Raw genomic sequence first — 72089 nt, 5'->3', positions numbered from 1 at the left:
GAGAAGAGTGTGGTTGTATAAGGTTCAATACAGCAACACATAGCAAAATAGGTGCTCAAGTTGAAGCTGGCCATGTTTTTGATTCTAATCTACAACAAAAAATACAGATAAAATGGATGCAGAATGTTTAACATTCCAGCAGCACACAGACACAAAGCCTTACTGTATTTTAAAAGGGATGTGACATGTTCCGCTTGTCATTACCATTCGTTCAGCGCTGGTACATCATCATTTAACACACTTCCTGTATAGTGTTATGGTTAATCTCACAAACCACAACGTTCGTCTGTCTGACGACAAAAGTACAATATACTGCAAAAAATAGCACAAAAACAGACTGTTGTTGGTGGGAACTTTTACCTCTCAAGCAAAAACACTTTCAACAATACAGTACACACATTATGTGTGTGTGTATATATATATATATATATATATATATATACATACACACAGTACAATATTTGCATCCTCCATGTATGAAAAATAAATTCCTTCTTAAGATGTTTGCACTAGTTGCACAATTTTACATCTCAAGATGCATATTATGTAATTTTGAAAATGGTGAACATGGTTTATGGTTTTGAAACACATGTATTGTTTATAATGGTATTTTGTTGATATAAACTGAAAAAACCATTGTACATGTTTACTATATTGCATTGATATACAACAAACCAGATAATGCTATTTGTATTTATATGGTATATACAGTTCAAAAGTTTAGGGTTGGTATCATTTTGAATGTTTCTTTATCCTCACAAAGGCTGGTCTGGGACCTCTACAGCGGTGCAATAAATGCAATCATTAAATGCTGCAGTTTATCTTATGGACACTGGTAACCAGAAAACATACAGTGACCTTGTTGGCCTCTTAATAAATATTGTATTCATAATTTATTTCACTATTCTTTATGGTGTGTGAGCTCTCTTTTTCCCTCGTATTCCACAGTCATTCAGAACAGCCATGTCACAGATTTAATGTTCTGCATCATATCTTGTTTTCTATTTGGAGTGATTTTTGGCCATGTTTTTTTGTAAAGTGTCCAGCTCAAGCATTCTGGCAACATACGAGATCTTTGAAGTCATTGTTGACATGGACTTTGATGTTGTCCTCCATCACTTTTGAAGATATGAAGGTTCGTCCACTGACAAGCAGAGCACTCTAGTACTCTTTAGACATCAAATAACGGAGTGAGCGACCAGCATAAAGCATTTGTTGTGTGGAGTGCATTACCAGGGTTGTCACATTCACCCGCTGAATAATGAGACCCCTTACAGCTCATACTGAGACGGCATTACAAAGAGATTGTCTAAAACACTTCCAATCACCTTCTCCACCATTTTGACAAATACTACACAAGAAAAATCCATAATATTAGTACAAAGTACACACACGTAAAAGTTTTTTTCAATAAATACTGAATTTATTTAGACGAAAATGCTTAATTATTATTTTTTTTATATTCTTTAATGCTTTAAACATTAACATATTGGATTTTAACCTCTCATAAAGTAATGCTGCAAGTTTTGCAAACTTATGGTGGTCAATATATTGAATGCATAAGAAGCAGTACCTGTTTTCTGGGTCAGGGACGGTCATACTGCGGGTGATGTAGCACATTTTGAGGGGGATGTATCTGCGGTCGCCCTGTAAGGACAGTGAGGGGGGGCTGGGGATATCGAAGTGAGGACTGCCGAGACGAGGGGACTCAGGAGGCGGTGTCTCCCAGCCGATCTCAGACACCGGTGACCCTTTTTTCACATATGGTGTCGCTTCACGCATGTACTTCACTGGAATGAAAAAAGAAAGGGGTTAGTGAAGGGTCGCAACATTATCTGTGAACTGTTCCCACGTTCTCTTCAGCTCATGTTCTTTGATGAAAAAAACAAAAAAACAAACACTATCAGTAGATGCACATACTCAAAGACCACAAAACAAAGCTCTGCGAATACATTTTCCATCACATGTGTGCGCTGGGCCTTAACCAGTCAAAATTGAAAGCAGGAAACCCCTACGCAAACCACTTCACTCCCACAGCTGTCCTGAGTGAGGAAATCAATTCACCGCACATTTGCATACTATCCTATTGCATTGCTAGGCGATTACTGCTGGTTTTATGACAGGCCAATGAACTCGAGGCTAAAGCATCTGAACGTGCTGATATGGGATTACAACCGCCATGCTTCTCAGGTGAACGTCACGCTGAGGGCCAATTATTCCCATTCCATATGACAGCTTAATCTTTACAGGAAGTGAGCAGAGAGCTATTTCACAGCACTAGAGGCATTTCACAATTACCCATAAAGAAAACACATTCAAATGGGCTGTTTGGCTATTTGGCATGACATCAGTTTGGTTAAAACAATAATTTTGAATGCCTGGGGGTAACATACCAGTTGCATATTACATAAATGCTTCTCCACAAACACGTTTGCACATAATATTCTGCATCATGCGAAGTAAACAATTCCTAACTGCAGGATCAAGTAATAAAAGATCAACAGAATGATTCATCATTCAAAATTCAACCAGGAAAAGTACTCTTTTCAAAAGTAAGGTACACTAACAGCATGCTTTTAGGCTGGGAGACCAATTATAGCCTATGTGTTAGACATTCTGATATCTATCTACTATCAAATTAACCTAGCATATAGCAAGCAACAAGTTACATGAGGTGACCTTCTTAACTGTACATGTACATAATCATTAAAAATCATACATGAGCTGTCTTAACAACCAAAATGACAAAAAAAACATGTAAAAAGTATGTGTATATTATAAAAACTTTTTTTTTGGGGGGGGGGCATGTATTTACTTTTAATCATTGTATATGCAGTGTAGATCAAAATTGGAGAACAAGCTACAATTTCAACATTTCAAGTTCAATGCTTAGTATTTCAAGTTATCCTAACAGGAGCAGAAGGGAAGATTTTTAAGCATATTTTATACATTAATTGTATTTTGAAGCAGAGTATAAAGAAACCTAAATTACATATTTGAAAAAAGAACAAATCAAAAGTAGGAAACACTTACAGCAACCTTCAAGTTATTGGTGTTAATCTGGCACCTTGTGCTTATTTCCTTAATTATATGACAAACCCTATTTAGCTGGCAGCATTCCTCCAATATTCACTGAGATGTAAGATGGCGGGCCACTCTTTATGACTGAAACCCTGCGACAGAAGCCATCGCAAGAGAAGTTGGGCATTCCAAATCTGTGATAGCTTGAATATTACAGGTTTACAATTACATTAATTCATTCAAGTCCCCCGAAAAGGCTGGTCATCAACATAAGACAAATGCATGAGGGGACAGGATAATGCAGAGACTCTCAGTAGGGAAGTGGTTCAACACTGCAGGTGGAATTTCTTGCCAGGTCAGCGATGAACAGGGTTTTGGAACGGTCTCGGCGTGTTTAAGAGAAGTCGGTGAGAGCAAGTGGAATTTATTTGGGTCTGATGGGAAACATTTCGGTTTAGCATAAAAATGAGGAAAGACTGAATACCAAGTGAATGAAGAAGTTAGTGAAAGATGGAGGAGGAAGTGTCATGGTTCGGGTGATGTTTTCTGCAGCAGGAGTTGGGCCTTGGAGCTGATAAGAAGTTTGTGCTATTGCTCAGGTAACTAAAAGACAGTGAGGAGGAGACAATGACATGCATTTTCTGTCCACCAGTCCACCTCTAAATACACACCTAAAGTATGTGTTATCATCCTGACCTACTTTTTACACTTTAACGTATGGGAAACACGACTTACAAAGCTGCTGGGTCACTAAACTTAAATTTCTAAACGATAATCCCTGTCTTTACACCTTCACACTGATAAGAGTGACAAAGACCAAGGACAAAATAAAGAAAGATAACAACATAATCCATATACTCAAATTCTGAAGAGATTCAGAATTCCACTTCCAAAGTCTCACATGTCACAGTGTACTTCAGGGTCAAGGATTCTTCAGTCAGCTCTTGCATAAAACATTACTACTCAGAACTTTGGAGTCCACCACACAGCAGGAGGAACTCTATTCAGAGGCGTAAGAGCTCCTGTGGTCCTTTATCCTCAAGGACAAGCTAAGAGACTGGCAACAAACACAAACCTATGAAAGGATTTCCTATGTTCTACAAAGGCAACGGGTAACTTTGTGGTAAAACAGTTAGTTATAAGCCCTCTTTGTTTCAAATTTACTTCTTTGTTTCAAACTGAACCATCTTACTTCAACATCAGTCAACAACTTGTTTCATTACAACAATAACTTTCTAAAAAAGTATTTAAAAAAAGTTTCCTAATGCTGCTGACTTTCATTTGGTAAAAGGTTAGTCCCAAGCAAAATGTAAAATTGTTCTGAAAATTAGCAATGAGAAATGGTGTGTTTATGGTTGACTGCTTTCATATACGCTATTAAATCCATGTTTTATTGGGGAACAGTCCATGAGAGATCCATTTTTCTTGAACATTCACACTTGGGAGTGGACATTAATTGCTCTCATTATGATGTGCACTCAAGGGAGAATGTTAAGTGCAACAGTTGAGAGCACCAATCACAATGAGAGTTTAAGTAGGAACTTCAGTTGCATGACCGCAATAAGCACCACAGAAATTTCAAAAATCTGTCCATAAATTAAATGTGGCATTTATGCACTTCACTGACTCGCATTAAAAACCTGCTTAATGTAGTTATGACACAATGGAAAGGAAGCATATATCAGTAGTATTCATTAGGGCTTGGTGATCAGTTTTATGCAACATTTTTTAGTCACAATATTTAACTACATTTATCATACCCACTACCTTTTAAAAGTTTGTGTTCTGTAAGGTTTCTTTGTTTTTGAAATTAGTATTTTGATAACCAAGGATGCATTTATCTGAGTTAAAACAGCAACATTGTGAAATATTATTCTAATTTAAAATAACTGTTTTGAAAATATAAAATTGAATATTAGAATTTATGCTCATGATAAAAAAGGTGAATTTTTAGCAGCCATTAATCCAATCTTCAATGTCACATGATCCTAGTTCAGAGCTCAAAAATATATAAAATAAAAATATATAAAATATTAATAATAATAAAGTTTGTTATTGCTTTTGAAATGTAGAGTATTTCAATATGTAATAGGAAGTTTTACCCCAGCCACAGTAAACCCATTAAACCTATATAAACTACCAAACCATTTAACTTTAAAATTATATTTCATAGCAATATGCATCAGCATACCAATCGACAGGAATATTAACTACATATACATATATACACACACACACACACACACACACACACACACACATATATATATATATATATATATATATATATATATATATATATAGTGATTTCAGATGAATACTAACTATTTACTATTGTCTTTTATAGCAGCTTTACAAAAGAACTTTTTTTTTTTTTATCACTGAAATGTCATTTTCTTATTTATCAATGTAAAGCTGCTTTAAAACAATCTGTATCGTATAAAGTGCTATATATACAGGTGCTGGTCATATAATTAGAATATCATCAAAAAGTTGATTTACTTCACTAATTCCATTCAAAAAGTGAAACTTGTATATTATATTCATTCATTACACACAGACTGATCTATTTCAAATGTTAATTTTTTTTAAATTTTGATGATTATAACTGACAACTAAGGGAAATCCCAAATTCAGTATCTCAGAAAATTAGAATATAACTTAAGACTAAAACAAATAAAGGATTTGTAGAAATCTTGGCCAACTGAAAAGTATGAACATGAAAAGTATGAGCATGTACAGCACTCAGTTGGGCATCCTGTTGCCTGAATTACTGCAGCAATGTAGCGTGGCATGGAGTCGATCAGTCTGTGGCACTGCTCAGTTGTTAAGAGAGCCCAGGTTGCTCTGATAGTGGCCTTCAGCTCTTCTGCATTGTTGGGTCTGGCATATCGCATCTTCCTCTTCCCAATACCCCATAGATTTTTTATGGGGTTAAGGTCAGGCGAGTTTGCTGGCCGATTAAGAACAGGGATACCATGGTCCTTAAACCAGGTACTGGTAGCTTTGGCACTGTGTGCAGGTGCCAAGTCCTGCTGGAAAATGAAATCTGCATCTCCATAAAGTTGGTCAGCAGCAGGAAGCATGAAGTGCTCTAAAACTTCCTGGCATACAGCTGCGTTGACCTTGGACTTCAGAAAACACAGTGGACCAACACCAGCAGATGTCATGGCATCCCAAACCATCACTGACTGTGGAAACTTTATACTTGACCTCAAGCAACGTGGATTGTGTGCCTCTCCTCTCTTCCTCCAGACTCTGGGACCCTGATTTCCAAAGGAAATGCAAAATTGACTTTCATCAGAGAACATAACTTTGGGACTCTCAGCAGCAATTCAGTTCTTTTTGGAGTGAGACGCTTCTGACGCTGTCTGTTGTTCAAGAGTGGCTTGACACAAGGAATGAGACAGCTGAAACCCATGTCTTGCATACGTCTGTGCATAGTGGTTCTTGAAGTACTGACTCCAGTTGCAGTCCACTCTTTGTGAATCTTCCCCATAGTTTTGAATGGGTTTTGTTTCACAATTCTCTCCAGGGTGCGGTTATCCCTATTGCTTGTACACTTTTTTTCTACCACATCTTTTCCTTCCCTTCGTCTCTCTATTAATGTGCTTGGACACAGAGCTCTGTGAACAGCCAGCCTCTTTTGCAATGACCTTTTGTGTCTTGCCCGTGTCAATCGTCTTTTGGACAACTGTCAAGTCACCAGTCTTCCCCATGATTGTGTAGCCTACAGAACTAGACTGAGAGACCATTAAAGGCTTTGCAGGTGTTTTGAGTTAATTAGCTGATTAGAGTGTGGCACCAGGTGTCTTCAATATTGAACCTTTTCACAATATTCAAATTTTCTGAGATACTGGATTTGGTTGTACGTTATAATCATCAAAATTAAAAGAAATAAACATCTGAAATCTATCAGTCTGTGTGTAATGAATTAATATAATATGTGAAAAAAGTTTCACTTTTTGAATGGAATTAGTGAAATAAATCAACTTTTTGATAATATTCTAATCATAACACCAGCACCTGTTAATAAAGACAGACCTGATATGTGTTACTTAATTTTATATTGCTAGCAAAATCATTTCAACCCGCATGATATTTTTTCTTTTTTGTATCTTGCCTCTGTATAAAGGGGCGGTCACACTGCACTTTTCGTTCCGTTGACTTCCATTCATACGCATACGAATGCGACTGGAAACTTTCGCAAGTGCTTGCGTTTCTGGTCTAAGTTCAAGTTTGGTGAACTCTGACCTGCGAATTTGCATCAAGTGAAGACGTGGGACCAGTAGAAGATCGATACGTCACTGCATGACCTCACTGTACAGAAATAAAAAATTAAGGAAGCGCTTATTTTAGATTATAAAAATAATATAAAAAAAGAAGCTGCATGGTTCGCAGTGTCAGTGGAAACAGGAACAGATGGTACATTTGAATGCATTTTATAATTTATTGCTTAGTGTGTATATATTTATATACAGAGAGAGAGACAGTGAGTACAATATAATAAGATGCTTTCGACGCCGTCGCAAAAGACACAGTACAAGCACATTGGAATCCATGTTGTGATAACTGAGGGGAAACATTGGTGCTTGATGTTATCTCCAGCTACCGCCCATATTTGCAGTGGTGTCCGGAAAACATTTTGCTCGTTGAAAGTATAGTGTGACTGCTAGGCCTGGGACGGTATTGAATTTTTCTTACCATGGTTGAAAAGCAATAAATTCCCGCGGTATTGCAGTAAACCGCAACCCGCAACCCCCCCGCCCCCCACCACACCACGCCACCGTGATCGATGGACTTTCACTTTCGCACACACACGGGAGGCAAACAAATGTGAGGAACAGGTTTATTTCACTTTTTTTTTTACATTTAGAACATGAACATTTAGAACAGAAATGGAATGATGGAAATGGAAATAAAAATTCTGCAAAACGAAATAATAGGCGAGGTTACCCTAGCCTTCATATTTTTGGGGGGCGATATCAGATCTGATCGCAATTCACAACAGAGATCTGAAGATAGAGCATCATAAAGACAAACAAACACATTTTTATTTATCGTATTGATCAGTAATAGATATTAATTTGCATGTTTATTTTCCATATTTTTACCTTCAGATTAGGCTACAGTCGTCGTCATCAAACAATCACTTAAACTATAACGACTTTTGCACACACAGAGGCTAAGGCAATTGAGCATAAGGAACACGTTTAATATTTATTATTTCACATTTAGAATAAGAACATTTAGAACAGAAATTATGTCTGAAATGGTTTACATCCCAGCCTTCATATTTTTTGCTAGAAAAACTAGCATGTTCACTTTGTCAGGTTTAAGGGAGGCCCCTCAAAGACGTAACGACGTTACCTGCAGCACTGAACACACGGTCTGAGGGAATGCTTGTAGCGCAAATGGTCATAAATTTTCGGGCGGGGACATTCATCATCTCCTCCATGAGCTCATCCTTCACCTCGTCAGAAATGTCAATATCCTTATACCTAGGGTCGACAAACGCGGTCTTTGCCAATAGCTGTTGAGGGTGCACTGTATTTTTCCATCAAAACGGCAGACATTTTTTCTTTCTATTTTAATATTTATATAGATATTACATGTGCGCTTTTTTGTCTCAGTGGTTAATAATGGCTATTTAACGAAGGCATATAGAGTAATATAAATATGTAGACATATAGGCTAAATTAATATAAATATAAAAAAATCTATAATATATATAAATATTATTTATATTATATATTTTTACATATTTATATTTATTTAGCCTATATCTCGTGTGCGCTTTGGTCTCAGTGTGGTTCAAGGCTATAATTTAACGAATGCTATTTAATTTAACAAAGTGTCGCTGCTCACAATATTGTGGTTGTTTTTTAGTTACAAATAAGATAGCCTAAATATAAATAATATTTATAAATAAGATAAATATAAATAATATTTATAAGTAAAAAAAAAAAAAAAAAAAAGAGGGTATTGTAAGATACGTCCTCAGGTTGGGCGTATTTGAACGTGATAGCGGAATCTTTTTGTAGCAAATTCTACAAATGGGCTCATTAAAATTGCCTGGAAGTCCTTTTTCATCAGGTTCAAAGCCAAAATTTGCCCATATTTGCGACGTGACATTTGGCTTTGCCACCAAGTTAGCCCTCTCTGCCATGTTTCGATGGAATAGTACCTTAAATGCGCAATTGTCGGCTGCGCAACCACGTGAGAGAATTGTGTTAAGCAGAATAAGCATGTGCAATTAAAAACTGAGGTCCTGCTTTTTTGGCTTTCTCATGAGTTATCCGCCTGTATTTTATGCTTTAGTAAAATGAATAGGCTACAAGACATTACACAGGTACACAGTCAATATTATTGCGGTATTGCGGTAATGCGGTAACCATCCCAGGCCTAGTGACTGCCCCTTAATGCATATTAAAAGTCATAAGTGCAGTGCTGAAAAAAAAAAAGTAGCGCCATTTTGTTTACAGCAGAAACCAAGGAAACGCTTTAAGCGCCACCTGCTGGCAGAGAGTGAAGCTCATCTGCTGTTTCATGCAGATATTTTAGGTGTAGTTTGTGTAGCACAAAACAGGTCAAATCATTCAGTTTTTGCTTCAAAATGTAAAAATATAATTTAGATTAAAAACTGTGTATGCAGCATCTTTGTTTGTTTTTAAAGTGCAGTGGTTGCCTCTAATTTTAAACTGAAAGAGCACAGACAAAGCATTATTTCGTTTATATGAAAAGATTTTATTTTGTGTTATTTTTTATTTATTTTTTTCAATTTAGTTGTATTATTTACATTTACATTATGTTTAAATGTTATTATTTACCAGATGCTTTTATCCAAAGCGACTTACAAATGAGGACAATAGAAGCAATCAAAACAAACAAAAGAACAATAATATGCAAGTGCTATATTAGCTATTTTCAATATACATGTTGCCCCTTGGTAATATTATTAGAAAATACGGGATTAGTTTCCACTGTTATGCTGATGATACTCAACTTTACAGTATATCTCAACATGACCAGATGAAACTTCTAAATTATCTAAGCTAACCGAGTGTGTTAAAAATGTAAAAGATTGGATCACCAATAATTTTCTCCTATTAAATTCGGATAAGACAGAGATATTACTTATTGGACCAAAAAACAGTACACAGAATCTAGTAGACTACAGTTTGCAACTAGATGGATGTACTGTTACTTCCTCTACAGTCAAAAATCTGGGTGTTATATTAGACAGCAACTTGTCTTTTGAAAACCATATTTCCCATTTTACAAAAACAGGATTCTTCCATTTTAGAAACATTGCCAAGCTACGAAACACGTTACCTGTTTCTGATGCAGAAAAGCTGGACTATTGTAATGCACTTCTAGGTGGTTGTCCTGCATCTTCAAAAAACAAGCTACAGGTAGTCCAAAATGCAGCAGCTAGAGTCCTTACCAGGTCAAGGAAATATTATCATTTTTATTATTTTACAGTCTCTGCACTGGCTACCTATTAAGTTTCGTATCAGTTACAAATTATCATTACTTACCTATAAGGCCCTAAATGGTTTAGCTCCTGCGTACCTAACTAGCCTTATAACACATTACAATCCATCACGCACCCAAAGGTCACAAAACACTGGACTTTTGGTAGTTCCTAGGATAGCAAAGTCCAACTAAAGGAGGTAGAGATTTTTCACATTTGGCTCCCAAACTCTGGAATAGCCTTCCTGATAATGTTCGGGGTTCAGACACACTCTGTTTAAATCTAGATTAAAAACATATCTCTTTCACCAAGCATTCGAATAATGCATCTCATAATTTGTGACTGAAGTTGTATCTGATCAAAAGCGCATTATTAATCTTTAGCTTTAACTGATTACTTTTACTTGGCTGGAACAGCAGCTACGCTAATTATGTCTCTATTTGTTTCTCTGTTTTGCCATGGGATTTACATCCCGTGATGACTAGGATAAAAAAAAAAAAGATCAAATCTGGATCCAGAACACCTGAGAAGAGATGATGCCAACCCCTCAGCGGACCTCAAATGATGCTAAACCTCAAACAACATGCAGAACTAACAAATATTGCTACAAGTGTGATAACATAATATAATAATTGCTGTTAATAGTGTTCATCGTCTGGTTGACTACATCTTGTATTTATTTTTCTTAAAATTCCTTTCATATGCACATAAACTGACAGTCACCACTGATAAGCTACTACTAAATATTGTAGAAACTTAATGTGCTGTAGTTGCTTTGCAATGATTTGTATTATAAAAAGCGCTATACAAATAAACTTGAATTGAATAGTATATTATTATATTTCAATTTCACAAAGCAATGTGCAGCATTTTGTCCAAGCAATAATAAAAGGACCCATTTAATTTATAATTTATCTTAAATCTCATTTTGTTCGTGAATCGTGAATTAAATCATGAGATCAAAATCATGAATCGAAACGAATCATGAGTTGATTGAATCGTTACATCCCTAGCTACTATATATATATATATGTGTGCGTGTGTGTGTGTGTTTAATGTTCATGAATTAAAAGAAATTAAATGAATGTTTTATGCCTTAAAAATTTAAATAAACAACAGAATTTCTGAGGGGAAAAAATCATCAGGGCTATTGTAAGAATAAATTAAACTTGTTTTATGCTTTTCAAATAATTAGACATGCTAAAACACAGAATTTGATAAAAATAAACATAAGGCTAGAAAAAAAAATAAAACATTTCATAGGGCCCTAAATATGTCATTTTTGTTAAACTTTTAATTAATTGAGGTAAATTGTTTAAGTTCCATGCTTTTAATTAATTAGACATGCTTTTTAATTCAAACAATTTCATTTAACCATTAAAAAGGAGTCCAGAAAGGTTAAAATGGAAAAAAAATGTGCAGTTGACTTTGATTGAGAATATCAATTCCTTTGTCTTCTAAACTTTTGTTAAAGGGAATGTTAAGGACTGGCCGAGTCACGTTCCAGGCTGGATCAAGGAAATGATATTGCTTTGAATGTTTTGAACTTACACTTCCCTTAACCATTAACTAACTGGGCAATAAGTACTAAGGTAAAATTATCTGGGGCCGTATAAAGCTGCTCAGAGTAAAACATTTTGTCTTGAGTGTGTCAAAATTCTAAGAATGTAGTTATTATTTCTAGACTCTTATTTCTAATAAGAGTGTGATTCATAAAGGTAAGATAAACTGTTGAGACAGAAATTAAAGTAGTAATTAAATTTTTACCATTTGACCAGTTTTGCCAACTGCTTTCAATTAAAAGTAACTAAAACTGGTCACTTAATGTCGCTAGATGACCTCATAAATGTCAGTTTACTGATCTATATTTATGTAGATCAGTGAACTCGCCTTTATGACGTCATAGGAGTGTCTCGGAATGTAGATAAGCTTTTTCCAAGAAATTGGTTTTGTTGCTAGGCTTTAGAAAAATCTCTAAAGGGGTGAGGAAGTCACTAAACATAGTGACAAAGTTGACAACATTGGCACATTGACTAAAACATAAGTTATTAAAGGGCTCATATAACGTTGCTAAAAAGAACATTAGTTTGTGTATTTGGTGTAATGCAATGTGTTTATGCAGTTTAAGGTTCAATAAACATTATTTTCCACATAATGTGCATTAATGTTGCTCCTTTATGCCCTCTCTTCTGAAACTCGTAGATTTTTACAAAGCTCATTGTTCTGAAAAGTGAGGTGTATGCTGATTGGTCAGCGACAAGCAACAAGCGCTACTCTACCCTACTCAAAACTCATGATTGAATCAAAGCAAATTCTTTAAATAAGAAAAGTAGGTGTGAAACGATTCCTCAAGCAACTCGAGTAATTATCGAGGAAGCCTCTTTTAATTTATTTTAAATCTCAGGTCAGGTTCTTTCGAAATTATTTTTTTTAATGTGACACAACGCGTTTACGTCTCCCACAAAGCGGAAGGAGACACAAGCGCTGAGTCCGAAATCGCCTACTGCAAGGAGTCAGCAGTGTTTTGATTTGAGGGCACGGGCAAATGTAAAGTGAACGTTGTAGCGTGTGTCCATTGCAAGATAGAGCTGGCATACCAAAAGTAGGGCCCTATGATTTCCGCGATGCAGAAAACGCGGAGGGAATCGTGGAATCCAGTCATAAAAATGGAATTTACAGTTTAACGCGGTATGGCACGGAGTTTGCCAAATTTTTTAATTATTATTCATTGCACTTACATCAAATCATGATATGGACTAATATCTGTAAATATTAAGCCAGAACAGTCTATTTAAATATGAATCCTGTATGTTCTGCGTGTCTGTGTTAATGAATGGAGCAGAAGCGCGTCTTCCTTTATCACACACACTGAAGCGTGCGTGACGCTCGCGGTAATTTCAGAGTCTGCTGTCTCACTAAATAAGATGTGAACACATGAACAACATCTCCAGATCTGCACTGAGAGTCTCTTCATGAGTATTTGACCATTTGATTTGAGTAAAACTAGCGTCACATCACATACACAGAACTGTAAAGGTACGTCAACCCATCAAAACTACTGCTAAAAAAAAAATCATTTATTTTAAGGTTAAACACACATTTCTTCCATGTTTTATTTTTAATAGTAAATGCCATTTGTTCACCAAAAAGTTAAGTTAATTTTCAATAATTAAAAGATAAATTAAATTAATTTTTTATGTGTTTAATGTTTAATGTGCATCTAAGAAAATGCTTTATTTTAGACCCCAACTGAATGGCACTTAAATGCACTTAATTCATCTGTCAACTTTATTGTCATTGTTCACAGTACAAGTACAGACAGAGAAACAATGGTTAATAATTAAATGTTTATTTTTGATGTATGCATTGCATTCTATGCATTTAAAAAATATAAATATATTTTTTTCTAAAAAAGGAAACTTAGTTGTTCATTTTAAGAGACCCAATAAGAGACTTATTTTCTCTTGCATAATTAATATTGCACTTTAATTGAGCAAAAACACATTTTATCCTATTACTCGATTAATCGATGGAATTTTTGGTAGAATACTCGATTACTAAAATATTCGATAGCTACAGCCCTACTGAAAATGCACTAACAGGCTGTGAGTCAGAACCGCCTGACTGTCCTTGCAAAGTTGGAACTGCCCCACTTCATAGAAACAGACACCGGCATTTTAGGCTACTATCACAAGAAACACTCCTTGTAATCCGCAAAATGCGCTGCACACATCTGAATATTTGGGTTTAACTGTACTGGAACAGTGTTGTAAATATAACTTAACCACTGATTTCTAGTTGTGAAAGCGAAAGTAGTTTTGCTTTCACAACAAAGCACAGTGTCTCAACAACATGGCGGTGGCGGCAACAGCGAGAATAAAAGTTATGCCTTCTTTCCTTGTGTGAACATTTGGGCAGCGTTATGCAAATCTTCCCACGAAGTGATGTAGAGATGTGGGGGCGTGTTAGAACGAGCCGTTTTCAGAGGGCATGGTTGACTCTTAACTTTTAAAGAATATCTCTTTGGATTTGAGACCACTTTAATATTTCATTGGGCCTATTGTTTTTGGACATGTTCATAATTTATTTGATAACAGCATGGCCAAAAATTAAGACCTTACAATTAGGCGTGTTTCATTGCATTATCACAAAAACTGTGGCTCAGTGATAGAGCACTGCATTAGTAGTGCAAAGGTTTGTGGGTTTGATTCCCAGGAAACACACATGCTTGTTTAAAAAAAAAAAAAAATTTAGCCTTAATGCACTGTAAGTTGCTTTGGATAAAAGCATCTGCTAAGTGCATAAATGTAAATAAAACAACTGACTAAGTGACAAGTTGTTATTATTATTTTTTTAAAGTGTAACTAAACCCCTGGTCAGAGCCTGACTCCTGACACCCACTGGCAATATTTGAAAAATGCTGAAAAGTGGGCAGAGCAGAGCGGAGATAGAGGGGACGAACCAAAGGCGGGGCTGAGTGAGTCGGGCGTGAACCTGAGACCCGCAGTGACGGATTTATTGACAGCTGCTGTCAGAGTCGCTAAAATGGAGAGTGACTGTAGAGACGCAAGTAGCTTTGCAACAGAGCGTTCATTTGAAGTAGAGGATGTCGAGGTGTCTGTGGACACACAGGGCCAGGGCCTGAGCCATATCAATTCAAGCCGCTGGCTCAAACTGCGGTCTTAATTCCTACATCACGATCGGCATCAGATGATGATAGCAAAGCAGCTGCCCAAGAGAGAATAGGGCCAGTCTCTGAGTAAGGCACTGCATCGCTTTTCAGCGTGAGCTGTGTGGAGAAGCCCATTTCCACCTCCATTGCGTTGGAGAAGTAATCCCGCGTAAAATGCAGTTTGCACACTCTAGCTCTAGATGGGAACTCGCAGTCTTTCAGGCCAAGTGCATGCAACCACTGGCGTCTAATTTTCAAGTCTGCTGGAAAACTATGCATTCCAGCAGTGATGTTGCAACGAGCAACACTACACCTACGTACCATCCTGACCACTGTACTGAATGCAGATAAATCTACGCTAACTTGAACCTATACAATACTATGCTACTAACTAACTATGCTTCTAAGAATACTAACGTTACGCTAACAACTATGCTAATTAACTACATAGGCTACTCAAAATAATCTAAATGAAAGTGATGTGACATACAGCCGAGTATGGTGACCCATACTCAGAATTATTGCTCTGCATTTAACCCATCCAAAGTGCACACACACACAGACAGCAGTGAACACACACACGGAGCAGTGGGCAGCCATTTATGCTGCGGCGCCCAGGGAGCAGTTGGGGGTTCAATGCCTTGCTCAAGGGCACCTAAGTCATGGTATTGCCAGCCCGAGACTCGAAACCACAATCCTAGGGTTAAGAGTCAAACTCTCTAACCACTAGGCCACGACTACATAACTATATAAATGCTATGTTAAATAGATGCTAAAATACTCTATACCAGTGGTTTTCAACCTGTGGGTCACGGTGGTATTGCAGGTGCGCCACCAATTACTATTAAAAGAAATAATAATTTTGTTAATATATGTAAAAATGTCTAAGTCATAACATAAATAATTTAATATATATATATAATTAAATAACAAAAAAATATTAAACTGTAACTATGCTTTCACTATTCAAGCTCACTGACTGGTTTAAGAATAAACCACCAATTAATATTTTTGCTGCATATGCTACAAAACAACAAATTCAAACATGAATAAATGGCTGTCAACATGTTCCCTCCTGACTGCTTGCTCCGCTTACTGTCTACCCACTGCCGACTGGATCTGGTTTTCCCGTTTTGCTGAGCGGTGCCAGCCCAACTTATTTTCGGTTATTTGTCAGTTCATTCTAGGGCAGTGCGATTAATAGAAATCGTCATATGCGCGATTTCTAAATTTATAGCACGATTTTCCGTGGCCCTGACCTCCCGCAGTATGCTATCCGATCCAATCAGAATGCAACAGAACAGAACAGACTGGGCATATGCCTAACTCCAAGTTCACACACTGTCTGTGATTCGCCTTTTTTTCTGAGCCCATATTAACGGATCAGAGCATTCACACTGCACGCGGTAAAAGGCTAGAAATAAAAACGGTGCAGTTTAAGTGAGAGGAGACATGCGAGAGCAGCGTGTATCTGAGCAAGCATGTCTGGTTTTGTGACACTGCAAAGGAAATCTGCGTGCGAACAGAGAGATTTGCACTTGTGCATTATTTTAATGTGCTTTCGCGTTACATTAATGCACTCTAGCTGCTGCTTCTGCACCGCTTACACATACTACGCACTGCAAACGGAGTACATGTGAACCTGTATAATGTATAACAAATCTATTTCAACACCTGAGGAACCGCTACAATTCATGAGCAAAAAAGAAAAAAATGTCCCTGGACACGGGATTTACTTATTTATATTTTTTGCCATATGTCTAGAAATTGTGTTACAACTTTACTATAGTGATGATTTTGACTTAAATAGAAAAATTTCGCAAACTTGATCATATAAATCGTGATAGTTTTTTTTTTTTTTTTTCATATTGCACAGCCCTAGTTCATTCAATAAATACAGTTAACAGTCTAGTTTCTGAGTGGTAAGTTAATAACCCAACAATAGCGGGGTCAAATCTTTTTTTTTTTTTTGCAGTGGGCCGCGCAAACTTATGTGTTTGGTTGTGTGGGCCACGAGTTGAAAAAGGTTGGGAACCACTGCTCTATACTGATTGTTTTCAATACTCGCAATTCCAAATCCTGACTCACTACAGTGATTTTGACGGAACAAGATGGTTTTATACTGCCATGGGCGTGGTAGCTTTCAGGCCATTCAACCTGAAGAAGGCAGCACTCAGGCGTTTTTTACACCATATATTGTAGAATTAAAACACTTTATACTCAAATGTCAAAAAAGTTACTTGAATCAATGAACAGCACTAATAAAGCCCCAATCTTACAGATCATTAACTAAAAAAAGAGACTTGTTATAGCACTTATATATCATTGCTCTTTTTGTTGTTTTTGATTGCTTCCACTGTCTTCATCTGTAAGTCGCTTTGGATAAAAGGGTCGGCTAAATGAATAAATGTAAATGTAAAAAAAGTTGGTTTAGGGTTTAGTTACCCTTTAATTAAGGGTAAACATGTCAAATTTCATAGGCCGTACGTCACTTTTGGCCACTACTATATGGCAGTTCATTGACCTCCAAAACCATATTGCAAAAACAAGACACTGTTATGAAGATTGAGGGCTTCCCTAGAGTTGTTCTTTGAGTTGCTCCAACTGTAAACGAGTAGACATGCCAATAGAAAAGGAAGCATTGATAATAATTTGTGATCATTTTGCACAATGCAAAGCATTAATATATATATATATATATATATATATATATATATATATATATATATATATATATATATATATATATATATATATATATATATATATATATATAATTTAAATATTAAAATATTTCAGTGCTTAAATTATTTTATTGTAGTAACATTAAATGATTGGTGTTGTGCTGCTGTGACTTCACATGAGCAGGCTCACTATTGGCTGAGTCAGAGGTCAACCATTTTGTGTTCATCGTAGTCCTTCGAAGTTCAGAAGAATTTTTTGACACTCAAAGAAGTTTCTAAAAAGTTTTAAACATATGGGTCCTGATCTTGAATGTAGTGCAAATGTGTTGTCCCTGCTCCTTGTATCTAGTGCATGCTTTAAAAACGAGGTCATGTGACTTGTGAGAGTGGTCTTTACCACACGTTCACCAAACTCTTTAACAGACTAGCCCTCATTCCAATCCCCGTCTCATTCTCTCTCACTTTATCATTTATTTACAATACTGGATACATGGGCGAATGAGAAAGAACAGAAAGCATAAGGTGCCACAGTCCAGGAAAGATTTATTCATGCCTTTGGCTCATGCATCTATCTTAGGTAAGATAACTAAAACTGTTTGCAGAGTCACGCTGTCATGCTTCGCACTAGTAACATTGAGAATGTGCTTTGACTTCCAGAGCATTTCATTATCCCCATTTCTTTGTCTAGGCTTTTACGACGACTCTTCACTTACCACGGTAATTGGGTGTTTTTAGAGAGCAAGTGATTCTAGTTTAAAGCATATCTATGAATGCAGGCACTCAAATCCATTTTTTTCTTCAAAACAACCCTGGTCTACAGTACTATTAATTTCATTTGCAATTATTTTCAGTACAATAGTGTGTTGTTGAACACTCAGCGCCTGAACACACATTTAATTTATCTTCATAAAACATCAGGCGTACACACAAGCAGCTTTTTGTGTGCTGTGTTTATCTGGTCAGCCTCATTACAAACTGCCTAGGTTTTTAAGAATGGGATTCATTGTTAAAAGAGGGAGAATAAAGCCCTTTTTGGACTTCGATTGGTAAATTGCTCATTTGAGGCATGAAGTGGTGCTGCAAAAAATACAAAAGAGTCCTTTGCTTAAATTGAGAATTTAACTTTTTTGGCGCACACATAGACAGGTAGCTATCATCAACCTGTCAAACTGCTTGAGACTGCTCTTATTTTTCTTCATTATCATCCAGAGACCTTGACTTCAATGTGACTGGCTCTGTAATTTTGCCAAAGACATTGACTTGTCCCCCAGGACAAATGTGTTTCTCAAGGATATAGACAAAGAGTATGGAAAGGCATCAGGGAGTCAGTTTAAAGAAGATGGTGTTGATTGATAGAGTGGTGACAGGGTAAAATACAAGCTGGGTGTAGTACATCTGTGGGAGTAAAAGGATGTGCAGATATTTCTGGCAAGAAATGTCAAAGTGAATTATTCAAAGAAGCCAAATCCCAAGGACAGGAGAAAGGAATCAAGGGCCTTGATTTGACATGCAAAACCCACTTGCTTGAGCACAATAGTGAGTCTGATGGACAACAGTAGTTTGATATATTAGATGCTGTGTTCACTGAAATTGATTGAAACTATAATCTCTAATGTTAACACTAGTTGGATTTTTTTTTTCTTTTAAATCAGAATTTCTGTTTGAAGATTTGCAATAATGAGTCTAACTAGTGAAATGTTTCATCAATTTTTCAAAGTGTGCTGATGATAACATGAGTGCTCTGTAGGAATCAGATTCATGCTTGTATGAGTCCTTTTAAAAAAAGGACTAAAACAAAAATAAGGCAAACGTATCAAGCTTGTTTTTGATTTTTCTAAATAAGTCAGGTATGTAAAGGATTTAAAGCAATAGTTCACCCAAAAATTTGAATTCAATCATAATTTACTTTTCTATTTTTTGTTTGTTTGTTTCTGTAGTGAAAGTGAATGGTGACTAGGTTGTCAAGCTCCAAAATTGAATCATAAAAGCACTCCATATTACTAGAGCTCTACATTTCATGTCTTTGAAGTCATGTGATAGATTTGTGTGTTGAAAAGGCCAAATTCAGATTTCGGCGTAGCTCTCAAATCTTATTTATGCAATTTGATTATTCATATACTTAAATCTGAAACAAACCAGGATTGTTTATGAGACACATTGACATCAAACCTGCCCAGCAACTTGATGACAAACTCATCGTTCACTATCGCTCCATGGGTAAAGTTAACACACAGCAATTTATCTTTTGGTAAATTGGAGGCAATTTTTTTTTAGGAATTTGTACCATCTCATCCATACATTTTCATATGATCTGAGGGTTGTGTTTAGTGGTGGACCATCATTTTTAATTTATTTTCTAAAAACTATAAAATTTCATACAAACTGGTATGAAATTGCTAATTTGAAAAAAAGTTACATTTTTCTTCCATGAGATTGGGTTGGAAAAAGCAGTGTGTTAAACTTCTTTTGTGTTCCATGGAGGAAAGAAAGTATGGAAAGGTGCTGGAACGATGTGAGGGGAGAACAGAATTTCCAATATTCTTTTCTCCTAATGGATCCCACCATCAGCCCATCAGCGACCGAAGAATATGACAAAAACTACAGCACATCTGTGTTCACTTAGTCACAAAGACGTCAGGTGGGGAGCTGTGAAGCCACTGAACAGACCAAATATAGATATGAAATCTTAGTATTTAGTCGCTTGAATCAACCTGAAAGCAACAAACGTAAGTGTTCCGTTTCCAAAGTAATCTGATAGTCAAAACCGTCAAACTTTTACAGTGTTTCAACAGGTCAGATGCAGAAATCAAAACACTGACGCACACATCCACAGCTGAGCTCCAATGCCCTGTTTAAATTAGTTACAGAATGAGACTATACTGGCCCTCAGGTCAGTGCACAGGAAAACCCTTAAAGTCCCTATAAAGTAAATTCTGAGAATACGGGGTTAAAGTCTTTCAGCAGAGAAGAGCTAATGCAACAGAGCAAAAGGACTGATAGTGAAAGAGCTTTTGCATTTATTGTGTGACTGGGATTTTAAGATGTACAAAACACGGAAATATGGATTACAACAGGATGCATTCTTACAATAGTATCATTGACTGAATAAAGACAATACATTTGCCTGATTTGTTGCACTTTACTAAAAACTCCCCCACATTCTGATCTCTAAACACTGTTAAATGCTCAGTATTTCAATACAGTGTGATATGACCTTAGCTCTTAATTTGCATAAATTGAATAAGTTTGCATACTTTGCACATACTTTTAAATGGCAAACTATTTGTATTTTTCTAGCTGCTGTTTCAGTGCAATTGCAAGGCGCTGTGTGTCGAACCACATTTCCTAAAATCTTCAGCTGAAAACCTTCAACATGACTAAGCGGAATGAAAACATCCTGGAGAGTGGCAAAGTTATGAACGTCCCTCTGAAATCTGAGGTACGCTTTTATGATGCAGTGAAAGGCAGTCTCATAGCTTTATCACTCTCAGGGGTGCTTTCATCCCTAATGCACGACACCGGAGGGCACAGCAAACATGTCCATCACTCTGGCATTGACCTTATTCAGTGTAAGTGTAAGTGAAGGACGTGTCTGCAGCACCTTCATGAACACAACTTAAACCAGCCTGGATGGATGGTCTAACCTGGTTTCCAAGATGGTATTTAGCTGGGTAACTTGCTGGTTTTAGAGAGGAAGTGTGCACAGCATACCAGCTTAGACTTATCTACCTTGTGAATGCTGTTTATGCTTCAGTTCTTCTTACCCACAGGTCCATTCCCACCTGACTCAAAACTCAACAGCCCCACTGACAGTTCCCGAGCCTTTCTCCCGTCCTTACCTTCCAGCATAACCTCTCTGCCCGCTTTCTTCAGCACCTGCACCGCCTCGTCGTGCGTGGCGTCCCGCAGATCGATCGCGTTCACGGACAGTATCGCGTCCCCCACGTAGAGCGCTTGAGTCTGGTCCGCAGCCAGACCTTTGAAGATTTTACTAATCAGAATAGGCATCTTGTTCTCCTTCCCGCCTTTGATGCTTATCCCTAATCCACCGAGCTCCTGCTTGATCACTTTGACACATCTCTTGCGGTTCGCAATCGCTTCGGGAACTTGTGAATCCGTGTATGGAGTCCCGACAGTTTTGGGACTGTTGGTGGGGTCCGGCTGGTCACTGTAGGAGCCGTTGGTGGTGATGCCGTTCAGGTTTACGCTGGCGTCGGTCGCGGGCTCCTCGCAGCTGAGCGTCAGCGACGCGTCGCTTAAACTCGCCAGGACCGCGTGCCATCGCTCTCGTACTAGCACCTCCAAACATGTACTTTTCTGCACTCTGTTACCACAAACCGCCATCTTTGAAGCATTCTTAAAATGCCATGGGATTTCATACACACGCACAGGACTTTACCCCCGGACAGGGAAAAAGTTGTGATTCAGGTTGGATAGTTTCAGCCCCTCTACAGGCTCCACATGCATATCCTCTTTGGGTGGAGCAAATGTGTGAGATGTCCTGTCCTGTGTGTGGCCATGCTGAACTCTCTCTCTCTCTCTCTCTCTCTCTCTCTCTCGCTGTCAGGAAATGTTCGGCTTGAAGTCTGTGTGATTTTGTTAAGTACACCACTGATCTCAGGTTGGCATCGTTGTGTTGAACTTTTAGCACTAACTTACCTCTACAATAAAGACGGCCACTCAAATCATTCAATTGGCGGCTCTTTCTAACATTTGAAGTCTAAATCAGCAGTTTGGGAATTATAAAGGCTGTTAGAAATGTTCTGGTAATACTTCTGGCTAACGTGAACGTGATTTCTGTCCACCAGCGTTTATTCAAGTCACGTCAAAACGCGCAGCCACTTGTAATCATACGTTTGTGGTCATTGAAAAAATGTCAAACGCCAGCTGTAATAAAATAAAGTTGTGTTTAAAAAGAGCATGTTCTTTTAAGAGCGCAAAACCTATAATTAGCATCTGGTGTGTAAGTATGGAACATAGATTTCCGCTGCTGTAATTCACACGAATTGCGGTGCAGTTTTTGAATTGAACTGAAAGTTGCTTTGTACATTGACTCACTGTCGTCGTGGAATGTGCGTAATGGAGAAAAAGTTATTTGTGATGATTATCTCCAAGCAAGGTGACAGAAACGGATGTGTTTTATGTAAACAAAACACTGTAAATGAACAGTCCGCCAGACCGCACGACTTGCAAGTGACGCTAAAAGTTGAGTTTTCAGTGCCATCTAGTGGTTTTTCTTGGTTACTGCACTTACATGAGACCAGTACAGAATAGCATACACACACACCAATATATATAGCATTTTTTGTCTAAAGTACAACCCTATATATTTATGTTTAAATATATTTCATAATAGGGTATAGCAAAAAAAAAAAAAATATATATATATATATATACACACACACACAAATATATTTCGAACAAAATATTTTCTTTTTCTTATATTTTTTAAAAGCAATATATTTCAACCCGAGAAAATAGTCACACATCAAATTTAAAGAACTATTATTATTATTATTATTATTATTATTATCCCGAGGCTATTGCATTTAGCCTTAATATAGGCAACTGTAAGACTGGAAATTTATTTTCTTGCCCCTGAAATACATTTTAAAATATATTTTTGAACATGAAGGTTGACATTAAATATATTTTCGATTTCAAAAATAAATTTCATTGAGCTTCACTGTTTATAACATATATTTAGAATATATTTCAAATATATTTTGCCCACAAAATATGGGTTATAGAGAGTTTTACAAGGGGCCGTGCCATACAAAAAGTCTTGCTACTGTGAAATGTAGAAACAAAATATGATTTTATTTTTAGACAGGTAACAGTTCACACAAAAATATAACATCAAAACATGACAAAACTATGCAGTTGTTGGAAAACACGCTCGTTTTTAAGTTTGTTGTTTGTTTTGATTAAGCAGTTTGTTTCTGTACTCGACTAATTTTCAAAGCAAGAAAAATAAGCTGTAGACTAAATTAGTTCCTCAAAATAAACATTTTCTAAATAGCAAGTTAGATTTACAAACTTGATAGTGATCCTTTTTATGTTGCATTTCAACTGACTTTGACACAAACACTATGATCAAATACAATACAGCAATAAACTGTGATCAGAAGTGATTTCATTAAGCTAAATCTAAAGAAAACAAGAACAGTAGAGCTGAACAATGTTTATGCCCTAAACAATGTTTCATGTCACTCTGGGGTTGATTATGACTAAATTAAGGATTAAGACGGGCATGAAATTTACAAGTTAACCCCACTACAACTTTCAGGAATCTGTGCTCGTAATATACAAGGCCTGCTGTACCCAGGGGAAAGTTTTTTTTACCTCTTTTTCCTTTCTAAATTGTGCATGTGCTTTTTTGTCGGCCCCTCACGATAGTGAAACAGCAGGGAGGCACATGCAGCTCATTAGAGTCGAAATAAAAGTGCTCTCCAGTGAAGGGTGAGAAGAGAATGACTTTCTCACTACCATCAAGAATCTTTCTGTGTGCAGTTTAAGTATAAAATGATCTTGAAATCACTAGTGCCATACAAATAATTCAGTGACTAATGCTTTTATTTCTGTCAGTATATCTGCATACTATTAGATTAATATTTTTAACAGGATGCAGTATACACACACACACACACACACACACATATATATTTTAAAAATAATAATGAATTACAATACATTTGTATTATATCAGCATCTTCTGAAGATGTTTTGGAATGACATGAGGTTGAATAATAAATGGATTTTTATTATTATTATTATTTTATTAATATTAACATTTTCAAAATAAAATATTTGTGCTAACATGTTGAGAACATAGAGACCAGGTAACGTTGTATGCACTCTGTATGACTTACTTAAATAAAATGTGAATACACGATTTAAACATATTTGAAGAGTTCAGATGCAAAAGCCTCTAAGTGCAATCTGAAATGTTCTTCTAAAATGAGCATTTATCCCAGGCTCCTATATTTATGTTCAGTTATTTCACTTTAACAGCAATGAAAATAACTTGTTCAATGCCATTAAAGTGAAGCCTACTCATAAAAGCCGGAGAAAAATGCAGATTTTAGAAGAAAATTTCAGATGGCACTTATAGGCTTTTGAACTCTTCATTTATATAAAAGACAAAATACCATCCATTTAAAGTCTATGTAACACTTTTAAGTCTATATAACTGTTCACCGCTTTCCTGACTTTTGCTTTCATTTCTGTGCCTGGTTGTTAGTGTACATTGTTGGTACTGCTACTGCAATGCATCATGGGAACAGCGTAAGTCATAAATAAGCAAAATATAGTTTGTAGTATGAAACAAAATCCTTATTCCTGGCGTCAAACGTTCCTGCTGTTTAAACCAACACACAGTTTGCTTTTAACACTTGTTAAATATTTAAAGGTGAACTTCAATGTCAAATGTTTTCTTTGTTTTCAAATACTGCTCAAATGTATTCTGAGGCAGCCACAATATGTAGTAAATGAAAACAGCAGGTCTATATTTGGGAAATGTGGTGGTCTTATCTGCTATATTAGTGATATACAGCGCAACAGGTGCCAGAAGTGTGCTCATTAAAATAACACATCTAAGACGCCTGCGTTTTTCTGCTAAAGCCAATTATGGATTTGAATTTTATGGCTTTTCCTCCTCCCTCTGCCCAACATATTATACGATTCTGAAAACAGAACTTATATTGCCAAGGATTCCGCCAAAGATACGAATTTCTCCTTGATCTTAATCATAACAGGCGTCAAAATATGGAAATGTGGATCAACACAATTAGAAGAACACCTTATATAAGGTAATTAGAGAAATAACCTGCTAAGAAACTCTCGGGGGAAATTATTTGTATTCATGAATAAAACATCAGGACAAGGTTTTTCACAGTTCAATCAGGTAATGACCAAACAAGTTCAGCCACAGGGCTATAAACTGAGAGTATGAAAGATAAAAGGGGCAAAATATGAAATTTCATGACCATCTTTAGTACAATAGGCCTACAGCCTCGGAATAAAAGAACATATATGTTTATGTTATTTAAACACCTTTAACATGATATCTAACATTACTGCTCAGTTTTCTGATATGTACTCTGATCAGCAATATAAACCTCCAAAGTTGTTAGAAATGATGGTTCATAATTTAAAAAGAACAGAACCTGGAGTGAAAAAAAACTTCCGTACATTGAACATGGCCTGCTGGCACTGCTATGACAACACAAAAGTCTTCCAGCTGTCGCAGGGTAAGATTTCCAGAGTTTTCAATTGCTTATTTTACAAATGCTGTGAAAGAGTTATTTAAACACCCAACCATGACGCCATATCCTTTGTGACTGACAGCAGGACAGGAGAACTCTGCAGTTTCGATGCAAAATTCCACTAGCTGTGTTTTCCCATTTCAATGCCATTATTTTGTTATTTTTAACTGATGGACTGTTAATATGCCAGAGGCATTGTGGAATAATATTAGCTGGTGTATAACAAGGCGTGTTGAATAATATGCCCATAAGCTGACCCTTAAAACATATTGAAAGGTCATTTAACTGCAATATTCCTCTTCCGAACCTTTTTCCATCCAAGTTAATTAAACATCTTACTGTACTGTACTGCTGCGTTCCATCACAATGTGTCTTTGTAAATGTCTGTATGTACTTCATTATTTATTAATTTTTCAATCATACTATCAAATGTCTCTGGTCTACTATGTGTGTTTCACATATTGATTTAGGCTTGGAGAATTGAATCAGTGATGCAGGAACACCAATAAAATGCATTGTAGTCAGAGATGTATAAAGTACTAGAGAACCAGACTTGAGTAAAAGTACAAGTGCTCTATCAAAAAAGTGACTTGAGTAGAAGTTGAAGTGCTCTTTAAGCACCACACTTAAGTAGAAGTACTAAAGTATTCAACATTTTTTGTACTTAAGTATTGCAAGTAGTCTATTTTAAAATTTACTACTCAAGTACTGTAAGTAAAAGTACAAGTATTGTGTTATGTAGTTATTAAAGAATGTAGTCAAAAGTTTGAACATATTGTTTTTACTATTTCAAATGATTAACCTAAAGGACAATCACAATTCCTTTGACTGTAACTTTTTGTAAACAAAAAACGGTTACAGGGTTAGTTCGCCCAATTTGCTAAATTATGTCATTAATAACTCACCCTCATGTCGTTCCAAACCCGTAAGACCTCCGTTTATCTTCAGAACACAGTTTAAGATATTTTAGATTTAGTCCGAGAGCTCTCAGTCCCTCCATTGAAGCTGTGTGTATGGTCTACTGTCCATGTCCAGAAAGGTAAGAAAAACATCATCAAAGTAGTCCATGTGACATCAGAGGGTCAGTTAGAATAGAAAATACATTTTGTTCCAAAAATAGCAAAAAATGCAACTTTATTCAGCATTGTCTTCTCTTCCGTTTCTGTTGTAAGACAGTTCAAAACAAAGCAGTTTGTGATATCAGGTTCGCGAACGAATCACTCGATGTAACCGGAACATTTTAAACGGTTCGCGTCTCCAATACGCATTAATCCACAAATGACTTAAACTGTTAACTTGTTTAATGTGGCTGACAATCCCTCTGAGTTAAAACAAACCAATATCCCAGAGTAATTCATTTACTCAAACAGTACACTGACTGAACTGATGTGAAGAGAGAACTGAAGATGAACACCAAGCCGAGCCAGATGACGAACAACAGACTGAATCGTTCACGAGTCAAGAACCGTTTCTGTCAGACGCGTCCTATTCGAGAACCGAGGAGCTGATGATACTGCGCATGTGTGATTCAGCGTGAAGCAGACCGACACACAGAGCGTCTGAACTGAACTGATTCTTTTGGTGATTGATTCTGAACTGATTCTATGCTAGTGTTATGAGCCCAGGTAAACCGAAGGCTTGCAGTCCACGCCAATGACGCCATTACTTCGAGCGCAAAAGAACTGGTGAACTGTTTTTTCAACTGGTTTATTGAATCGAACTGTCAGAAAGAACTACTGGTGATCCGAAAACCGATGCAACCGGTTCTTGACTCGTGAACGAGTCATTATCTGGCTCGGCTCGGTGTTCATCTTTCTCTTCACAGCAGTTCAGTCAGCACGCGCAGCCTCGCTTGATTCGCTCAATGATGTGCCAGCTTCATCAAACCTGCCATCTACAGTTCTGGCAGTGGTAATGTGGGTTTGTAATGGAATGATTCGTAAAATTTTTATAATTGTAACGAGTAACGATGCCGCGCATAAAAAAAATATCGGAGTAAAAGTATTAAACTCAGCAAAAATATGTACTGAAGTAAAAGTAGAAGTAGGAGAAAAAAATAATACTCTAGTAAAGTACTGATACCGCCTTTTAGTACTTAAGTACAGTAGTGAAGTAGTTCTACTTCGTTACTATACATCTCTGATTGTAGTTGTAAGAACTAAAAAACAAACATAGACATATATATATAAAATCAACATGCTATATTATGTCAGGGTTTTGCATTGTCACTTTGTTTTATGTTTGTTTCTTGTGTCTAGTGTCAGCACATGGCCTTGTTAGTTATTCCCCATCCCCTCCTCATTTCCTCTTTACCACACCCTCTTGTTACCCTAGTTGGTCTAATTGTGCTCACCTGTCCCTCGTGTATTTTCCTCCCTATTTATAGTGCACCTTACCCTTTTGTGTTGGCTGGTCCATTGTCATTCTCACCCCCTCTGTCTGAATATGTGTCTCCCTGTCTGGTTGGTCTTGTGCCCTTGTTTTGTCTAGCCCTTGTGATTCTATGTTCTTGTCTTGCTCCTTGTTTTAGTTATTTGTTTGTTCTTGCCCTTTGCTTTCATTTGTAATATTTATTTAGTTTTCTAGTCTTGATTCTTGGTTTTGTTTGATCATTCTCTTAAGTTGGTTAAATTGGTAATTTCTTATTTTGTTACTTTACTTTTTATTAGTTCACTGGTTCATATCCTTTTGTCTTTGATTTAACTTGTTTTTGTGGAGCTTTGTCCTGTGTAGTCTTGTGTTCTGGTTCCTGACCTGTCCCCATGTGTCCTGCCCTGGTTCTACCAGTCTGGCATCTGGTCTGTCTCCAGAGTCAGTGGTCAACAAGTTTCTGAGCTCTGCTCTGTGGTGCCTTGTGTGGCCTTCTCGATCAGCCTGGTCTTGCTGCCCCCTCTGTTGTCCAAGTATTCTGCCAGTTGTTTCCTGAAGCCTTCCCAGTGGCCTTCCCTAGCTGTTCTGTTTATTTTGTACCTGTTTTGGTATCTCTTGTGCACTTCACTACCTCTTGTATCAGTCTGTCTTGTCAATAAAACCTTATCTCACTGCAATTGGGTCCTCCTTCCCAGATCCCTGACAATATTTGACAAAATCTGCATTTTGATCTCAGTTTATTTTTACTCCTTCCACTGTCTTTTACAGGACCACTTGAGCCATAAACAGTTCCAGTTTTACTAAAAACAGGTCAGTGGGATCATATTCTGTGGATACCTTTGCCACCTCTCCATGGGCTGTGATTGTGAAATAAATGGACTTAACTGAGCTGAAAACTTACTGTATTATGATATGAGATCTGTAAGTTGTTCTGTCTGACTGTCTGGAGCTTTTCTCCCGTTAGCATGTGCAGGATGTTATTGTAAAGCCCATGTGGAACCATTTGATGGCTCCTGGTTTAATTCTCCCTGTGTGGACAGCAGTAATACTCACCAAACCTCTATGATACATGTCCTGGAAGGGCATTGACTGTCAAAGCTGTATGTGTGTACTTAAAAATAAGTAAATATGTTTCGTATGTGTTATGTGATTAATGTGCTTATGCATTTTGTATGTATCAGGAGGAGTGGATGTGTGGTAGATGTTTAGAGATAATAATCCAATCGTCAATGTTTACTACTGTTAGCAAGCACAATAAATCCAGAATTTCGCAAGCATGGTGTGTGTCATTATTGGAACAGATTTCAATTGACAGCAAATCAAATAATAAAAAATCACATCTGGCTACTCCACAGTTTGAAGCCAAAATCAGGGCTGAAGTGAAAAGATTCCCAAAATGTTCCTTTGTTCTATGGCTCTGTGAACTCTAACAAACGATGTTTGCATTGCGTAACTTACATTTAAGGCACAATGTTGCAAGTTACTGTTAATGTTTTGCCCCACAAATAAAAATGGTTCCATATATAATGAACAGTTTCATGACTAAAAGTTTTCTGATTGAATCGGGTTAATGAACGATTCAATCACTCACAATGCACAAAAGACAGTATTGTCATCACCTACTGAAGTAGTGTTTTTGATGAATGCATGACTCAATTTTCAATATATACATAATAAAATAACAAGAATTATTTTCGATTTTTTTTGCTCCACAAATTAAAATAATTCCACAATAAAGTTAACCGTCACATGTTTTCGAGTATCGCATAGCAGTAGCATTTCATTTCATTTGTTTTTATGAATTGGTTTAATGAATGATTCCATGACTTATAATACACAAAAGGCAGTAGTCACTTGTCGCTGAAGTGTGGATTTGTAAACTAGACTTTAGACACAATATTGTGGGTTGCTGTCAATTTTTTCTATGCACAGAAAGTATTTCCACAGAAGAAATATCCAGCTTGTGTCTTTGAGCATCGCTCAGTAGTGTCATTTTATTCCAAATTAATCATTGTTTTTGAACAAATCGGCTGAATGAGTGATTCAGTAACCCATAATAAACAAAAAACCGAATAGACTTGTCACCACCTAATGATGAATTTAATATTGGGTAAACTATATTTTACACACAATATTGTGAGTTACTTTCACAAACAAAAACACTTTAACCATCATGTGTCTCCAAGCATTGTGCAAGAGTGTCATTCATTAGTGCCAAATGAATCATTGTCTTTGTATAAATGCGTTGAATAGATGATTCATTTCTTTACACCTAAAATACTTTTCACTTTTTGGAACCCCTTTCAACCAATCGAATTTGAGGACCAGAACTACATACATTTTGCTCTATGACATTTGCTTAGTGATTTCAAATCATGATAATTGTAGTTTAAGGTGCAGTTTGTCCCACTCTCACTCTAATTGTCACTCTTCCTGTCGTCACAGATTCAATGCCACCCCTCTCCGTTAATCTCCCTGTCTCTGCTGTTCCAGATAAAAAGATATAATGAATCCCTTCAGACCAAATGAACCCTTATTCTTGTCTGTTCTCGTTAGAAACAAAATTGAAAAAAGTGTCATCATAATATTATTTGTTTGCACATGTTATCTGGCATGGCAACTTTGTTTTTCCGTTTGAACAGCACAGAGTTTAACCGTCCCACCTTCACCACACAGCTGTGCATGTTTGCATTTGTTCCATTCTTTTTGAAATGCAAGTATACAGTAGCTGTACATGTCGTTGGGGTCTGTAATTGTTTCAGGTGAACAAAAAAGCTAATATAACCCCTCCACTTCCACATCCCTCCACTAGAGGGAGAGGCACACACATTTTGAGCTTTAGTTTTTTGAGGAAAAAGAGTGTGAAATATGAGTCTCAGTATATCTTTCTGGAAACTGTCTGGGATATATTCCCATACAGAGAACCCCTTCAATATACTAAGAACAAACAATAGGGTAATTATTGCTAATGATTTGAGTGAGTGTTTATGTGTGTGTGTTTGTGTGTGTGTGTGTGTGTGTGTTAGAGAGCCTGCACTGGAGCCAGCTCTGGCAAATGATATTGGCATGGCACCATTCACATGAATGGCATCCTTCCACTTTACAACATTGTGGGAGCCTTTTCTTCAAGACGTTTTTATTTCAGTTGAATATTCCCTTCATAATCGACCGTCAGTAGGTCACTGAGTTCAGTAGCTCCCACAATACATTCTCAGTGCATTCTGTATGCAGTGTTCAGATGCCAAATGAGGATTTAATTTATCAGTTTAAATTAAATTTTATTCATTTACTTTAGTGTCAATTCTCCCTGCATCGAACTGATTGGCTCTCGCTGACGACAAAGCTTTGACTGGGTGCCTAATGACAGGAGAGTTTGACTCAGGGCTCTGTGGAGTGTGTAGCATGATTGTACGAGTGCATTTAAGTGTGCATGGAGTGAGATCACACAGCGTGAGTAGTTGGCACAGTGCTAGAAATAAGCCCTGCACATCTGTAAGACACCATTCTATGGAGATTTTCAGCTGCAAGGAAAACAACCAGACACATACATACACACAACTGCTTTGCTATGACATCACCACCTCTGCAAGGGCTGGAGGTCACACCTGCGGGTGAACCGTGTAGGGAGAGGCTTTCAGTGGAAAGGTTTTTTTTTTTCTTTTTCTTTTTTAAGTCAGTGCTCTTGGTTTTCACTGCGGTATAAAACAGGTAAATGATGCAAACAAGGCAGTTTGTGTAATAGCATTGTAAAACTGCAGTGATCCAAAAGTTAATAAAACAAGCAAGCAAACAGCATAACATGAGGTGATCTGCTATGGCTGAAATGTATTTATTTATTTGGTTTAATGTCTGTAGCTCGGTTTTTGCACAACTTTTTTATATTTGTTTCACATGTGTCTGCACCAAATAAAATTTATTTTGGACTTGTTCGAACCTAAACTGTATAAATAAATAAATAAATGAAAAGAATGTTAAAGTGTTAGTTCACCCAAAAAATGAAAGTTCTGTCTTTAATTGCTCACCCAAACCTGTAAGACATTTGTTCTTATTTAGGACACAAATGGAGATATTTTTATTGAAATCCGAGAGCTTTCTGACCCTTCACAGACAGCAACACAACTGATATTAAAATAGTCCATATGACATCAGTGGTTCAACCGTGATTTTATTGGGCTACAAGAATACTTTTTGGGTGCAAACAAAACAAAAATAATGATTTTATTTAACAGTTGTTCTCTTCTGCATCATACTCCACCATTATCGAGAGTGCCATGACGTATTTCTCTCAGATTTCATCAAAAATATCTTCATTTGTGTTCCGAGGAGGCATAAAAGTCTTACAGGTTTGGAACGACATGAGGGTGATTAATGACAGAATTTTTATTTTTAGTGCAAGTGCTGCAACCTACCCCATGCTGAACAACCATGTTTTTGTCCAGTGTTTGTTTCTCTCCTAAATTCAAGTCAGTTAAAAAAGTGTTTGGACATTTATTTTGTTAAAAAAATGTACTTGGTTGAAATAAATTCATTAAACATTTTTTTAAGTATTATTTATTTTTCATTTTAAGCATTCAATATAAATTCAATTATATTGCAAACAGGCAAATCCAGCAAGCTGAAACAATTATTGAACAAATAAATAAAACTTAAGCTTTTTTTTTTTTTTTGCCCTGAAAGTCTGTTTTGACTTCTTCTGACTGTCACCCTGATTATGACGATCATGTATGAAAGTGATTTCATCCAACATCTGTCTCATCTACTGTTGTAAACTGTTGAAAAGTTGTGTTGCAACACCATGTGCTGTTGGTGATTTTCTTAGCACTGCTGTTTTTATCTGATCATTTTTTATGTCAGTTTAATGGACTAACTGAAGGTAATTACTCAAACATTTCATTTGATGCACAACGTTTGAAATCACACATCTGTTTATGTATTTCTTAAGTGTCCTCTTTTTCACCAGCTTTATGCTTAAGATTACACATGCTCCATTGTAGTGGCAAATGGCTTTGTAAGGGTTGTATACAAAAGCTCTGCCCGTGTTTATCCCTGGATGTCAATGTTAGATGAATAACTTCCTGTGTGTGACTGCAGTTAAACCACCCAGATAGAGTCCGTGCAATTTCACCAAAGGCCCGTCTTTCCAGACTGTGAGAGAGATTGTGCGAGGCTTGAATTGGATGTATACAGTGACCCACTAACTTGCCAGTTTTGATGGAACACAATGGAAAGTGTGTCAGAGGAGTTTCGCAGTCTGGCTCCCAGAGCTGCTGTGATATTGAGACTGAAATAAGGTGTCCAAGTGGAGCGGTTTGGAATAAACCACTCTCTAATGTTTCTCTTTCTCTGTCTCTCACACCCTCTTTCCTCTCTCTCTCTTACTTTTTCTCATGTTTCATTTCATTTATCATGCTAAAGTGATTCAACATGGACAGTGCTGGATTTTAACACTTTTTATATGACTTTGTTTAATGGTCCTATCTCCATATATATATATATATATATATATATATTTTTTTTTTTTTTTTTTTTTTTTTTTTTTTGTGATTGCAGTCTGTTGGTAGTGTAGGCTGTAAGTGTATATGTGATAAAAATAAAAAAAGAAGAAGAATATGACCTGGTAGCACTGATTCAGCACAATAGCAAAAGCAAACAATTTGTTATCCCCTCAGTTTATATCAGAACATCTTCCCCTCAGAGACGTCATTCAACTTTCAATGCTATTTATTTGTAAAGTGTTTTTTTACAAACACACAGCATTGTTCCTGAGTAGCTTTGCAACAACTCACTTAGACAACGACAGACCTGACAATGACAATTTGTAGCACAACCGATGAAAATCTTTGATTATGAAGTTGCATTAGGTAAAAATTGAGCGTAACTTGCTTTAGACTAAAATGACTGTCATCGCATGCTTACAGCTTCAGATGCAAATTTGGTTGGTTCCTCTGAAACAACAAAGACTGATTTCAGAAGACCTTTTTCATGAAATACTACACAAAAGACCACTGTTCTGATTACCATCGATATCCGCTGTAACTTCAGGTGGGTCTTAATAAAGTCACTTTTCATTGTGCTACATCTCTGTGGTTCCAAAATCCAGTTACAGTCTGATATCACACCATCTAGTGTTTCGTTTCTTTCTTGAGACACAAAAGCTTTGGAGATGATTTATACAGCTATATATTTGATTCTTTTTTTTAGTTCAGAGAAGTAAGTGGTTTGGGAATAAACCATTGTTCATGATTTATGTTAGACTCAGCTCACCTGTGAGTGATTTGCTACAACGTCACGAGAGGCCACAGATTTAGCCTTGCGTTTGCGACTAACCTAAGGTAATCTCTGTCCTCACACATGATTATGACTTTTCCAGTCAGCTAGCAGTTAGCTGCAGTACAGTCCTAGCTAACAAAATATATTCTATGAATGTTTTGCTAACATTCCCGGTAAGTCTTTAAATGTTTAAAAATGTTAGACTAAAACACTTACAAAGAAATCTTCCATGAACAATGAATACATATTTTCTTTGTGCTAACATTTTGAGAACATTATTTAAGACCAGAATGAATGCTTGGTCAACTTTATTTCAAGGTCCAATTCTCGCTACTAACAAACCATTAACTACGACTTGTGCCTGAATGAACTGCTTATTAATAGTTAGTAAGTTAGTTGTTTAGATATTGGTAGGATTAGCGGGGTAAAATATGGTCATGCAGAATATGTGTTTTATAAAATTGAATAAAGAGCCAATATGTTAATAATAGCCATGCTATTAAGCAACTAGTTAATAGTGAAAATTGGTCCCTATACTGAAATGTTACCCAACATTATATTAATGTTACTGGAAGAACATTTGTTCATAGCTTTGAAAGAGCCTTGCCAGAACATCGGACAAAGTGTTGGGGTAATTTTTATAAGTAGTTGTGTATAGCATAATAAACTACAACACAAAATGTCATTGCATCAATAATTAATGTACAATCTCTGGCTCATTCAAACTTCATTTTGTTTAGTTAAAAAAAAATCACTTGTATATGCAGAACTGTAGGTCTGATTTTAGTGAATTGGTTTGTTTAGACAGTTAAAAAAACACACACACACAAAGTCAAATTATACTGTTTATTGCAAAGTTTTTGAAGTTTGATGGTGTCACCCTTTGATGATGACACCATTTACTTTGAACTGTTGTTTTTGTTCCAGAGAAATGCTGCTCTGTTTGTAATAAATTGTAATATGTATATTTAAAAATATATTGGCTCCTTATAGCTTCTCTTTTAATTGCAGCACAATGCCCAATCTTTTCCATCAAAGATTAGAAGAAATCACCCAACTTTCCTTATACATATAACTTAAAACTTTCTATAACATGAAATATGAAGACAAACAGTGATAAATGTACTAAGTACATCAGGTTTGTGGTGGTCTTTGCAATTGTAAGGGTTTCACCACAGGCCAGATAAAGGGCTTGCAGTGATAATATTGATGTTATTGCATCACGGTTCTTGGCGCTCAGAGTTTCACTCTTTTCTTTCTGTCTCCCTCAAATTTGTGTCTTATGGCCCTCGTTAAACGGCACCACATGTGCGCATGTGTCCCTGTCTGAATCCAATAGTAGGGCGTTTCTGATTTCATGTGTATCACTCCATCTCATAGTCTTTGTTGTTCACTCTGCCCTCTCTCATCTCTAATTCAGAACAGGCACCTGGCTTCCCCGGGGCAGATCAATACTCTCCTCACAATGTTTCCCATGATGCAACACCATTAATTAAAGCATCTAATCAAATAATTGTGCTCAAAAGCTTCTTATGAACTCATGAATAATTTGTCACACATGTTGAGATATTGCTGCTCCTGGCTCCTCTGTAGGTGACATCACCATCCTTTCCTTCTGTGGATTTGAAACACAGTCACTAGGCAGAAGCTTTGATCTAATTAAAGGATATTAGAGATGATAATAGTAGAATCCCAACCAGGATTTAGTGTCCTGCACAATGTTTTTTGAAAAATAAATGTTTTATAGCGTAATATTTATTTTTCATAAAACATGCAGGACACTAAATCCCGGTTGTTCTGGTCTGTGATAAATAATTTTTTAGAGTTCCTAGGAAGCTTTTGAGCACAATTGAAATTATATATATACAGGTGCATCTCTATAAATTAGAATGTCATGGAAAAGTTCATTTATTTCTGTATTCAACTCAAATTGTGAAACTCTATTGAATAAATTCAGTTCACACAGACTGAAGTAGTTTAAGGGCCCTATCATACACCAGGTGCAATGCGACGCAAGGCGCAGCGCAAGTGTGTTATAGTTTCAGTCCGGCGCCGTTCGCATTTTCCCGTCCAGCACTACGTCGTTTAATTAGCAAATGCATTTGTATGCATTTGTGCCCATTTGTGCGCCCATGGGCGTGCTGGTCTAAAAAAGAGGTGTGTTCAGGCGCATTGCTGGCGCATTGCTGGCGTATTGCTATTTTAAGTAGCTGAAAATAGACTGCGCCATAGACCAACTCAAACCTGGTCTAAAGTCTGGCGCAATGTTTTTTCTTTGTTATTTAAAGAGCGCGTTAGTATAGGCGGGTCCACAACGCGTGTACACGCTGCTTATTAAACACAGGGACGCATAGCAGCACACAGACATGCCAAATATAAAAAATTTAAGGATTCCAATGCATAATAATTTTTTGTAGGCAAATTAAATATATATATTAATGCCTACGCAGCGTAATGGATAGTCATCGCATGCATCAGAATTAGGCTGTCTATTTGCTCGCACACGAGCAGCTCCGTTTCATCTCGGAGACGTGTTCTGTCTTTGCACTTGCCACATTCCGCCGTGTAAACAAATGGCTCTTAAAGGGAATGAAAGATGAGACTCTGATTGGTTTATTGCATTTTACGCCCAAAATACACCCATTACTCATTAAGTGAAAAGGGATAACCCATTTAGACCATGTGCCCGGGTGCGCCAACTGTTTTTCCGTCGTTAAAATAGCAAAAGTGGATTTGAACACGCCTGTGCCATGCACTTTAGACTTTGCGTTTAGATCATTAAAATAGGGCCCTAAGTCTTTGATTCATTTAATTGTGATTATTTTGGCTCGCATTTATCAAAAACCCACCAATTCACTATCTCAACCAATTAGAATATGGTGACATGCCAATCAGCTAATCGACTCAAAACCGCTGCAAAAGTTTCCCGAGCCTTCAAAATGGTCTTTCAGTTTGGTTCTCTGGGCTACACAATCACATGGGAAGACTGCTGATCTGATAGTTGTCCAGAAGACAATCATTGACACCCTTCACAAGGAGGGTAAGCCACAAACATTCATTGCCAAAGAAGCTGGCTGTTCACAGAGTGCTGTATCCAAGCATGTTTACAGAAAGTTGAGTGGAAGAAAAACTGTGGAAGAAAAAGATGCACAACCAACCGAGAGAAACACAGTCTTATGAGGATTGTCAAGCAAAATTGATTCAAGTATTTGAGTGAACTTCACATGGAATGGACTGAGGCTGGGGTCAAGTCATCAAGAGCCACCACACACAGAAGTGCCAAAGAATTTGCTGAACCACAGACAATGCCAGAGGCGTCTTACCTGGGCTAAGGAGAAGAAGGACTGGACTATTTCCCAGTGGTCCAAAGTCCTTTTTTTTCAGATGAGAGCAAGTTTTGTATTTCATTTGGCAAAAAGGTCCTAGAGTGTGGAGGAAGGGTGGAGAAGCTCATAGCCCAAGTTGCTTGAAGTCCAGTGTTAAGTTTCCACAGTCTGTGATGATTAATGTTGCAATGTCCTCTGCCGGTGTTGGTCCATTGTGTTTTTTGAAAACCAAAGTCACTGCACCCATTTACCAAGAACTTTTGGAGCGCTTCATGCTTCCTTCTGCTGACCAGCTTTTTGAAGATTCTGATTTAATTTTCCAGCAGGATTTAGCACCTGCCCACACTGCCAAAAGCACCAAATGTTGGTTAAATGACCATGGTGCTGGTGTGCTTGACTCACCAGACCTGAATCCCACAGAGAATCTATGTGGTATTGTCAAGAGGAAAATGAGAAACAAGAGACTAAAAAATGCAGATGAGTTGAAGGCCATTGTCAAAGAAACCTGGGCTTCCATACCATCTCAGCAGTGCCACAAACTGATCACCTCCATGCCATGCCAAATTGAGGCAGTAAATAAAGCAAAAGGAGCCCCTACCAAGTATTGAGTACATGTACAGTAAATGAACGTACTTTCCAGAAGGCCAACAATTTACTAAAAATGCTTTTTTTATTGGTCTTATGAAGTATTCTAATTTGTTGAATTGGTGGGTTTTTGTTAAATGTGAGCCAAAATCATCACAATTAAAAGAACTGAAGACTTAAACTACTTCAGTCTGTGTGCATTGAATTTATTAAATATACGAGTTTCACAATTTGAGTTGAATTACTGAAATAAATTAACTTTTCCACAACATTCTAATTTATTAAGATGCACCTGTACATAAATAAATAAATAAATATATATATATATATATATATATATATATATATATATACATATATATATATATACATATATATATATATATATATATATATATATATATATATATATATATATATATATATATATATATATATATATATATATATATATATATATATATATATATATATTAGGGGTGTAACGGTTCGATACGATACACTGGTGTCACGGTTCAGTTCGGTACGTTTTAGATACAGCAAAATGAAAAAATTGGTAGATAAATTTCCTTGATTTTTAAAAAATGTTTTATTTATTAAAACTAACAAAGTATGTTTTTTTTTTTTTTACATGGAACAATGATGGAGCTATTCTTTACCCATCTTCTATGGTGTTTTCTTAGCAGCATACTGTATAAAACAAAAACAGCTCCTTATAAAAAAAATGAAAATGTTATATTGTTGTAGTAGTTATGAACAAATACTAAGATGTAACTTTTTATATGGAACTCTATAATTATTTAAATTGAGTGTGTTTTTACTCAATTGGTTCTTTATAGGGCTTATGTTTTTTGGAACAAAGCAGGAATTACGGTCTGGATGAAATGGGCTCGTGAAGGAATATTGTAACGGGGCTCAATGACATTAAGCATGTTCTTAAAACCTGCGTTTTCCACTACAGAGTAAGGCGCTCGCTCACTCAGTACGCGCTGAAGGCTCGTTACAAAATGCGTTTAAGAGACAGAAATAGAAGATCCTCCAATAACCAACAGGTCTGGTGTTTGGATGCACTTTGGATTCCCTGTAAGCTATAATGGTGATGACAGAATGAATGGTAAATAGTAAGGTCTCATATCCGTGGCTATAACGTAAATGAAGCCTACCAATCGCCGCGGTGATGTCATTTGCCCTGTTTGAATCCGTTGGAAATGTCTGCCTAAATGCTGCGGGGATAGTTTGTTGCGTGTATGTTTCTCCTTTTTTTCGTCTTTTCTCAGATACTATATATATATATAGTATATGAAAATATTAAATTATTAAAGCAATGCAATACGTTTTGCCTTTAAAAATATATTTTAAAACATGAATTTAATAAACCTGAAATTATTGCATAAAGATGCATATATTCACATATACTGAAAATGTAAGCATAGGAGCCATAAGTAACATTAAATATCTTGTGATATTGTTCTATATATTAAGATTGATTTTGGCTATTTTTAAATGTGATATGTATGCATAACAATTTGAAGAAGAATTACAAAGAAAGGTAAACTTTAACACAACAAGTCATGGATTCATGTGTCATTTCCTTTGTGGAAATGGCAAGAGCAGAAAATGTCTCAAATCACCATTACATTAAGGAAAAATATGTTTTTCATTTTTAATTTGATGGCTACACCATTAGATATTTAGAGTAATTAAATGAAAATGGTATAAACACCAACTTGACTTTATTTCTTTATAGTAAACCCTCTTATACATATTTGACCCTATATTTTTTACTTCAGGCAGATAAACCAGAAAACTTCATTAAGTTGTACAAAACATCCTTTTGTGTGTTTGTTCATTGGTTTTTGCCTTACAGGCTGTGACCTCTGTCAAAGGACACGTCCAGGATGCATCTTCTCTCCGGCCTCTGCCAACAATACATCTACTGTACACCAACATATGATGACCAGAGGCGGATGGAAAGGTGTCAGTTTATGTACAAACTCTCTGGCAGCTGCAGTTCCCTCATTCCTTCTGTCCCGCAAACATAGAGGCAGTGTGTGACCCCTACTTTAACGGATTTGTCTGTACACTCCCAGTTACCTCATGCTCAACCAGCCCAAGCTAGACAGGAAATGAGACCGCGCCAGTTTGAAGTGGTTCCGTATGTCACAAAAAGACCATCATTTTAACATCATACAATTTTTTTTGATTTAGCAATCTTGAATTTGTTGAGTCCATCTGGATAATATGATATAATATGGCAAGCAACAAGCATAAAGGACAGAAAAACATGCACAGTCAGAAAATTATATTGGTGAATCAAGGGATTTAGAGTCTTTAAATCACTCTAAACAAACATCACCTAAACCACTTGGAAACCGGGTTATTCAGTTAATCGGAACATAAATCTGAGGAAGTTATCAGAGAACTTTTTTTTATTTTTTTATTTTTATTTTTTTGAGGTTGCAAGTCTCTGGTTGCACTTTAAGAACCGCTTTAGCAAACATGTGAGCATACATGCTTGTATATGTGTAAACAGCTAAAATAATGAGATCCCTGTTCCTTCATCTGATGCTGCCCTCCTCTACCCTTTGCTAATGACATATCTGAAAAAAATACCTCATGTTCAGATGATTATGGAATAACTTCAAAGGAAAACTTTGATGAACATTTGGATGTTAAAAACTCTGAAACTGACACTTAAAAGAGGCAAAATAAATATAAAGGCCTCAAAGAAAATATGAAAAGTTTAATTAAGAAAAATTAAATTAAAACTGATGTTCTTGGCGTCAGTGCAAATTATTTATTGGTGCACATTATTTCATAGAAAAAAACTTGGTTTTGTAATGTTCAATCAAAGATTAATATCTTGTTTTTTTCTCTGAAAAGACTTCACAGTAACTTCACATTACACAATTCAACAGATTCCAGCTCTGCATGTTTTCTCACTGAATATTCTCTTTCAGTTGGTAATGGGGCATTTTGTACATTCACGACACCAAAATGGGTTGGGAAATGTACATTTATTTAAAAATGTGGTATTTCAAATATATTGTGGCTGATTTAATTTACGTGTTCCCTAAAATCACTACATTTAATCTAATTATGTGTAAAACAATTCTTCTTAGAACTGCCAATTAATCAAATCTAAATGACTGCCAATCGTTACTCATGCCAATACACATTCAGTGATCAAAGACTCAAAGTTAAAATGCAATTTCAGGAAATACAGTTCATTTTATCTGCAATCACATAAAGAATACAAGCAATGCTGTCCCACCTTAGAATGTGTGTTTATTTAGCTCTATGTAATATAAATCGTTTCTGGTCTTGGTAATCAGTCTTGTAACATATTGTGCTTTATGTCCAGCATGAACAAATGTTAAGGAAAGGAAAAACTACGAGAGAGTCATCAGTTACTGCGTTTTCTCTCCCTTGCCTTCGCAGACAATGTATCTCCAGTCTATTTCACAGCAATGTTCTGCCATCTGTGTTTAATTTTCCATTTGCCAAAAATGCAATTAGTCTGCATTTGACTGGTATTATTGTCTATGCATGGAGAGAGAATACTTCAAGGATGTATTCAATTTACAATGTAATAGAAACATGATTAATTACAATGAATGAATCATTTCTCAAAAGTCAGACTGTTGTCTGATCAGATGTTCAGAGAGACGTCAAATAGTTTGAACAAGACAGAGTTATTTTATTATTCTAGCGTGTCTTTTGTGTTTTAATGCAGGGATTAAACCAGCAAAAACTTCAAAATCTCTTTTTACAAATAATTTGTCAGTTTACACATTTTATTCTTGCAACACTGCTATTATGTTAACTCACCTGGAAAGAATAAGTTCCCCTTCAGGAACTCGAGCTGCGTCAAACGCTATGGGAACGCCTTCAGCATGTTCGCTCTCTGAATCACGTGTGTAATCAGTCCAACAGATGAGCGAGACATAACCTTAAAACACAAAATGCACTGTGAAATTTGAAACACAGATAAAAATTAAAAAAACGGATATGAAAGATAAATATAATACTTTTATAAATTAAAATGTTTTGTGTTTATGATATTTTTAATAACATAACAAATAACATGACCATAACATTCTGATGTTTAGTTAATCTAGTGTATTCTACGTAAAAACACTGTTTTGTGTGTCATGGTTATGCAATGACATCATCATGCAATGACATCAGAACCTCATTTAGCTACTTACAGCAACACATCGATCTGCCTTTAGCAACTTCCCCTGAAAATTAGTTGACAACACTCTGGGTGAGGTAGCGACCAGGAAGCTTAAAAGCATGTGCGGTGGATACAGCAGCATCTTTCTGTCATACAGCAAGCACTCTGTGTGTGTGTCAGCCTATGTCCGTTTGTATGTCTTATTTAATGTTGTCTGTCCCTCACTTTAATCATGACAAAGTTGAGCAAGAACACATAACACTTGGAGGAGAGCAGACATAGTTTCAGGCTGATACACACAATCTATGCTCGAGGGAGCTGATTGCCCACATTCCGAGCATCTGCTGCCACGTACGCTTCGCTCCTGGAAGGTTCTCTTTGAGACGTAACCTTCACCAGCATTTCTCATTTTTCTGGCACTGCTTCCACCGAGGCGGAGCGGCAGCTGCACTTGTGGGGTTTGCAGATGGATCTGGTGGGTGAGTCCCTCTACTTCATCATTACAAAGAAGGATGGTTGTGTCCTATTTTAGATCTGCATCAGTTGAACAGCTCAGTCATGCAACTGAAGTTCAGGGTGCTCACTATCAAGCAAGCCGTGTCTCAGATCAGAGGTACTAAAAGATGCACATTCCATATTGCCATCCTTCCCCATCACAGGAAGTTTCAGAGGTTTGCAGTCAGAGTGAAGCTTACCAATATTGGGTTCTTGCCTTTGGCCTTGCACTCTCACCCCGCACTTTCACAAAGTGTGTGGATGCTGCTCTGGCTTCACTGCAACTCCAGGGCATCCGCAGACTCAGCTACATCGACAATTGGTTGATATTAGGTATTAGCTCAATCAGAACAGATTACGGTTCGGTATCGAGATGTCCTTCTCGCTCACATGAAAGAGCTGGGGTTAAGACTAAGTGCCAAGAAAAGTGTGCTTTCTCCACTACAGGGAACCACTTATCTAGTCATGATGTGTGATTCGACCATGATGCAGGTATGTCTGTCTCCTGCTTGGATCGAGTCAATCCTCACTGCAGTCATGAGAGTGAGAGAAGGCCGGTCACTCACTGTCAAGCAGTTTCAAAAGCTGCTCTGTCTGATGGCAGCTGCATCCATCTTGATACCTTTTGGCTTGTTGTAAATGAGACTCCTAGGTCTCCTAGGCAATGCATACGTGCCTTAGACATGTGGAGGAAACCTTGGTTCTTGTCTTAGGGCCTGGTACTGGGAGCTCCTTGTCACTGCGTAATGCTAGTGATGGATGCATCCCTCACTCATGACCACTCAGCCTGCAATCTGTGGAGGGGTCACCATCTTGCGTGGCACATCAACTGCCTGGAGATGCTGGCCCTGTTTCTAACATTGAATCACTTTTACCCATGTGCTTGTGACAACACAGCAGTGGTCTATTATATCAACCACCAAGAAGGTCTGCATTAGGAACCCCTTTTCAGGCCGGTGCACCACATCCTTTTGTCATCCCAGGGGAAACTCCTTTCACTGAAAGCAGTTCAGCTCCCTGGGCATCTCAATATGGGAGAAGACATCCTGTCAAGAAAGGGGCCGAGCCCCAGGGAATGGAGGCTTCATCCCAAGGTGGTGAAGCAGATATGGAGTGTTCTTTGGCCAGGTTCAGGTGGACCTGTTTGTGACTCAGGAGACATCGCACTGTCCCCTCTTATTCTCTCTGACTCATCCAGCTCCACTGGTGCCATGGTACAGACTTGGCTGAGGCTTTGTCTGTATGCCTTTCCCCCAATCACTCTTCTCCTGGTATTTCTGGAGAGAGTACACCGGGACAGGGTCCATTTAACTGCCTAGTTGGTATAGTGCTGGAGTTGGTAAAGTGCTGGAGTTCCTTAATGCCCGATTCTCCACAGAGTTGACCCACTCCACCTATAAGGTCCATGTGGCGGTCATTGCAGCCTACCACACCCCTCTCGGTGGCCAGTCAGTGGGCAGAAACCCCCTAGTTACACGTTTCCTCCGCAGTCCCCCCGTGGCACCTGGCTGTGGTGTTAGAGGCTCTCAGTAAACCTCCTTTCAAACCTATAGAGGAGATATCTTATCATCATTTTACTATTAAGACTAACTTCCATCTGGGAATTTCTGCTCTCAAGAGAGTTGGGGATTTGCAGGACCTCTCAGTGGCCCCTTCTTACCTAGACTTTGCCTCCGGTCTGGCCAAAGTGTGTTTCTCTACCCTTGAGCGGGTTATGTTCCTAAAGTTCCCTCCTCTACAACACGGCCTGTCGTACTCCAGGCCTTCTGTTCTCCTCCCTTTCATGAACCTGACCAACAGAAACTTAAATGACATTTGCCAGATTCAATGGCCTACATATGAGCCACTGCGGGCTCTTCCGTTCTCTCGCCCCAGCTGTGCTCTTCCACACTAGGCAGGGATTTGTAAGTTTGACAGCGATTCCACACGTGAATCAGAGTGCTGTCGCGCTGAAAACGTTCCCATAGCGTTTTGACCCAGCGTCTTGTTCCCTTGGGGAACCATGATTACATGTGTAACCTGGAGACAGGTTTTTTTCTTCTTTTTTTTGTGGGAAACATAATCCATATGTTCTTAAATGACAATATTCTCTCAAACATTTTAAATGATGACTAATTACATATATTTAAGAATACAGGTACAGCAATAAAAAATAAGTCACTGACATTTTAGACAAATTTGACAAGTTAATTTGTTGTTAGTTGTTATTATTTTTCTCCCGCCAACAGAAACTGTTTCCAAGGTCTGGATCCCCAAATACAAAGACAGGATGCTTTTAGGCCAATCAAGTTACAGGACCAGAACTAATTTTTGTATAAAACATAGCAATCGCCAACTTTCCAGTAGCTTTCACTATTTTCCATTTGTGTTTATTTCTGTTGGACAATATGGCACAAGGTCACACAACTGTAATATTGTGCTCTATGATTTTCTTCAGTATTGTGCAATGCAATTTTAGTATACTCAACATGCAATGGGTTAGTTCTTCTCTTTTTTATTGCAGTTAATCAAGATGTAAATTATCCCTGCTCATTGCCACATCTTGAAACTGTGCCTTCTTCCTTAAATCCCTTTGGCTCATGACACAAAACCTCAATGTGATGCTAAAAAGTTTGGGAGTGCCTCTTAAATCATGTGTTTTGAATTTCAAAAGCTGCTCAAAAACGTGTGAAAGAGACTGTTGTGTATGCTCTGTCGTATGCAAGTGTGTGAACAGATGTTGCAAAAACGACTAGATAATTTCTGTAATATGAAGCACAATACCGCATGGATTTGACAGCCAGCCCCAGCCAACACCCAGTCCCAAAGGAGCTAATGGAACAGAACTCCTATCTACTGAGCACAGCAGGGTTGGTCATGTACTGTTCCAGTTGCAGGAAGTCCCCTGGTTTATGTAGCATCTTGTACATAAAGAAGAGTCAAGTAGCATCATAACTACTAAACTTATGAAATATATTTGCATCCTGTTGCATCTACAATGCTCATTCACAAAATGATACTCTTCAGCCTTTTGCATGTTCCCTTTTTAGATAATGCAATTTATCTGCACAACATATTGCTAGTTTATTTTTGCTCTGCTAATAAAAATAGTTCAAAACCCATTTCATGTCTCCAAGCAAAACACATCAATAAAATCAGTTGAGTGAATGATTCAATGTCTTACTCATTAATTGTTTTGTTTATTCTTATGTGAATCTGTGTTTTCAAACAAATTGATTCAGGGATTCAATGATTCAATAATTCAACTGACTCTTTCATAAAGATTTATCGCCAATCTTACAATCTTAAAAACAAAGGCTCTTTTTGGGAATTGATGAATCCATGAAAACTTCACATTCCACAAAAGGTTCTCAATGGTGAGAATTTCTAGATTTTGTAAATGTTCCACTACAAAAAAAAAAGGGTTCTTTTAAGAACTGTTCACTAAACGTTCCTTGGGGAAACAGAAATGATTCTTCTATGGCAGGGGTGCCCAAACTCGGTCCTAGAGGCCTGTGTCCTGCAGAGTTTAGATCCAACCCCAATTAGACACACCTGAACCAGCTAATCAAGCTCTTGCTAGGCATACTAGAAACCTCCAGGCAGGTTTGTTGATGCTAGTTGAATGCTGCTTGACCAATCACTTTTCGAGATTCCACAATTTCTTCCACCAAATCCATAAAAAAAATGCAAAAAGGTTCAGCATCTGTGTGGACCTAAACATGGCACATCTAGGCCATTCATCTTCTTCTTGAAGACACAAACTAAATGAGAACATTTGCCAACATGTCTCACCACAATGTCAAAACTGTATCTGTGTATCTGTAACTGTGTATTAAAGGGCTGTGCAATTGTTTGCAAAGACACAAATTTTAATATCAACTGATGTTATTTTTAGTGCAAAAATACTGAGCTGGGAATTTAGCTTCTTTACTCTATTTATTCACAACCTTTGACGTGAGTTGGCTTGCAGATCTCGAGCTCTCCTAATGGATCTCATTCACATGTATTCGTCATCTGATGTTTAAAAAGCCAGCTCATTTTAATCATCAGGCTCAGGAGAGACCCAACAGCAATCTGTGCTGTAAAGAGACCATTTGTTTTATTCATTTATGAGAATTCAAGCTGGCATGATTTCTTCACAAACGCACTTTGTTTTTGGTTTCTCTCTCCTTTTCTACTCTGTTGTTGGCTCTGAAACTTGGACTGTATTTGTTGCATCTGGGATTAAGCTGACTTCAGATAAAACTGGTTAAATAGAACATGGACAGTGATATACTCATGCTTTACACAACAAATCTGGCTTTTATATTCTAGTGGACATTAAGTTTCCAACAATGGCTCATTGACTTCACCGAAAGTGAACATTTATTCAAAATGTAGCACTGTTTTTACTCTAAATGAGCAAAATATTGCTCCAAATGATCCCCGTGGCATTATGACATACTCAGCTCATTTCAACGCATAATTTACAAATTCAGCTCGACCTGGGTTGCCCCTGGTGGAATATCTTTATTGTTCCTCTTGGACTGAGATTCCAGGAAATGCTCACTCGCTACATCCGTGTGTGTTCTATGTTAGCGGAATGGCGGTAAATCTCAATTCGAGAGTAGTTTTTAGAGTAGAAGCAGAACTCATCTCTGTTCATTCACACTGGGATGTTGAGTATAATGGATGAGGCTGTCAGATCCTGCTGCTAGAGGTTAATAAACGCAAAATGAAAGATTTGATTCAAAGTCTCTGCAGTTTGCACTTCACAAGCTGTTCTGGCAAGAGACTCATCCTGCGCAAATTATCCTTTTATTACTTCTTACTTTTTTGCTGTCTTCTTGTAGAGAAATTCCCCCTCAGACAAACCTTGGTCCAAGTAGTACACTTGTCTGTCTCTAACATCTGGTTAATAGAGTTTGTTGTTCAGTTTGTTAGGTACTGTTTTGTAACAGTGTGTATTAGGGCACCTCCCTTCTTCTGTTATGATACGTGAAACATTTTATTGGATGCAGAAATAAAGAAGAATTCGCCTGCCAAGAGGGACAGAAACAATAGAGCACTGGACATATTTAATCTACAAAAACAAAACAAAAGAAACATGCAAACTCATCTGTACAGGATGATTTGTGCTGCTGGGATTTGAACCATGAGTGCTGAATTACAATATGAAAATAAATAATGCTTGAAAAATAATAAACTACTCAATTAGTAATCAGATTTTGTTATTATTTATTATTATTTTTATTATTTCTATAAAGGTAATGGTGAAGCTTTTTTAAAAGATTTTTTAAGGTTTTCAAAATTTAAATGTGATGCGTATAATAAATGTAAATTTTACAATTACAAAACTCTTTTGCTATTTTTTATTTATTTTTTTATTAAGGCTATTCAAATAATATTTCAAGTTATTTTAGAGTGAATGTTATTATTTATTTAGAGGGAATGGTGTCATAGCACCTAAGGTAAAATTGTATATAATTTTGTAAACACTAAAACAAAAATCATGTTAATATGCATATTATATCTATGCTATTTATACAGTGGGCGGGTATCGGGAAATGAGTAAAAACCATGGAATAAGATAAAAAAGTTTAGAATCTCTCAATAAACGCCTAATTTGCTGCTTAAACTTTCAGTTTAGGATGATTTATAACCATTGAATGGGCAGCCTGGGGTTTAAAGACTCCACACGATGGGTTTTTGTTTGTCCTAAATGAAAGAGATGATGTGTCTCTGGTTGTATGGACTGGTCACCTCAGTCAACTTTCGGTCACTCCCCACACATTCCAACCCTCTAAATTTAACCCCATTTAAATTTAACTCAACAATTTTACCAATTACTTTTCTAATTGGTACTGAGGAAAGCTCTTGCCCTTATCAAAAACATTTGCTTGATATTTTGCATGACTGAATTATATATATCTATGCTATTTATACAGTGGGCGGGTATCGGGAAATGAGTAAAAACCATGGAATAAGATAAAAAAGTTTAGAATCTCTCAATAAACGCCTAATTTGCTGCTTATTAATAGTGAGTAAGGTAGGTGTTATAATTAGGTATTGGTTCGAGTTCTAATTATGCAGAATAACACATTAATATGTTCTTAATAAGTACTAATAATCAGCCAATGTGCTGGTAATATACATGCTAATAAAATAAAAAAAATTGGTCCTTAAAATAAAGTGCTACCAAACAAATTGTGCCTTTGGTTGTCAGAATCTGAATGCAAATCAATTAGATAGAATACAGTCATTAAAGATCTCATTTCAAGCTAAATGCAGACATTTAGATGGAGAGACTATGGATGAAAAGTGCTATGATTACTTTACTTTTAAAGCATAAATGTTATTTAAACAACAGATCTACATAATATTCACTTACGCAATTCTTGGGGGACATATTGTATTAGCCCTACAGTTAAAGCATACTATTAAAACCTATACAATTTTACATAACTTTTTTTTTTTTTTTTTACAAATGCAAGTTTATATCTCCCAGTTTGGACTTTAAAACTCAATTTAAGTTTGTTAATTCTGAAGTCAAAGGCCAGAAGTCAGGCATATAAACTCATGATTTTCTGCCACCAGATTGGCTACGCCCCCAACAAAAACACTGAATTAACATCTATTTTAGGTGTACATGGTCATTTATTGGGATATAAATTCTCAAACATCACAATGCATGATATTTCTGAGACACCAGGTTTACAAAAGTGACCAATAAAGGCTGCATGTCCCAGTGAACCTTTGACCTGTGAATTCCCCCTCATGTAGTCTTCCCGTATGATACTTCCTGTCATGTGGGACAGGTCACTCCAAGCAGAGCAGAGCTCCACACTGGGCCTGTCGCTCAAAACCCATAACCTCATCTTGACATTGCAAGTTTGATTGTTCTCAGTCCAAAACACCGATAGCTGAAATACCCAACAGAACTGGGTGATGTGAGAAATTCTCCAATAAAGGTAATACTGGAAGACTGCTGTCTCAGTGGAATATCCTTTAGGCATTTGCATGTTGCAAAGGGACCATTTGTCTTCATCACTGTGTATATTATCCGCCCAAACTTTCAGTTTAGGATGATTTATAACCATTGAATGGGCAGCCTGGGGTTTAAAGACTCCACACGATGGGTTTTTGTTTGTCCTAAATGAAAGAGATGATGTGTCTCTGGTTGTATGGACTGGTCACCTCAGTCAACTTTCGGTCACTCCCCACACATTCCAACCCTCTAAATTTAACCCCATTTAAATTTAACTCAACAATTTTACCAATTACTTTTCTAATTGGTACAGAGGAAAGCTCTTGCCCTTATCAAAAACATTTGCTTGATATTTTGCATGACTGAATTACAGTCTTGTTCAAAATAATAGCAGTACAATGTGACTAACCAGAATAATCAAGGTTTTTAGTATATTTTTTATTGCTACGTGGCAAACAAGTTACCAGTAGGTTCAGTAGATTGTCAGAAAACAAACAAGACCCAGCATTCATGATATGCACGCTCTTAAGGCTGTGCAATTGGGCAATTAGTTGAAAGGGGTGTGTTCAAAAAAATAGCAGTGTCTACCTTTGACTGTACAAACTCAAAACTATTTTGTACAAACATTTTTTTTTTTCTGGGATTTAGCAATCCTGTGAATCACTAAACTAATATTTAGTTGTATGACCACAGTTTTTTAAAACTGCTTGACATCTGTGTGGCATGGAGTCAACCAACTTGTGGCACCTCTCAGCTGTTATTCCACTCCATGATTCTTTAACAACATTCCACAATTCATTCACATTTCTTGGTTTTGCTTCAGAAACAGCATTTTTGATATCACCCCACAAGTTCTCAATTGGATTAAGGTCTGGAGATTGGGCTGACCACTCCATAACATTAATTTTGTTGGTTTGTAACCAAGACTTTGCCCGTTTACTAGTGTGTTTTGTGTCATTGTCTTGTTGAAACAACCATTTCAAGGGCATGTCCTCTTCAGCAAAGGGCAACATGACCTCTTCAAGTATTTTAACATATGCAAACTGATCCATGATCCCTGGTATGCGATAAATAGGCCCAACACCATAGTAGGAGAAACATGCCCATATCATGATGCTTGCACCTCCATGCTTCACTGTCTTCACTGTGTACTGTGGCTTGAATTCAGAGTTTGGGGGTCGTCTCACAAACTGCCTGTGGCCCTTGGACCCAAAAAGAACAATTTTACTCTCATCAGTCCACAAAATGTTCCTCCATTTCTCTTTAGGCCAGTTGATGTGTTCTTTGGCAAATTGTAACCTCTTCTGCACATGCCTTTTTTTTAACAGAGGGACTTTGCGGGGGATTCTTGAAAATAGATTAGCTTCACACAGACGTCTTCTAACTGTCACAGTACTTACAGGTAACTCCAGACTGTCTTTGATCATCCTGGAGGTGATCATTGGCTGAGCCTTTGCCATTCTGGTTATTCTTCTATCCATTTTGATGGTTGTCTTCCGTTTTCTTCCACGTCTCTCTGGTTTTGCTCTCCATTTTAAGGCATTGGAGATCATTTTAGCTGAACAGCCTATCATTTTTTGCACCTCTTTATAGGTTTTCCCCTCTCTAATCAACTTTTTAATCAAAGTACGCTGTTCTTCTGAACAATGTCTTGAACGACCCATTTTCCTCAGCTTTCAAATGCATGTTCAACAAGTGTTGGCTTCATCCTTAAATAGGGGCCACCTGATTCACACCTGTTTCTTCACAAAATTGATGACCTCAGTGATTGAATGCCACACTGCTATTTTTTTGAACACACCCCTTTCAACTAATTCAACTAATTGCCCAATTGCACAGCCTTAAGAGCGTGCATATCATGAATGCTGGGTCTCATTTGTTTTCTGAGAATCTACTGAACCTACTGGTAACTTGTTTGCCACGTAGCAATAAAAAATATACGAAAAACCTTGATTATTCTGGTTAGTCACATTGTACTGCTATTATTTTGAACAAGACTGTATATTAATTCAAGTAGAGACGTAAAACTCAATGTGAGACATAGAGCGGACCAGAGAAGGAAAGGGTGCTTGTCTCTACAAGTTTTCAGAGCTAGAGGTTCCCTATTCCCTTGAAAGTAACTCCAATATCCTTTAAATTCATGAGACATAAGTAGAGAGTTTAAAAAAAAAACCTTGAAGGTTTTAAAAGTCTTGAAGACTTTATATTGTTGATTTGTACAGTATATAACTGTTCAAAACCTTCCCAACTAATATTTATTTATTTATTGTATTTACTCTAAGAATTTTTCATTCTGAGTTCAGCAAAATATTGTGCTGTTCAAGATGCAAGTTGACCTTAATTTCATTAAAGATAATTTCATGGCTATAAGCACATAGGTTACATGATGTTTGTCAAAAGGACTGACTGCAATTTGACCAAACTGGTGAACATTTGTTACCCCCTAAATGTGTTTGCACTGTATTTTCCTTTCTTACTTCCATGCTAAGATTATTTTTGATGAAAAGAACATGGAAAATGCGCCAGTGGACTTTGTTCTTGTTTGTTCTGTGCTCCATTTCAAACAGCAATGTTCATCCTGTATGCAGCGTTCCAGTAATCCCAGATGGAATACTGATGGATACTAAAGGAATACTTTAGCCAAATATTATTGAATCCGTCCATTAAACCTTCCCAGTAAGCCATTCAGGCCACGCTTTAACTGACTATTCTGATTATGTTCCTATTAGCCCCATCATCTTTCATTCTCAGATCAAATGTGTTTACACGGTACATTTGATGAGCCTGTAATGGCATATGTCCATGCCATCCGAGTGTTTATTTCATATGTCAGTTCTGTTAAGCAAACTGGAAAGCTGTATGTAAAATAACTAGTTAGACAGATGTAGATAAAAAGATGCAACTATATAAGATTAATTTAAAGATTTTTAATTGCTCAGTTTTGTACACAGTATAAAAAGACAATGCCTGTGTTTTATCTGCAGACACAGTCAGTGTTTAACAAGTCTTCAGTGTGATTTGTGTTATTCGGTGTGACCATCTCCACATGGCAGTTACATCAAGTGTATTGTTACCTCTGTGTAGACATCTTCACAGAGCCCTGGGAGTGCTTGAGAACACGACACGACATTCCCATTTCAGGGAATAGTCTTTTAGTGGAACTTATTCAGTATGCACCAGCATTGGTACAGTAGTGCCACATGGCATGCATCCTGTCAGCCACATGCAACCTTCATAAAAGTACACATGCTCACAGACAGCATTACAATAAACTTCCATAAATTCTGCAACGCCCAGTAAGGTCTTGACCGCGATAAATTTGCCCTATTCTTTACATGACTGGAGCTTTCAGATGGAAGCCTCTCCACCTGTGGCCAAGTGGAGGAGCACAGCCCAAAGCTGAAGCTGCCAAGACTACACAAAGTCTGGGATGAGGAATTTTTTGGACAGCCAAGGAAGATGGCTCCTGAGTTCATGCCGTCATCAGCCCATGCAGGTTTTCCAAGAGTGCCATGGGCACAATTCAAAGTTGTCAGCAGTGTTTGAGATGGATTTCGCCTGCCAAGTCTACGGCTACGAACAGAATAATGAACTCTTTTTACAGAACTGTGAGTTTCATCTCTAGTCTGACCCATGAAATCATCTTTGATTTATAGACCTACATGACAGCTTGCATTGAGGGATTACACTGCAGCGCTGCAGACATCTTTAAGTGCTTAGTCTAGACTCGGGCTACGTGGTTGCTCCATCCTGCTTACAATGTATATATCATAAACAAAAAGCATTGCCATGGCAATCTTCCTTCCTGATACCGCGTGAAAATAATTGTTCTATTCATCCCTCATCAGTCGCTGATTAAATAAAACGAAGGCCAAGTAAGGTTTGAGGTCTCAGGAATTCCCCTACTCACTATACTTACAGAAGCCACAATTACAGAGAGAGAAACAAAAAACAGATTCATCAGGTCATGTATTTATTTTTCAAGGACAAGATGCTTACAAAGGAAACAGATACGAATACGAATGGATACGAATTATAAAGTATTTTATTTGATTTGGCACAAACACAAAAGTGCTTTATGACAATACTGCCTTAGTAAAAGCCCTCATCAATTACAATCCATAGTTGATATGCACTTCAAATCATAATGTTCTTAAAAATTTGGTAAACATTTTGTAAATAAAATCAGGGGTTCTCCAGGAAATTAAGGCATGGGCATCACTGGAAAAGCTTTCTTGCAAATGTTCTGGACATTGATGGATGACATAAGATTATGTGAAATAATAACAATCACAAGAGGCATCTGTGCCTCATTTATATGCAAATGCTCTTGTGTCACGTTCTGGACGATTTACATAGCAACGTGATATTGGCACATGCTGAAATTGCATAGATTGTGTAGGACTGTCAATTATTTCGACAGGACAATTCAAAAATTCAACCGAACCAGCATACGATAATTTCAAATTACAAATATTTTGCGGAGAAACACATAAGAAAGCTATAACCCATTATGCTGTATAAATAGACTGGTCTTCCCTCCACATAATACTTATCATAATAACACAGGTTCATCGCCTTCTTGTCAATGAATAACTTATCTCTAGATTTGCCTTTTATTGCTGTCATCACAGAGACAAATCCAGCTTCTGAATTTCACATTTTGGTCAGATAGGCAAGTCTTAAAGAGTTACACTTCCTACTATTTATTGAAAATAGAGAATCTTTGGTGGCAAAGCAAAAAATAAAAGTCTATATAAAAGGCATTAAAATACATTATGCAAATGCAAAGTACAGCACAATCAAAAAAAAAAACTCAGAAGTTCTGTTTTGGATTTCAGTTTAAAAACGTATACATAAAATATTTTTTAATATATAAAAACAAGTTAAAATTAAAAATCATAAGTTAAGAAAAAAGAGTCTCGTCAGACTCTATCCCAAATACTCACACAATGCAAACATAACCACTGAGGTATTTCGTTCCTTAAAGTTCTATATCAAGAATTATGCATAATGAGAGTGATACGTGAAAAGTGCAAAGAAGTTGTCATTTGGTGGTGGAATACTAAAACATCAAGAGTGTCAAAGCTCACACATTGCAAAGTTTTTCCTCTATCACTTCAAAGGAATATCCTTAGTAACAGACACAGCAGCAATGATGTCTCCTCACTTCCTGTCACCTGTGGACAGCCGCTTTAAGATAGCAGTCTGAGATTGTTTTTAATGTAAACGTAGAAAGGACGAAGGGCACTGGGAAATACTATACGTCAAGAACCATATCATACTGTTGTCCTTTCTTCCTCTTGCCACACTTCATAATGAGGACAGCGTACAAAGTCAAGAACACGACCCAGTAGCTGGCATACACAATTGCGCCGATTATCAAAATCACTTTTTCGGACTCTGGAAAAGGCTTTCGTGTCTCTTGGATTATTGTATAAATAATGCCAACAAAAAGAATGGTGAACCAAACTGATATCGGAATAAGTCCGATAAAGTTCACTACCACGGTCTTCCTTCCAGACGTTCCCCAACCGGATTTGTTTATGGTGGCTATTGCGAACATCTTTGCTGGAAGCAGACTCGACATGTATAACACTGAGTAGAAGGACATGAAGACCATGACGATGTTTCCGCGGAGGCAACTTGCGAACGAAGACTTGATGAGCGCCACCACCTGGACGATCAGCAGGAACAGAAGAATATTCCAGATCCTGCCCTGGTAGAAGAGCTGGATCGCAGTGGCGATGAGAAAGAAGGGGAAGAAGCCGGTGATGACGGCTTCGTAGGTCATCCACAAGTGGTGCTTGTGAAACCACATGGAGTTGTAAAGCCACTCTCTGAAATACGATTTACTCCAGCGGGTCTGCTGGTTGAGCCAGCGTAGGTAGGTAATGGGTGTCTCGGTCAAGCACTTGGAGCGGGCGGTGTATTTTGTGGCATATCCCAGGCTCAGGACTCGGTTGGTCAGGTGGCGGTCATCGCCAAAACTGCAGTGGCTTCCCATGAATGTCTGATTGTACCAGTCCTCCAGGAACTCATGAAGCAGGGAGTTCCTGTACATCCCCAAGGGCCCGCTGATACATTGAACACACCCAAAATATGACTGGCAAGCTCTTTCGATGTTGAACGCCATCCAATATCTCACACTGCTGAGGAAGGAGACCCACGATTCATATTTGTTCAGAATCTAGAGGGACAGAAAAACAAACAGGATTAGAAATCAAAGGGAATCCACAGTTCAACATACATAATGACATATGTGTGTCTTGGTCACCTGCCACATATGGAAATAACACCGAATGTACATTGAAACACAAAAAATCGGTGAGAAACTAGTAATGATCTAAAGGTTCTTTGTACAGGATGCACGGTAAAATGCATTTCTGCTGACATATAAAGTATATTTAAGTACTTTGAACAACTTTATCGATTCCCCCTGTCTCCTCCACCCCAAAAAACAACAACTGTCCTGACTATAAATCTGAAGACTGGAGTGGGGGGAAACCCTGATTTCATATGTTAAACAGATTTTTTTTTCAGTTCATGTCGCTATACTGAAGTCTTACTCTGTATGTTACCCACAAACAGTATGCTTTCTTTAATTCTGACCTCCGGTTTCACAGACTAGTCCCAGAGTAGAATGCATGTCTGGGTTATTTTAACTAAAAAAAAAAACTTGCACTGACAGATCTTAAAATATGTCAGTCCCATTGTTTTGTCTCAAGATGCAAATCCTCAGTGGTTTTATCTAAGGCACATTTATAAAAGTTAATTAAATGTCATAATTGATCTATGGCCTAATCCTGTCTTAATCTAAGCCCTATCTTTAAAACCAGGCCTAATACAGATTTATAATAGCAAATCCATTAATGATCAAAAGGAAGAATTTTCTGAATTTTCCCACATGGATATTACGCAATGGCTTTTGTCACTGCATTAGCTAAAATATCAAACCAAGTGGTATCTACAAATAAATAACTTCTCAGAATGAACAGCCAATTGGTTTTGATTGATTGATTGATTGAGTCATACTTAGACCAACACTAAAACTCAATTTTGGACATTTAAAAAAAAAAAAAAAATCTTATTTATGCTTATGTAATATGAATTATTGATTATGTAGATTGATACATTAAAACCGCAAGAGAACACATACCTGCACATCTCCACCTACTCCTCCAACCATGGGATCTTCTTCCAAAACCTTCACCATCTCCACTGAGGAGGCCGGGTCTAACATGGTGTCTGAATCACATACCTGCATCCAGCACAATATAGATACATCAATAAAGGATACACATGGTTTACCCTTAAAAATAAAACTGCATACAGTAGTGCATTTTACATATGCTTGAACAAAATGTTCTCCTGAAAATTAAGTTAAACCAGAGTTTGCACCACATGCACTGATGCATCACACTGTTAAGCAAGATACAAGATGCCTAATATCATCATTAATATGATGTGTTCCTTCAAAGAGATCTTTGGTGAATATATATATATATATATATATATATATATATATATATATATATAGAAACCAGCTTGTCTTTGGTTGAGTGGTCACGATGAATCAAAAGTGCTGCTAAATATGTTGGGACAAGAATATCAATCTCTCCCAGAGGTAATTTTAATCATTAAGTTCTGGCTTACATGTTCAGTTATAGGGCCAAACATTTAAGCGTATTAAACACAAGCACACACTGTTCAAATTTTAGTAGAGATTTGGTTTTAAGTGTTCTAACATTAAAACATTTAAGCAAGCATCGACCAGAAGTTATCTAGCTTTTTCCAGGGAAAGTCATGTATGCCACTTTGCTTTTACAACTAAACCCCGTAGTGAGACTAACCAGAGGCCAAGTAGCAAGATCAGTGATAAGTTAAACACAATTAGGCCTCTACACTCAGAGCAAAGGTCAGGGATCTCATTGGAACCAGGTGGCATGTGGATAAAATAACATCATGTGTTCAGTATACAAAGGAGCTTTCACAAAATTACCCATAAATGACAGCTTCGGGTTTACCTTTCTCAGAGACTGTTCACACAGAACACGTACTTAATTTTCAACTTGACGCAAATGTTCAGAAATGTGATGTTTATGCATCAAACGGCCAAATATGTAGTGTATGTTTACATAGAAAAACAACTAACTGAAACGCAAAAACATTCTGTGAGAACTGACGTTCAAATGTTCTTCTAAGTGTTGAGTTTGGTGAGCTTTGGCGAGCTAATCTTTCTTACATCAAAAGTGATTGCACAATTGTTTGGATTACATAAGAGGACATTCAATCAATAGTTTGCTGATAAATCTTAAGAAAGACATTTGCTGCAAATGGTTTGAACAAAAGTAAATATTCTCACGTAGTGTTCTACCAAAGTCTATTTTGTGATGTGAAAACCCATGTATACAGCTGTTCTCAACTCCAAAATAATTAGCCTCCTTTGGTTGGAGCTTGTAAAAATTAAGGAGCTGGAATTATGTTTAGAATAAACCACCACAGAAAAAGTCCTAGGGGTTTAATGCATTTATGTGACTTATTTATGAACATGTATTTATGTGACACGTTCCCTTGAGTTAAATAACCACTTAATGTCATGAGCTAGTAGTATGTGCTTCGAGATGGCATGGAAAATACCAGCCATCTGTTCTGGAAATGCCAGAAATATCCCAGAGATATGCAAACGAATTCCCACAGAAGTCCCTCAATGAACAGCATCAGTGTTAACCAGGAATGTACTTTCCTCACTCTCAGTTCACTACATGCTTCAGCCTAGCATCCACTTATGGACTCACAAAAGCTTCTTTGTACAATTTGCCTGTGTTGCCCTCGTTTACTTGGCTAGGCAAGGCTTGAGCCGCCTGAGAGAGATAGACTCACCTGTACGTAGTCAACACTTCTTCCCAGGGTTTTGAAGGCGGTGTACATGACCTCCCTCTTCCCGCCCCACTTCTGCATGATGCACACACACTTATTGTTGAGAACCAGACGAGAAATGTGCTGCAAGCTCTCAGCATACGATTCTTCGGTTTCCTCCGCTCCTTTCTGATGGTAGTTGCTTTTCCAAATGTATGTGGCTGCCTTGTCCCGGCCCATGATGTCCCGAAAGATCTCCATCATGTAGCAGTCATCATCATTGTTCCCATCGATAACCATAATAACTTTTATCCCAGGGTAGGTGAGTCTTTTCACCGATAATAAACACTTTTTCAGGTAGTTGGGGTCTTCCTGATAGGCTGCGATGCAAAGGGCCAATGACTTGTTGAGTTTGATCGGTGTTTCCAGGGAACGTTTCATGTTCCTGTGTTCCAGTAGAGCAAACAAGCTCTGGATGATGAGGTGAACGACTAAAATTGCCCCATAAAGACCAAAGGACAAGTAGTTGCCTGCAGTCGTTATGAGCTTATACCCCATGATATAAGCAGTAGAGATTCCCACAAGCAGCGAAATGCCGAACAGTGTCGTCCCAACAATCCTCAAGTAGGTGATCCCTTTATCACATCTCATCTGAAACAACAATAGGACATTGAGGGGTGAATATTATGATTTGCAAGTACTGGACCAAATATGTTCTTCTGAAGAATGTCCAGTGTTGTTTTGGACCCAACTGACTTTTATTGTACAGACAAAGACTTGAACTCGTCACACAGGTTTGGAATGGCACAAGGGTAGTTAAATGAACACAGTATTTAATTTTTTGCCAGAGCCATCCCTTTAAGAACAACTTATTAGACAGCACTCATAAATGAAATTAAAGCGGATGTGTGGACAGCTTTGTGGTAATGATGACAGACTTTTGCTCCTATGGAAGCATAAAATACATGCATCTGTTCTCACCGCATAAGTGACAGTATTTTTCGGACGGCATCATTTTTCTTCCTCTTTTCCTAACCCTAACCCGTCTTTAAGACCATTTGTTCCAAGTTTCCTTGCTAATGCAGTTCCCCATCTGCTTGGCAGACGTGACTATGCAGCACCACCCACTGACATCATCTGTTTATATCTCCGTGGGAACGCATGAACAGTGAAATTTAGATTTCAGAGGGCTCTACTTAAGACCCTTTGTCTTGTTACTGCTGAACATGGCCATTGCATTAATGATGGCGTCTTGTTTTATCGACTCAAATCTCGTTTCTTCTTTGACATCGTCCCTCTTGGTTTCGATTATAAAGCGGTTCTGGCCTGGGAGGGAGGTTGATATGATGGACTACAGCACAGTGTGAGTTGAACTGGCACGTGTCATAGCCTTTAACGTCATCCTGCATGTTTACAAGGCCCTCTGGACCCTCCAAACCCCACCTTATACGCATAGACACGTGCAAGCCTGTTGGATTAAGGGGAGCATGTGGTGTTAATGTCTCAAACGCCTGTACTGCTCTCAGGGTATCCCCAAACCTGCTTTCATGTCTTGTTTAAACTCTAGGTGAACCCAGACGGCTCATTTGAAAGTGCTAGGGCTGCTGACAAGACAAAATGTAGCCCACGCCTAAGAGGACACTGACACTTATCATGGCCGTACAGGATATCAGAAGCATTGTCTTTGTCGATGTCCTAATTTCTCATCTTTATACAAATTGGTAAAGGCTTTGCATCTCTAAGGTTGAATGTACAGGGTTTACATGTGCAGATTGACTCATCTTGTTGTGAATGCGGGTGTGCACCCCATTAGAGAATCCCGTCGATGAAATGGTCCTGTGTGAAACATTTGCCATCAGTAGATTTTGTCTGACTGAATGAAATATGGTAATTTGGCTCATTCACACCAATTACGATAACTATCAAGTATAATAAGAAAGACCAAACCACATCAACAATGGTAATGACACAGAGTACCGATATTGTTGGAATCAATGATAACCACAACAGTCAAACAGAATTCACCTAAATTTAGAGAGCATTTAATATGACAAAACTTCAGCATGCATTTATAATAAACAATGAAATCATCCCTTGTTGTGAATGCTAATATAGTTATCGTTATCTTTGTTGTTATCTTTCTAGAACACGTTAAATATATAATGTTTGCCTAAATGACATGTATATTATCTCATGTATATTATCTGGCTGTGATCCAGGAGAGCAGGGAGGAGATACAAAGTGTCAAGGAGCACTGATAGTTGAATCACCCTCAATGAGGAAAACTATAACTTCAGCTTTGAAGGTAGATGAAATATTACAGTGCAGGAAAAGTACATTTGCACTAGCCAAGAGAGACCCAGATGTGTAATGTTCCCTGAACGCCATCAGAAAATGAGTCTGCTTCTTTGAAAGTATATATGTATAGAAATATTATTCATTTAGAGAGGATTTATACACTATGCTTGAACGTAGGGGGAGGTAGATTGTGTAGCTTAATAGAGGATTTGTTCATCTTTATCCTCAGATTTGGAGGAGCTTTCCTTTAGACAAAGCTTCATTTAAAACACAATAACTTGTGAAGGGCCATCAACGAGGCAGGAAATCCATGGCTCAGAGCTTAACACTCCTTTTGGGGAAATTGGATAGAGTAGTAGAGGATTGTTTTTATTTAGCAACAGTGGATCCTGTTAGAGTTGTCTTCCAAAATTAGCAAAACAAGTACTTAGGTGATATGTTGATCCTTTGTAATCTATCCCATTTAAATTTAGATATTCAAATATTAAATAATAAAAACGAATAAAATATAAAATAACTTACATTTCTCAAAAAAGAAAGATAGCTCTAAAAGACTGATGCAAACTTGAGGGTAGAATAAACTCGAGTTGTTTCACTGAAATTGTGTTGGTGGGAATTTTGGCACAGACACAAAACTAGAGACACTGCCTCGTTGCACGTCCTGCTCATCTGAGATACTCCAGTGTTCTCTCAGGCATTGAAGGAAGCTTCTGCTTCTCCGAAGTGGGTGGTTCTGAGATGATGGGGAACTTGGGGATCTGCCACGGCCACCTCCCAGAGGAACTATCCAACCACTAGCGCTGAGACACATCCATCACTCTGCCATGTCCCTGTGGTGTGTTCTTGTTAGACACTGTGGCCGCCATGTTCGCTGCTGTTCAGGCTCCTGCCCCCTGGCTTAGTGCTAAATTCTGCCTCTAAACCCGTTTCTACCTTTCAACCTTCCAGGATTCTCAAACCTTACTAGGTCTCACATTCAATCCCAAAATAAAACAATGTTTTTCTAATGGTTAAGACTGTCAGAAGAAATAATGTGGCATTTCCACAAGTTGTTATCAAGTGCCTTGAGGGCTAACTGCAATTAGGTTATTGTATGAACTCAAACAGCCACTAGAAGTCCCATGGACTTGACATAACTTCTGCTGCCTGTAGTAGACTGTGGTGAACAGCTGGGTCTTATCTTAGGCACATGGACAAGGTTGTAGCATTTTGACCTCCAACCGCAGCCTAATTTTCAATGAAACAATCACACACCCAGCACATTTACAACAGTAAAGTCTGGCATCTAATTATATCAAAGTAGCATTTGTAGTGTTAAGATACTGCAAAGCTTTTCCCATTATATGATCATATGATAACTTTGAAGATTAGATGACTGTAAAAATACATTGTGAAAATGCAAATGTTTTGGGAAACATCTGAGAAACTATTGTTTTAAGGAGGAATTGATGTATGTTTAAGCAGAACACAACCCATTGTTGGCATTGGGAGGTCTGACCCCTCTAATTAAGGCTTGAACCCCCCAAAGAAAGTCAAAACAAAAGCATGTATTCTTGTAACTTCAAGTATATGTACGTTTCAGTAGCCTTTTCAAACAACTGCATAATTAGATTACAAGTTAGCCAGATCACACTACAAAAGCTGATGAACAAAAGTCCTGTTGGCTTGAAGAGGTTACCATGGCAATAGTAGACTGCTTGAAAGTTTAGGATTAGTTTTTGATGGTGCTTCGAAACGTATACATAGCCTATCAGTTTACACTCTCTATAACATTTTTAAGCAGTTTAGAAATAAGGACAAGAAAAATGAAAGGTAATTAAAATTAATTGCTTCCCGAAAATGTGGTTAAATTAAACCGACACGTGTAGAAAAGGTTTCTGTTTAGTTTATATTATCCATTTGTTTCACACATTACCATGAAAACTCCTGAGGGAGCCTACTGAAAAGCGTCATTGGCAGATTGCGTCACCCTCAGTTTTACGGCTTCTGCTGGATCGCGCGCGCAATATCTTTTCTGCTCTGCTATTGGTCAGAGGGTCCATATGGTGTTTAATTAGCCAATAGCCCTGGTAGAATCGCAAGTACTGAATAAATGTTTTAAATATATCAAGCTGACATTGTTTAGTAGCCCCACTTTTATTGAGAAAAATAACATCTTTAAAAATGTACAAATACGAAACCTGTCAGAAAGAGCAGCTGATGTGCACAGGTTTACCAATGATTCAAGAGAAGCAAATGCGAAGTAAACTAGTCTAGATGAATAATATTCCAGAACAAAATACCCGCTGTTATTTATCAGCTGTACTGCTGAGTGGTGTTACTCGGAAATATGATATTAAACAGGCAGCTACAACCTGTAGGACTTTGAAAAAAATGGCACGTGTAGGTATTGCAATCACTTATGGCTGAACTCCATTCATTCAAATTTATTTCCCCTTAAAATTGTTTAAACTAACTCCGTACCAACATTAAATTAATGAAAAGAAACTATTCATCTAACAGAACAACGTTTGTCATTTGAACGAGTTATATATTAAATGAATCATGATCATACAGTACCTTGGAGCAGCTGTGTGGAGATGTCCCGTTAGTTTAACAGGGATGCTGTCCGAAGAGGCTCTGCGCGCTCCAGACACTGGACAAAACTTCCCATGCAAGTTTTTTGGATCAAATACAGAAGACACCGGCATGGAGCATCTAAAAACAAAGATGTGCAGTATCCACGTTTTCCAGAAAACGAATGAACATAAAAGTTTCTCGATTCCTCCAATACATTAGAGTGTAGTTTGCATCAGTCTGCTCTGATGAGGTCTGTTGGAGCATCTTGGCAGTTCATTCTGACGTTGTCAGCTGTTAAAATCATAAAAGTTATCCAACAGTAGTCAATGTTGGTGACTATAAATGTAACTCATTCAAGTTTTTCCAAGCGTACAGGTTGAAGCTGTGAACTGTCCTGCCCTGTCCTTTTCTGCGTCTAATTTCTTCCAGACGCTTTAACTTTATACTTCTTGTAAGCCATGCATTTGTAAGACTCTTTTAACCGGGCAGGGGTTTGGACTTGTTTTAAAAGGGGGTTGGTTGGGGACGAGGAGGAGTGAACATCTAAGAGAAAAAAAGCGCTGCCCATTCAAACTTCCGAAATGGGGGTGGGTATGAGTTAATCAAGCAATTTGCCAAACAGTCTTCAGCTAAAAAAAAAACAAAAAAAACGTCAAGCTGTATAATAATAATAATAATAATAATAAACAAATAAATAAAAAAATAAAGTTCAATTATTAAGAGGATTAATTATGAAATGATAATTACTAGGAATATCTATGAAAAAATAAATGAATAAATGTATTCCTACTAAATGCATACAACCAAAAAATTTGTTTTGGAACATTCTGAGTATTATTTACCTAAATGCATTAAAAATCAGACGCTATTTTGTCAGTTTTTAGTAGAATACAGTTAATCAAACACGCATGAGAAGTTTTTTTTGGTCTTTGATTCTCAGTTGCGCTTGTGATTGTGAGGGCAGGAGGCGCAACACACATATTTACCACAAGAGTGCGCCACGCAATTCTAAATCTGTTCACATTAACAGCAGCGAAAGTTGATTTGCAATACTGATCCGTGATGCAGATTACAATGTGGGCCAAAAGCAATGTAACAATTTATTTGATATATGCATATGCTATTCTTTTCTTTTCTTTTTTGTATGTCTTTCTTTCTTTCTTTCCATGAAAACACACACATAGATTAATATTGAGCAATCTTTCACTCAGCACAAGAACATAATCAGTTAAAAAAAATGAACAAATAAATAAACCAACAAATAACTTATAGCAAAGTAACCTACTCATTTGTTCATTATTTGTTTATGTCTGCTTTGCTTCTTTCCTCCAATTCCCTACTAGGTTCAAAAGAGATTTTCTGCGCAGCAGGGACAGCACGCAGACAGGCATTGGTGAGGTCCATTCATGTGCAAAGGTTAAAAGGTGTTAATTTGGGCCACTGTTTATTTGAACAAGGATTCACGGTAATGGTCCAAATAAGCAACCGGACTGAGGAAGAGGATGGCATCCTCTGCTATGTGACTCTGTAGGATAAAGCATGGCAAACAGGAGGACGCTGGACTCCTCCAGCAGACTGCAGAGGTGCTGAAGGATGGAGGATAATGAGTCTCAGCTTCACAGTTGGGGTTCTTTGACCCTTAACTGACTTTGATGAAGAGCAACCACATGTTTTGCTGACTCGTTTAAAAAAGCATAGACTTCAGTGTACAGTACAGCATTGTGTTCCATACGTATGGATCTTATCCTGTCAGGCACCCCAAACATCACCTGGGGGCTTGTGCCTCTTATAGAAATCCGAGATAACTCTCTTTTTAGTTTTAGTTCAGCAGACGTTCATGGTTTTTCTTGATTTCACTTGGAACGATGGCTTCTTTAGAGTACATGTGCAACTCATTTAGCATTTTGTTTAGATCAAAGATGCTGATATTGTTATTGTTCTCTGTGTGTTTAGATCTTGGACATGAAGAGAAGGGTTTAGATGGTTCCACTGGTAGTTTAAAATGCGTGTTTGGACCACATCTACTTTAGTTGGTTTCTTTCCAAAATCAGCTTCTACATCAGGCCAGAAATCATCGAAAAAACTTTTTTGTCTCTCAGTCAAAATTTTTGACATCTAGGGTGGCAGACAGGAAAGAAAGTTAAGTGTGCATGAACAAAGCCCCAGTCATTGAGATTGATTGCTGCTTATCTGCTGCTCATGTATTACGTCTCCCCTCAGGTCCCCTTTAGACTGGCCTTAATTTGTATTTAAGATAGTCCTGCTCTTTTACCGAAACCACAAGTGTTAAATAAATATGCCATTTAACAGTGGGTAGATTTTAATGTTTTCCTTTGGAGGCTGATCCTCGCCCCCTTTGAGATGATTGCTCAGTTCCTCACTACTGAAAGCAATGCTTTGCTGAAATATATAATTGAAATAAACTGTGAATAAATGCAAAAAAAATAACAAAACATTTTATTTTATTTAATAGATGTCATTATGGCCTTTTCACAACATTCACAAAATTATTTGTTTTGTCAACCAAAAATCATCCTCGGTTTATATTACTATGTTAGTGCTTGAGATCTGCCTGTCTGTTTCTCATCCATCTATCTATCTATCTATCTATCTATCTATCTATCTATCTATCTATCTATCTATCTATCGTTCTAATAACTAGCCATTAACTTTTTTTTTTTTTTTTTTTTTACAAATAAGGCTTTGTCCAGCCAACAAAAATATTGAAGTTTAATTTTTGTTGTTAAAAGTTACAGTTATTTACATTTATTTAGACGTTCAGGCCATTTTTCATCATCACCCTCAATCCAATTCCCATTCATTTTCATTATACAGTAGATGAATAGATGTCATTAAGGCCTATTCAGGGCTTTGTTAAGCCAACATTCAGAGTTTATTGCTAAAAATTACAGTTATTTACATTTCCATTCAAATTCATTATAGATGAATAGATGTCATTAAGGGCTATTCACAACATTCCCCAGAAGAAAATTTGTTTTGTGAAGGAAAATGATCCTCATTTATTTCATTTATATTCAAATTATTCTACGAAATGTAACCTCTTCAAATACATTTTTGAATTCCCTACACTCTAAAAAATAAGGGTGTCTATCTATCTATCTATCTATCTATCTATCTATCTATCTATCTATCTATCTATCTATCTATCTATCTATCTATCTATCTATCTATCTATCAACCTTAAACACCTCTTTTTTTAAACTTTCAAACAAGGTTTTGTCACAACAATAGCATTCAAAATATTGTAATTTGGTATTTTTCGTGCTGCTTCTGTACAATTTAAGGTAACTAAATGGGATAAAAAATTCATTCAAGAAAAATTAAAACAAGAAAAATCCTGAACGTTTCCTTAATTATTATTCAGGATTTCATAATAAGCAGTTCTCAGTGCACTTCTGCTCGACACACAAGCCTTGCCAAGATGACGATCAGAGATTATAATGTGGATTGAAGTAACTCGGTCACGGCCAGTGATCTTCCAGTGTGTAAGTGAAGATCGTGTCTTCTGCTTCCTTGTGCAAGCGCTCTGTTTTGACAGTGAAAACTGTGTGAGTAATGAGTAGAAGTGCCTTTTGAACTTTAAAGCAAAGCACCTTACTCACATTTTCCAGAAGTGCATCCGGTGGCTCGGCTATCATCTGTGGACAATAACTGGTCCTTTCACTGAGAGGTGATTATCATCAGACGATCAGACGTGGGAGAGCTGTGCTAAGAATGAGGGCATTGAGCTCAGAGTGTGCCTCTACAACATGTGTTTCCTCAGTGTGTCACTGTGTGTGTGGGATGTTTGTGTGTGTGTGCGTGTTGAGAAACAGAGATAAAATCAGGTCCACTATACTCCACCCTGTCTGTTTTGCGGTCTCCATGGTGAGTGATGTTAGCATGGCACAGAACAGAATTAAGACAAACTGATTTCATTATAAAAATGCAATTTGAATATTTTCTTTTCATTATGCTTCAGAGATGATTTAGGGTCACCCTTAAAGAAATAGTCTGGGTTCAATACAACTTGAGCCAATCATCAGCATTTGTGGTGTAGTGATAGATTAGCATATTAGCATATTTTCTCACAAATCGTTTGAGACTTAAACTATATACTTGACTATATAATTAAAGTTTATTTGGAGTACTACTTGTTCACAATGAATGTTTCCCAATATTAAACGAGTCATATGATGCTTTTTTAAAAGATCATTATTATATATATATACTGTACATTATTGTAGGTCCTCTATGCCCCACCTCTCTCAAACGCATTGTTTTCTACAAAGTCCCTCCTTCCGACAAGCGCAGTCTGCTCTGATTGGTCAACTGACCCAGTGCATTGTGATTGGCCAAACACCACAAGCACTCATGCCCCCTTCCATAATTGCGAGCTTCATCTTTCAAAATAAATGTAAAGACAGTTAATAATCTCCTTGAGTTTTGCCATCAGTTCAAGCCCGAAAGGGGAACAGAGTCACATGACAGACACAGTGATGAAGTTCGTATGTGTTTGCAGTACACAAAACCATGCCTTCTTTCTTTGTGTGAACATTTGGACTGCATTACACAAATATTTCCACATAGTTACGTAGACATGTGGGGGCGTGTTTGAATGAGGAGTTTTAGGAGGGCGTTGCAGAGTCTTAACTTTGATAAAGCATATCTCTTTGGATTTGAGACTTTAGTCTTTGCAACTTTAAGGATCTTCCAAGAGCTTGTAAGACTCCAAAGAGAAAGGAAAAACTGAAATCGCATCTTATGACCCCTTTAAGCCTAAAATATGTTTTAATTTCACTATTGATGAGGACTGTACAATCTTTGAATATATCATTCTTTGATTCCAAAATATGGTATTTAAAGTGTATGTAAAGTATACTTGGAATAGTTATGATTTAGTAAAATCAAATGTACTTCAGTATATCTTTATTTAGACTTCTTCACAATTAAAGTGCATTAAGTACAAAATTAGTTGTTCCATTTTAGCAGACTTTAAATAGACAAGTCTAGTTAACCAGAAGTACAACTGCAGGGTGTTTTTTTATTTAGCACACACATATGTAAATGTATTTGTAGTATGCCTAACATGAAATAAATGTATTTCGAATACATTTTACTGTTTATTTTTTTACTAGGTTTGTTATTGTAAGTAAATACAGTTTTACTAAAAAGTTAGTAGATGATTTTTTCATTCTAAAATCATGTGATCATGCATAAGCCTTGTGATTATACTATTAAAACTGTGAGTATAGTATTATTTACAGATTGGCTCCATTCTAAAAGCCTCATTGTAAATCACATTATTGTTTTTTTAAAGAAAGGAAAAGTCCAAATTTATATTCGAGGCAATCAACATTATCTTTTTAAACCCATTCGATTATTAAACCCAGAATATTCCTTTAATCAAAGTTTTCCTCACTGAAGCATTAGGAAATATGAGCCTATTTGATATTTTGTTTTACTGTTTACACACTGAACCAAGAGTTTTCCTGTCACTGGAAATAAAAGTGATCTACATGTTTATTATTTTTGGCTTTTACGTCCCATACTTTTTTCTTCTTCTGTTGCCGTACATTGTCATTACACGAAGAGGGTCATTAGGCTAAATAATTCAGACTTTTTATTGACTGTGACATGACATATTTTGCTTTGACGGGCAAAATACCAAATTACACACCAAAACCACATTGACTGGATTGGACCAGGGAGCTCTAGATATTAGAAGTTTCACAGCGCTGACTGAAGGTGGATGGGTTTCTTTTTGTTCATTATGGAGTTAATGGAGCTTAGGGGGTCACACAGTTAACCACAGCTGCTTGGGCCGACAGGAAATGCGAGTGCTTCTGTTTATAGTCTTGCTTCCACACTGAAGCACTTCTCTGGGCTTCAAAGCAGCTTTACTGCATGAGTATCCTGCCTGTAGGCTAAATACTCACGGCTCTGGCCTTCGCCAGCATAATTAGATGATTTCTCATAGAGCACTGCACATTTTCACAAAGATTATAGCAAACACCATTGATGCTATAGCGTGATGACTCCTGTAAACGGTAGTGATGAAGCATACCATTCAATTACAAAGCCAGTCCCTTGTGCTCTTGCACCAAAAGGCTGAGAAAGATGGATTGGATATGATTAGGTATCCCCTTTTATGAAGAAAAAATAATGCATACAAGCCAAAAGTGCTTTATTCAATACAGATTGTTTCACAGCAGCTTCACAATAGTATCAAATTCACATTCTGGTTCACAGCTCTAACAAGTCAATAGTGTCATTGTACAGTTCAAGTCAGTTCAGTATTGATTCAGTTCAGCTGTGTAAAATTAATCTGTAATACTGTATGAGTGCATATGTGTATATGCATGTTCAGTATGTCCACATGCTATGAAAAACTCCTGTGCTTCACTGCACTCAACAACAAGCAAAAGACACACAAGAGTAGTGTTTGACATTTTTCATATATGTGTGCAGTTTGGCGTGTATGTGGCTAATTTTTTTTATGTTTGTGTGTAGAGTTACTATGCAAAAAAAAAAAAAATTTATATATATATATATATATATATATATATATATATATATATATATATATATATATATATATTAGAAAAGTTAAAACAGTGTTTGCTTTTGCAAGATGTGTGTGACGTTTTGCATGTTGTGTGTGTGTGTTATGTGTTTTTGTGTGTAGTATTTTGAGAAATGGAGCCATAGCAGCATTTTGAAAAACAAAATGTAATTGCATGCATTTTATTCAGTTTGATTTTAATCAAATATATTGAATTATGTAGTAATCACATATTTTGCCAATATAAAATATGAAAATATATAAATATAAAATATTATGGAAAACATATTTCAGGCATTACATTATTGGATAGGCAACTTCTAGATATTTTCCATGGTGGTCCGGTTGTGCACAACAGCATGATATGTCACAATACAATGAAATCTGTAGCTTGTTTCCATTATGTTGTGCTAATTTCATAGTGTTGTGTCTTGTGTTCATTGTGTTACAGCTTATTTCCACTGCGTTGTTGCTTGTTTTCTTTGTGTTGTGACTAGTTCCGCTGTGTTGTGCTAATTTTGTTGTGGAGATTTTGTTGTATTATCTTTCATCTTGTTTTTTGTTCTTGTTCGTCTTTATTTTTGTCTTTGAACGAAACAACACGTTTTGTGTCTGATAAATGGTTTGCCAACTAACAAATAGTGGTACTTAAAGCTTGGACTGCTCAGATAGAAGGAAAATTTTGTATTATGAAATTATGTAAAGGTTGGGGGGAATGATTGCATTATTTTAAGCACATTTAAAATAATAATAATAATAATAATAATAATCACACACTGTTACAGTGTTACACATAGTTTTTTATTTATTCATTTTGTTTTTACTGATTAGTGTTTTGTTTTATGTTCGTTCTGACTAGTTCTGTTAGTTTAGTTTTGCTCAGTTAAGTTTTGATTTGTATTGTTTCGTGTTGCTTTTTTGTTTAATTATGGTTTGTTTTGCTTTGGGGGTTTCTTGCGTTTGTTGTATTCTTATTAGCTTTGCTTAGCTTAGCTACTCTCAGGGTCAGGGATGGCACTCTTCAGGACTGTAAAAAACATTTCAAATAGCAGGCGATGTGGCTCAATTTGCTGAAGATGATACATAAGCATCCCCATTTGCTAGCCTGCTGAGTGTAAAGTTTATTATTGTCGACCCTTGGCCAGACCCAAAGAAGGACTCCACAGAGATCAAAGAGTTGGGAAACACACCTGAGTCACAAAGTGAAAGTCTGTAAGTCAAGCACATCTCTCACTTAATTGTCGAGTCTTTGGCATTGACGTGAAATTGACTTCAGCTCTGAGAGCACTGTTTTCCTCCCAGTTCTGCTCATGACACATCCTTGATGTGACAAAACAGCTCCGCCTCAAACAGAGCATTAGAAGGACTCTGAAGATTTACACTTTAAGCAACACCCAGGCCTGTTCTTATCACCTCACCAATGATCTGCGGCCCTCTTGGGGTCCCCTCTGTAAGTCACACTGACCTATCACCCCTATGAGCTCATGTTGTGTGATAACAGTCATGTTGAGC

The 72089-nt window shown here is 37.2% G+C and overlaps 2 protein-coding genes across 2 annotated transcripts in view; both read right to left on the bottom strand.

The window, feature by feature from the left end:
* Positions 1-22372, bottom strand: part of LOC113116317 (beta-1-syntrophin-like) — a 36462-nt gene extending 14090 nt beyond the window's left edge. Inside the window, exons 1-2 of the mRNA XM_026284405.1 lie at positions 21694-22372; positions 1574-1790 (exon numbers count right to left, since the gene is read on the bottom strand). Coding sequence (XP_026140190.1) covers positions 1574-1790; positions 21694-22198 — 722 coding nt within the window. The 5' untranslated portion in view covers positions 22199-22372. The remainder of the gene's footprint in view (positions 1-1573; positions 1791-21693) is intronic.
* Positions 22373-54332: 31960 nt separating this feature from the next.
* On the bottom strand, positions 54333-64504 carry has2 (hyaluronan synthase 2). Its single transcript, XM_026284402.1, has 4 exons — positions 64013-64504; positions 59180-59806; positions 57456-57557; positions 54333-56486 (listed from the first exon to the last, which is right to left on the bottom strand). The coding sequence occupies exons 2-4, from the start codon at positions 59804-59806 to the stop codon at positions 55557-55559; spliced, it is 1659 nt and encodes a 552-aa protein (XP_026140187.1). The 5' UTR covers positions 64013-64504; the 3' UTR covers positions 54333-55556.
* Between the last annotated feature and the right edge of the window lie 7585 nt (positions 64505-72089).

The sequence above is a fragment of the Carassius auratus genome, chromosome 16 (assembly GCF_003368295.1).
Source record: "Carassius auratus strain Wakin chromosome 16, ASM336829v1, whole genome shotgun sequence".
Taxonomy (NCBI): domain Eukaryota; kingdom Metazoa; phylum Chordata; class Actinopteri; order Cypriniformes; family Cyprinidae; genus Carassius; species Carassius auratus.
Note: the sequence above shows the minus strand (reverse complement) of the source record. Positions and strands in the feature narration are given on the sequence as shown.

Coding starts and splice junctions, on each gene's coding strand:
- has2 (XM_026284402.1), bottom strand. CDS start 59,806: ATGAGATGTGATAAAGGGATCACCTACTTGAGGATTGTTGGGACGACA. Junction 57,558..59,179: donor GAAGTGTTGACTACGTACAG/GTGAGTCTATCT, acceptor TGCTGGATGCAG/GTATGTGATTCAGACACCAT. Junction 56,487..57,455: donor GAGTAGGTGGAGATGTGCAG/GTATGTGTTCTC, acceptor CTGTCCCTCTAG/ATTCTGAACAAATATGAATC.